Source organism: Chinchilla lanigera, unplaced genomic scaffold, assembly GCF_000276665.1.
Source record: "Chinchilla lanigera isolate Chin_1 unplaced genomic scaffold, ChiLan1.0 scaffold00002, whole genome shotgun sequence".
Taxonomy (NCBI): Eukaryota; Metazoa; Chordata; class Mammalia; order Rodentia; family Chinchillidae; genus Chinchilla; species Chinchilla lanigera.
This window is the reverse complement of record NW_004955403.1, coordinates 50,117,310-50,181,919: the sequence shown is the minus strand read 5'-3', so window position 1 is coordinate 50,181,919 and position 64,610 is coordinate 50,117,310. Positions and strand designations below refer to the sequence as shown.

General features: G+C 48.7%; 2 protein-coding genes across 6 annotated transcripts; one reads left to right on the top strand and one right to left on the bottom strand.

Moving 5' to 3' along the window:
• Window positions 1-6,043: 6,043 nt before the first annotated feature.
• Clu (clusterin) lies at window positions 6,044-21,322 on the top strand. Of its 2 annotated transcripts, XM_005373750.2 has the most exons (9): window positions 6,044-6,152; window positions 8,586-8,715; window positions 10,425-10,573; window positions 13,892-14,062; window positions 14,691-15,102; window positions 16,093-16,197; window positions 19,724-19,953; window positions 20,653-20,828; window positions 21,078-21,322. In XM_005373750.2, the coding sequence occupies exons 2-9, from the start codon at window positions 8,622-8,624 to the stop codon at window positions 21,085-21,087; spliced, it is 1,347 nt and encodes a 448-aa protein (XP_005373807.1). In that variant the 5' UTR covers window positions 6,044-6,152; window positions 8,586-8,621; the 3' UTR covers window positions 21,088-21,322. The 2 variants fall into 2 exon arrangements, with proteins under 2 accessions (XP_005373807.1, XP_013369738.1); XM_013514284.1 differs by lacking the exon at window positions 6,044-6,152 and having other exon boundaries at window positions 8,655-8,751.
• A 6,381-nt stretch (window positions 21,323-27,703) lies between these two features.
• Window positions 27,704-49,854, bottom strand: LOC102006528 (L-gulonolactone oxidase). Of its 4 annotated transcripts, none has more exons than XM_005373749.2 (13): window positions 49,602-49,854; window positions 48,675-48,776; window positions 47,979-48,104; window positions 47,116-47,210; window positions 44,472-44,562; window positions 41,599-41,784; window positions 38,094-38,201; window positions 37,581-37,657; window positions 32,125-32,274; window positions 31,848-32,012; window positions 29,771-29,861; window positions 29,078-29,211; window positions 27,704-28,766 (listed from the first exon to the last, which is right to left on the bottom strand). In XM_005373749.2, exons 1-12 carry the CDS (start codon window positions 49,806-49,808, stop codon window positions 29,083-29,085), a joined length of 1,527 nt encoding a protein of 508 aa, XP_005373806.1. In that variant the 5' UTR covers window positions 49,809-49,854; the 3' UTR covers window positions 27,704-28,766; window positions 29,078-29,082. The 4 variants fall into 4 exon arrangements, with proteins under 4 accessions (XP_005373806.1, XP_005373805.1, XP_013369699.1 ...); XM_005373748.2 differs by having other exon boundaries at window positions 27,704-28,780; window positions 49,602-49,853; XM_013514245.1 differs by having other exon boundaries at window positions 27,704-28,762; window positions 49,602-49,853.
• Window positions 49,855-64,610: the final 14,756 nt, after the last annotated feature.

The window sequence follows — 64,610 nt, the reverse complement described above, 5'->3', positions numbered from 1 at the left end:
CCTTTCCTTTCCTTTCCTTTCCTTTCCTTTCCTTTCCTTTCCTTTCCTTTCCTTTCCTTTCCTTTCCTTTCCTTTCCTTTCCCTTTTTCTTTCTCTCTCTTCCTTCCTTCTTCCTTCCTTCCTTTGTTTTTCTTTCTTTCTTTCTTTTTCTTTGTTTTAATTTTGAGTCAGGGTCTCACTAGGTAGCCCAGGCTGGTCTTGAACTTATGATTCTCATACCTCAACCTCCCAACTACTGTAGCTGGGATTACAGATGCCACCACTGTGTCCAGCATGGTCTTTAAACAAATTTTTTTCTTACATCCTTCAACTGCCCCCTGAGGCCAGCCACATTGTGAAAGGTAATTTGCTTTACTCAGTCTGTTGACACATGTTGATTTTGCACACTCTGGTTTTCTTTCTAGATGTCTTTGGCTTTTCTATCTTTTGGTTCCTGCTATTCAGTATATCTCCTGTATTCTAAGAAAAGGAGAGTATTTGTTTCAATATATGTGTGTGGAAGACATGGTACAATGAGAAGTATGGCAGGAGATAAGGCTGCACTGGTATTTTTATACTATTTGATATTTTTAATAAAATACCAAATATTTATATAAAAATTCATTTAAAAATAAAAATGATAGACTGATGTGCTCCTGAAGAGGGAAGAAGAAGATAAAATAGAATATAAAAATCAAACTAATATGTAAGCTTAATGAAACTATAATTACAATATTGCATTTCAACTGGGTAAAATTAATTTTAAATCCATACCAAAGAATTACTGTCCAAGGAAAACCAAGATTATTTGAAAAAGAAGAGTGAGGAAGATTACCTTCTCAGTATTAAATCATATTTTTTGGGGGGAGTACCAGGAATCAAACCCAGGACCTCATGCTTGCCAGGCAGGTGCTGTGCCACATTAAACTATATTTTAAAGTTACATAATTAAGCCAATACCTTTTATATGAATCAAGAAACAGAAGAACACACTAGAACATCCTGATACTGATCCCAGTTATTTAAGAAACTTCACATATAAAAAATGCCATTTCAACTTAGTGTGAACAGGGTGGCTTATCTGATAATCACATGGACACATTTGCTATGTACCTGGAAGAATATGAGGTCAGATCACTATCTCATCCCCCCTCAAATTTCATTTTGATTAAATATCTAACTATAGAAATTAACACAACTGAAAGCTAGAAAAAAATTAGAATAACTGTGTCTTGTAGGCCCAGGAAGGCATTCTTAAGCATGGCACAAAATCTGGAAAATATAAACAAAAAGATACAAATTTTACTTGCATAAAAATTTGCAAAAACATCCATAATGAAAGCCAAAAGACAAATAAGTGACAATTTGTTAGGAAAAAAATTTACAATACACAAAAGTTGCTTCCTCTGTTTACTTAAAGAGCTTGAAAAACTGAAAGCAAAAAAAATCACTAGATAAAATGAGTACAGAACACAAAGAAGCAAGTCACAGAAAAGGAAATTTAGTTAAAACAAGTAGTTGGAAACAGTGGACACAGGAAAGGGTCAGGATAGCAAAATGTCATTGTCCACCCTTCAAATTGGCACAGATTCAAGTCCAGCGTGATGATAGTGCGGGAGTGGACATTCTCAGAGACATGGGAGCCGCGGCAAGCTTTAGGAAAAACCAAGATCTGTGAATGTTCAGAATATGTTTTCTGTCTTATCCAGCCACTTGATTTACCTTGTATGCATCAATGAAGTCTCCAGAAAGATAGGAAGCAGGCAGAAGGCTATTTACTGCAGCAATGCTTAGGACAAAACTGGGTGAGGGGGCTGGTTGCACAAAGCATATTTAGCCTTACTGTGTGACGTCATGTAGCTACTGAAAAGCATGGTGTGAGGTCTTCCTGTGTATTGTTTTGACTTGCATAGAGGGCCATAATATCTTACTAAGTGGAAAAGAGTAAGTTGCAGCATGACATGGATCATATGATTTAATATTTATTTTTTAAAAGAAGATAAAAAAGCAAAATGTTTTTATGTATATATTTGTTCATAAATATAGGTACACACATATTCTAAATATAAATGTATGTATATAAATAGACACTCATTACTTTAGATGCATGAGATTTAGAGAGGAGTTGACAATATACAGATAAAGTAAAATAGTTGACAATTTACAGATAAAGTAAGGAAATCCATTATTCACTACCTTTTAGCCCTTTTCCCTGACTCTTTGGGCCAGTGCGCTCTGTGCTGTTGTGTGCTCCCAGCCCCTCAGCCTGCCCTAATCTGACCAGCACAGTGGCTTATTACATTATACAAAAGCAAGCACAGAATGCATTGGTGATGCAGGGGGTCCACGTCAAATCACAAGCCGGAATCACAAGTCTGCTGCCTTTGCACCTGGCCCGCCAGAGCTGGTGTCATGTGTTTGATCTGAAAGTCACATAAGAGAGACAGTGACAAAAAGGAGCATCTTTGGGGTAAAGATGAAGAGAGTGAGGTATGTGACAACTTCACTCTATGAAAATGAGTCAAAGAAGCTACATGAGGAAATGCATTTGAGAAGAAATACAATTTTGATTTTCGAACATTTAAAGGGCTGTCTTAGGAGACAGGACATCATATCCTATGTTGCCTGAGAAATAAGAGAAAATACAAAGAAGTTGTAAGGAGGCTGACTTCAGCTCAGGGTAAGGAAAAGACTGCTAGGATTCCTTTGACTCCCCTTGTCCCATTTCTTCTGTAAAATTGGAACTACACCATATCCTCTAAGGAAGACACAGAAGTTGGTGATGATCAGATGGGATAAAGCCTAAAAGAGGAGTATGTAAATCTGAAAGCTATGCTCCTTAACTTCCTCTGCTTTTACTTGGAGTCTTAAAAAAATCTTGATGCTGGCTTCAGGTTAATTTAGTTATTACCTCTGGAGATGAGACTCAGGCATGGGTAATTTCTAGTGCTCCCCAGGTAATTCCATTGCATAGCCATTGTGTAATTTCATGGAGAACCACTGATTCACGGGCAATCATAATCAGCTAGATTCTAGCTGTTGTGGAAAAGTGTGTTTGATTTGAGGCAGATCTGGGAGACAGTTTTTCTTTTAAGGTTCATCAATCTAACAGTTGGAGCTGAAGGATGGAGTTGTACATCTTTGAAGAAAACCAGAGGCTACACAGTTAGTCTTTAGTAGGAGTAATGGGGAAGTTAATTTAAGTAATATTTGTCTTCTTGTAGGCACACGATAAGCAATGCAAGATTCACTAGCCTCAAACTTTTCCCCGAAAGATCGTAAGTGGGAAGTGATGAAATTTAAGGAGGTCCAATAAGAGCTCTGGATATCTTTGCATCGTCTTGGGGCTGGCTATATGATTTTATTATCTGCAGTTTTACCATGGGCCTGTAGCTGACTGAATGCACACGTTAAGTAATTACATCCTAAATAGTGATTCTTAATGGAGGCCAGAGGAGGACGCTGCCCTTGTCCGTTTCTAGTTTGCTCCAGGTATATTTGTGCTGGGTGAGCTGCATGCTGGTGGTGCTGAGCTGGGTCATGGTATTGATATAGGGTGCATAACTAGCGCACTGCACCATAAATCAGGCCCAAAGGCGAGTGGGTAGCCTGAGACAGTGGGCAAGGCATTAGGAGATACACAGATAAGTGTAAGGCTCTTTACTTGCTCCTCTGACCCTCAAGACCCTCCCCCATGATACTCACAAAAAGAAACCCAGCTAAAAGCCCAAATCCAGCTGTAGAAGTCCACAATGGGAAAGAAGTGACTAACCAGCAGCACCTGCCAAAATGGTGATGAGTTCTGTATGACTCAGTCAGTGACTCAGCATGTAGATTATAGCTCATTTGGAGTGCTTAGGCCAGGATGGTGGTAGGATGGTGGTCTTTTTCTGTTTCATGTGGTCAGGTTGCCCCTGGCATTGGCAGGTCCAGTGCTGGGCTCCAGTGTTTCCAGAATGGCAAGGTCCAGAATGCCAAAGGGCTGGGAAGGGGTCTGCAGCTGTTGCCGAGGTGAGGAGCTACCCTTCTGAGATCCCTAAGGAAGCATGCTAAGCTGCCTTGAAATATCAGAAGGTATCAGGGAAGAGATCGGTTGGATTTTCTCCGTGTGGTCCAGAAGACAGAACTGGGCCTCCTGACTCTGTCAACAGCTTTCCTAGGGAATTGGCTGCAGGGGAGGTAGTGAGCTCTCAGTTATTGGTGGCATTCAAACAAAGCAGGATGACCACCTGGGGGGAGGGTTGGAGTGGGTGTAGGATGGCATGGTGTGTGAAGGCCGAACCAGTTGACTCTTGTGCTTTTTTCCCCTTCAATCTTCTGAACCTCGTTTGGAGTAATCAAGTAATCATTCCCAGTGGACCCGGTCATGGCTGTGAATCACGCTACTTTCTTCTACTCCCTCTCCCGCTCCCCCCCCCCACCAGCTGACTAAGGCAGATCTCCCTGCCTGACCTTCAAAATCTAACTTTTAAAAAATCTATCACAGATGTATACCTCCAGTGCCAGATACTAGGGGAGCTACGGAACAGAAAAGTTACAAGGAGCGATCTCAAAAACAATTCTTCTGACCCCAGGCATTGATATGCTAAAGAGGAGGCAGTTTCCAAAGAAAACGTAACTGTTACTGATAATTCCATTTTTTTTAAAAAAAAGAAAACAAAGCAAGGCCTCTTCCCGGGGAGAAATCTTGCTCCAAGTTCTTGGTGCATTTTTTTTTTTTTTTCCTGAGCCAATTATCTTCGTGTGCTTGGCACTGTGTCAGGTCAGACAGAAGGAAGCCTTAGAATGGATACATGCCAGATTCCTCCTTGTCCAAATGGGAGAAACTGAGGCCCAAGGTCAAGGAGATTAGTTCAAGGTTATTGGGGCTGTAGTCAGCTGTCCACACACCAGCCTAGGGGTTCCCCACATCTTTATGGGCCTGGAAGTTTTCTCCAGCTGTCTCTCCCAAAAAGAAAGAGGGTCCTAATGGCCCCTGCACCGCAGGCAATCAGAAACTAGGTCTGCAGGCTGTGCCTCAGTAGACAAGAGAAAAACTCAGGCCCTGACCACACACCTCTCTCTGAGCCCTTTGCTCTTACAAGTTTTTCAAAGTCTGCCCTGGCAAACCAGGCTGCCTGTATCTGCGCATCCACCTCCACCCATCTCCCCTGTCTGCCAGTGCCCAGCTGTCCTGGGGCCCAGAGTGGACAGCTCAGCTGCTTCCTAGAGAAGCAGGTGCACCTCAGGGGCTTACGAACTGTCACATCTCTACCAGGGCTGACTGCCTGTGACAGATGTTCCTGCTGGTAGTTGAGGACAACTGAATGGATGAGCTACTTAAGGACCCAGTGTGAAACGAACACTCTAGGCCCGTGACTGCAGACCACTGAGAAGTTCCCGTCTGAGACAGCTGTGCTTTAACCACGGGTGGGTGGCGTGGACCCCATGCCCCTGCAGCCACCCTGCTTGGTTAGGTCTCAAGCGGAGAGTGATAGTAATTGCTTAAGCTGCATGGATCATGGATCATGGATCGAGGAGAGGCTTTCTGGTCCCCTAAACATGCTTTTCTGTGTCTTCCCAGCCCAGTGAGGCCACCCCGGACCTTCACCTCAGCTTGACTGCTTAGGGAGGCTGCGCATTTTCATACTTCTCACCCCAGCTGGACGCCCCTTGCCAACTCACCCGCATTATGCCTGACACTTTACTATTTAAATGGGACGAGAGAAGTGGAGCATGTTTAATGTGAAAGATTCATGTTCAGTAGGGCTGGGGACTGTGAGATTGTTTTGGGTAATGGGAAACAGCCAGGATAGAGCGACACGCCCCCAACCCTATGAGGAGAGGCACCCCACAGGCTCTCCTTTCCTGGAGCTCGGTCCCCAGCTCTGATCCCCTGGCGAACCCTGAGCAGAACCAGCCGAACCAAAGGGTCCCCCCCACCCAAAGGGAAGGCCATTCGCGGTGCGGATGCGCCCCCCGGTGCCCCCCGCCGGGTGCTGCACTGCACCCTCCTCCCCGCTTCCAGAAAGCTCCCGGTGCTTTTCGTGGCATTCTTTGGGCGTGAGTCATGCAGGTTTGCAGCCAGCCCCAAAGGGGGTGTACGAGAGCCAAGCGCTATAAATACAGGGCCTCAGCGAGCTCAACACCCTGCGTCGCCAGGAGGAGCGCACGGGAGCAGGAGCCGCGGACCGGTGAGCTGTCCCCATCTTCCCAACCCCTGCGCAGGGCCTCAGCGGGCCCTAAGGGTCCCCCGCCAGGTGGGGAGAGGTGACAGCTCCATGGAGCCCTCGGGGAGCCCGGGATGGGAGGTGGCCAGAGCTGTGTCACCCGGCAGCAGAGCCGGGACCGAACTGCAGAGGACTGCACGCAGGCCAAGACGCAGGAGTCCCCGTGCGCATTACCTCCGACCACAATTTTACAGCAGTCAATCCGCAGGGCGTTCAGATCTTCCTTTTGCAAAAAACGGGCAAATCGAGACCCGGAGCCTCAGGCGCGTGGCCAGAGCAGGCTCAGGGGCGTGAGCTGGGGCGCGGCTGACAGAGGCGCCCCCTGCAGCTCTCCGTGCGAGGGTGCTGATCCCAGCAGGGGCTGGTGGCTGCGTTCATGGGTCAGGCGGTTTCTCCTATTTCTCTGGAGAGCGCGTTATAAATACGATGCTGTGGATTGAAGTATACACGGCAGCCACCCCAATCCAGCTTACTGCGCTCTCGAATGCACTCAGGTGCTCTAACGAGAAGTCACACACGCTCCCCCAGGCCTTAGCCATCTAACCTGAGGCCTGGAGAGGAATAGAGCTTACTCACTCCAGCATCAAACTAATACCAGAACTGGGGCGAGAACGGAAGCCTCTTGACCTTCCAAAATTTCTGGACCTACTAATTTTTTTAAAAGCATATGATGATTTTATTTTTTTTAAAAGAGAGAGGGTAGGAATTTCAGAATCAGTACAAATAGTATAAAAAGATGCTTCTGAGAGTGCCATGTGAATGCCCAGCCTTGTGAGAAAGGTGAAGATAAACTAGTCCTTCCGTGAGCAGAATGTAGTACATTCATAAAAGGATGCTTTTAAAGAGCATTGGAAGACAGGCTGTAACGGGTCTGACTGTGTAGAAATACACAGGAAGTAGATGGCTACGTAGCACAAGGAAAGAGCTTGGGGAAGGGAGGTGAGAGGCCTTGGTGGGGCTCTCGGCCCTCAGGGCAGTTGGCAGCTGAGATGCGGGGAAGGGAGTCTGCAGAGGGAGGGCACCGGCCACACAGAGATGCATGTGCTGCCGGGAGCATCCTCTCTGCCTGCAAGCTTGTCAGCACTGTCCAAGACCCCTGGGAATTCACAGGAGCTTTAAAATGTAGATCACTGTACTAACAATGAGAGGGGACTCTGCCCCCCTCCAGATGTGGCAATTAGATGTTCCCACTCCTCCGGCTCGGTCCTCAGATTTTGAAGTAGTCAGAATTTACTGTGAGCATGTAAGACCCTTATAACAAGGTATTCTGAGGTCTGTGTTAGATCCATGTTACAGCCAAAGAATCTGAGGCTCGGAGATTTCAAGGACTGCATGCCAAGGAAGGAGTACTAGGTTGAGAGTTGGGAGAGCTGGGTGCTTGTCCTTTCTTGGCTCTTCACTCCCTGGCTCCTGGTGGCAGATCCGATGCTGACTGTTCCTCTCCAGACCCTGTCTCCTTTGGCTTCAGAGCCTGACTCCCTGTCTGCTGGTCCCAACCTATTTCTGAGGACCTGCGACAGATTTCCCAGAAGCTCTCGGGTCCTCTTTGGAGAGGTGTTTTTGGCTGGCATTATACCTCTGGCGTAACAAAGGCTCTGTCTTTGCTGAAGGCACTGCAGGCCTCAGTGAGCAGCTGGCCAGGGCCCCAGCCATGGAGCCTTCTGGTAGACCTGAAATCCACCAGCCCAGCCACCTACCTACCACTGGGGCAGGTGCCAGCCCGCTCTTCTCCCACGCTGCCTTTGCTCTGTGCATCTAATTACCTCTCAGCAGAGCCTTCTTTATTAATGATCTACTGGTGTATCCAGATGGGCCTGCTGGGCTGATAGCAGTTCTCAGATGTGACCCATTTCAGGAATGGGGAGCCATCTCACTGCTCCTACCGCTATGGGAAGTGAGTGAGCTCAGATGAGCAGTTTTGAATACAGTAGGGGGTGTGGGAGGGGAGGGGCTTCTGTTTTATGCAACAATTTCAGCTTCTGGGAAAGGGTCCATTGTGTAAGGCCCGGGCTGTGGCCCATGTCCCCTGGCTCAGGGCAGCCAGCCTGGTGGTGGCAGGGGCACCTTGGCAGAGCACACAGGCTTAGAGAGAGCGGGCCGTGTGAAAGGGACCTGGCAGAGCCAAGGGGCTCGTCCTCCCAAGGGACTTCTTGGGAGCCTGCTCCTTGGGTTGGAGCCCAGCCCTGCTGACCCCAGGGTTCCCGTTTCCCCTGCGTGTCACTGCTGTCCTGTGGTCCCTCCCTTGGTTCTTTGAAGTTATCAGTGGCAGGTCTGGTTTTTCTCAAGTTTTTCCAGGATGAACTTGCAGCTGATGCCTTCAGGCCCCCAGAAACTGTGGCAGGATAGGGACAGGCAAACTTAACTGTCGCCCTGACAGTCTCCTTTCTCTCTATACAGAGCCCTTCAGATTCCAGAGTTGGACAGGGCGGTGCCATGAAGACCCTGCTGCTGTGTGTGGCCCTGCTGCTGGCCTGGGAGGATGGAGGGGTTCTGGGGGAGCCCTTAGTCTCCGACAGTGAGCTCCAAGGTCAGTAGCCCTTAGTCTCCGACAGTGAGCTCCAAGGTCAGTAGCCCTTAGTCTCCGACAGCTCCAAGGTCAGTAGACCTCAGGCAGCATGGTCAGCCCCAGGCCTGGCTGCTGCCCCTGCTCAGCTCCCTCTGAAGGGCCTGGGAGCTGTGCTTGCCCTTGGGCCCCTGCCCCAGCTCCCTGGCTCAGACTCTCTGCACCCAGGGGCCTTTTAGGCAGTGGCCTGCATGTTCCAGGCCCTTCTGACTGCTGCTGTCCTTTGGCTGTTCCCCCCCTGTTCCCCCCCTGTTCCCCGGCCCGGCTCCCGTGCCTCCTCCAGAGGTGTTGTGTCTTTGAGCCTTTGAGCTTCGTCTTTCTCCTCTTTGTGATGGCCCCAGCTCTTACCCAGGTGTTCTGGCCTGTCCACCCAAAAGCCAGGTTCCTCATTCTGTACCCCCAGGGAGGATAGGGGACGAATGGATCAGCATGGGCCCAGGGTTTGACATGTGTTCTCAGCGCTGCCGGAGGCCACATCTTCCCAAGGCTTTTCCTGAAACCTGGCCTTTTTCTGTCTCGTTTCCTGCTCCTAGTTGTCCAGTTTTGTGGGTTTTAGACACCCAGATTTGACACTCAGACTTGGTCCTGCCCCTCCCAGCTGTAGATCCCTATTATCTTGGTTGCATAACTGCATCTCCCACACCCCAGCTTTATTGAGCTATCACCCGCAAAGACAAATGATCTATTATGGTACGCAGCCTGATGCTCTGATACACATAGACACCGGAGGACGGTTGGCGCCCTCCAGCTAGGTAGCATACTCCTCCCCTCACCCGGTTACCTTTTATGTTTGTGATAAGCACACTACAGACATTCCTGGTATAATGACCTAGTGTTCCTTGTAGGCCACTAGGTTGTTAAGCGGATTGGTCATTAAATGAGCACAGGTAATATATCCATTCCAATATTCAGAACAAAGAAATGGTCAAAGGAAACTCCAACTGGATGCCTTTGCTTTTATTTGCACAACTCTTACGTGCAATACTGTAATGTATAACAACATAAAGCTGCAGCACTGTGCTGTACAGTAAATCAGCAAAAATTACAGTGCTGCTGAAACAAGGTTTATTGTACAAGACTTGGACGCTCTGTGAACAAGACCTTGCCCAACACCTCCCTCCTCCGCTCCCCTTCCCCAGAACACATGTGAAGTGTTCGGTGCTCACGGGACCAGCCCGGCTCAGTGACCAAGTACCTTTGTCACTTGGTGCTATGTCTCAGTTACAGTCTCCTGGGGTCATTCAGTCCTCTTCTCCCCTACCCCTGGCACTGTCCATTAGAACAAAGAAGTACAAAGATGGGTCAAACTGAGTTCCAGAAATATTTGGGTCTAAAATAATAATGTTTTATCTTTTGATGCTTGGAGGTTTACACTTCTTTTTTGGTCCTTGAAAATTGCCTGATGGGGGCGCAGCTGGTTTCCAGGGTGACCTGGCTGCACCGGGCACAGCGCTGCTGTCCGTCCTCTGCGGTGTGCCACTCCCACAGTGTGTGCCCCTGAGCAGGAGGTGGAGGTACCAGCAGGCCTGAGATGGGAACCTGAGTCCCGCAAGGCAGGGGTGATACAGCTGCCAGCCTGGGGGTGGGGCGGGGGTCCCCAGCTTTGACAGGCTTTCTGACCACTTACCTGGCTCCAGTTCTTCCCCCCAAAGTCATTTCTTCCTGTTTTGCAGAAATGTCCACCCAGGGGAGTAAGTACATCAATAAGGAGATCCAAAATGCTGTCAAGGGGGTCAAGGAGATAAAGAACCTAATAGAAAAAACAAATGAAGAGCGCAAGTCCCTGCTGAGCACCCTAGAGGAGGCGAAGAAGAAGAAAGAGGTAAGGGTGACCGCGAGCAGGGCCCTCGCCCTGACCTTGCCGGCTGGAAGCGAAGGGCCCTGAAGCGGTCCCCTGCTGGGTTGCCATGGTGAGCCGCAGTCCTCCCAGGGCGGTGTCAGCTGGTGCTGGGGCTGCGGGGGAAGAAAGAGGAAAGTTTATTTGCTTTTGAAAGCCTCAGGGGATGAGAACAGGGATCTGGTTTTGTTACAAGCCTGGCCAGGGGCCAGATGCCCAGATTCATTTCAATAGATTTTTCTAAAGCTGGACCAAGTATGGCTCCAAGTCAGCCCCTGGGGAGGGAGTTGCTAGGGTGGGGGATCGCTGTTTACATCTGATCTATTTCTTTCTTTTTTTGTGGAACACACCAGTCATTTATTTTTTTTGAAAGTCTCTAATTTATTGGTACATTTTTGATATACATAATGATCACATTCATCATAGGGAATTTGTACCTGTACATAATATGTCTTAATCATTTTTTCTCATTCCTCTCTCCTCCCTTCAGCCCCTCCTCTCCTTATTTACAAAGCTTTGTTTTCATTTTTTTCCTTCTTTCCTTGTTTTTTTTTCTCTTCCTTCCTTTCCCCTTTGCTCTCCCCTAGTTCTCCTTCTCATTTGAGCATATTTTCCCTATTTCGTAGTATCTGTTACACATTTTGGTCAAAACGGATCGAAGATCTAGATTTTAAAATAGAAACACTAAATCTGCTGGAAGAGAGAATAGGTAGAACTCTTGATGCTGGTGTAGGCAAAGACTTTATGAACAAAAGCCCGATCATGGGAAATATTACAAACAATCAATAATTGGGATCTCATTTTATTAAAAAGCTTTTGCAGAGCAAAAGAAAACACCAACAGAGTGAAGAGACAACCCACAGAGTGGGAAAAAAATCTTTGCCTGTTGTTACTCAGACAAAGGACTAATATCTAGAACACACAAAGAATTGAAAAAAAATCAGACCCCCCCCAGATTTAAAGACCCAATCTAAAAATGGCCATCTGAAATGAACAGACACTTCTCAGATAAAGAACTACAAACAGCAAGTAAATATGTGAAAAAGCATTCAACATCATTGGTTGTCAGAGAGATGCAAATTAAAACAACACTGAGATTCCATCTCAGTACAGAAAGAATGGCTATCATCAAGAAATCCACCAATAACAAATGCTGGAGAGGCTGTGGGGAAAAAGGAACCATTTTGCACTGTTGGTGGGAGTGGTGCAACCAGTGTGGAAATCAGTGTGGAGAGTCCTCAAAAACTAAAACTAGAGGTCCTATTTGACCCAGCTATTCCCCTTCTGGGTATCTTCCTAAAAGAATTAAAAACATCATTCCACAGTGATATATGTACACCCATGTTTATAGTGGCAGTTTGTAATAGCTAAATCTTGGAAATAGCCCAAATGCCCATCAGTGAATGAATGCATAAAGAAGATTTGGTTTTTTTATACAATGGAGTACTACTCAGCCATAAAGCAGGATAAGTTCAAGACATTTCTAGGTAAATGGATGCACCTTGAAGTAAATGGATGCATATTCTTAAGTTAAATAAATCAAACACATGTGTAAATTTCACATTGTTTCTCTGATGTGAGAAACTGAAAGTGCAAATAGGGACATCTGATCTATTTCTTGCTATTGTTTTCCTATACTTTTTTGACAGTGGCCATATTTAAAATTACAAATTTTGGAGTTTTTCTGAGATAGGGTCTTGCTATGTAGTTCAGGCTGGCCTTGAACTCACTAGGTAGCCCAAGTTCCCCTCAAACTTGCAGTGATTCTCCTGCCTCAGTCTCCCAAGTGCTGGGATTAAAAGTGTTTTCCATCATGCCTGGCAAAAGTATGGATTTTTAATATGAAAATGCTTACTGTAGTATTTTAAACTTACTATAAACATCTATTATCTTCCTGTTGTACATAAATAGCCCCTCTTATTCATGGGGGAGATGGTCCAAGATCCCAGGGTATGTCTGAAACCACAGGTAGTATCAAACCCTCTAGATATTGGTATTTCTTTATATATATATATATATATATATATATAGAGAAAGAGAGAGAGAGAGAGAGAGAGGAATATATATAATGTATATGATAAGGTTTGATTTATTAATTAGGCACAATAAGATATTAACAATAATTAATAATAAAATATAATATAATAATAAATAATAAAGTAATAATAGTAATACAATAGAAAAATTATAACTGTACTATGACAAGTTATGTGAATGTGGTTTCTCAGCATGTCTTAATTTCTCATTGTGCTATAGTAATATATTTGGTCTGTGGTCGACTGTGGATAGCTGAAATTTCTGATAAAGAGAGCTACCATTCCACAATTTAACTTTCTTCTACTTTTGAGTTGATTCTGACATATGTGAGGAGGTGTTTATATATATTTAAATTATTTATTAATTTGTTTTTTCTTTTTTGCACAAATAAATACTGTAGTACAGTGTGTTTAGGCATGAAGCTTTTTTTCTTTATTTTGGGATAACCCCTTGGGATAAGCTCTTACAGAATTACTGGGCCAAATGATATGGGTACGTTAGTAAGGTTTGATGGTTGATTCAAGTTTGGTTTTGATAGACTGCTGATTCCCCTTGCACGCAATTGAAATGTGAGATTCAAGGAGACTCTCTGCTTTGGAAAAGAAATTTTATTTCTCCACATTTACTTACATTTCTTAATTGTGGTTAAAAAAAAAGGAATACTTTATACCTACACTTTACCATCCTAACCACTTCTGAACAGTCAACTCAGCAGTGTTAAATATATATCTGTGCTGTTGTGAAGCAGATCTCTTTCATCTTGTAGATCTGAAAGTCTACCCATTAAACAACTCCCCCTTTCCTCCTCCCTGAAGCCTCTGGTAATTACCTTTCCACTTCCCTTGCCGTATTTTTTTCCACTCTTTTTAAATTGGATATGACCGGTTAATGGGCTGCATTTCGGCCGATTTATCCATGCACCTGAAACACTTTGATCATTTTCATATGTGCACCCCATCACCCCTCATTTTTAAACAGGAGTGGCGGAGAATAGAAAATGAGATCCAAGTGGAATCCAGTGAGCGATGTCTGTAGGAGTTCTAGAGGCTGAGAGAGGCTGGGGAGCAGCTGGACCTTGCTGGATGGGTGTGGCAGGGAGCATGGCAGAGGGCTTGGAGGACATGGGCTGGATCCGGCCTGGGGAGGAGCACATGGGGGCCAGACCGTAGGAAGGCCTGTGCGTGCACCAGGCCTGGACCCTGGGTGCACTGGGGATGGTGAGGCCCACAGGCTGTGTGGTTCACCTGGCCTTGTATCTCCCCACAGGATGCCCTAGAGGAGACCAAGGATTCTGAGATAAAGCTGAAGGCATTCCCGGAAGTGTGCAATGAGACTATGATGGCCCTCTGGGAAGAGTGCAAGCCCTGCCTGAAGCAGACCTGCATGAAGTTCTACGCACGTGTCTGCAGAAGTGGCTCAGGCCTGGTTGGCCGCCAGGTGAAAAAGGGTTTGCGTGTGGCCTAGGCTGAGTGCAGAGTGAGGGGAACCCAGTGAAATACTATACACTCCATTCCACATGCCAGAAGCAATTGATTAGTACTGGCTGGCTGCTTGCTTCACCCCCAGTGCTATGATTGACTGGTGATGTCTGCCATGAGAGCAGTTATCCCAAGTACTTGTGTTGTGTGTTTGCCATTTCTAAGAAGACTCTGTCCGGAAGCGATTATCTGGATAAATCATAACAAACAGCTGGCTGGCATGGCAGGGTCCTGCACCCACTTAGGGAGGACAATGAAGAAATGTCAGTTCCTTAATAATGATTCTGGTTTCACCCATGGGCCCCACTTGGTTGAGTGTCTGAACTTCGCTCTTAAGGCTGAGCAACTGAGCAAAAGTGGGTATCCTCAGTGAGGGGACTTTTGAGTCTTGTGACCTCGAAGGTGTCTCTAAACCCTATCCTTTGTGAGGGTAGATAGGAGACACTGGCATCACAGTTGGGAGCCTGGGCCCCGTTCCAGCAGAGCCTTTGGACACTTGCTGCACAACCACACTGCGCGGGAGGTGGGCTCCAGGGAGTGTGTTCCTCATGACTGCCTCCTCACTGACTTTCACACCTGCATCCCAGCTCGAGGAGTTCCTGAACCAGAGCTCTCCCTTCTACTTCTGGATGAATGGTGACCGCATTGACTCCCTCTTGGAAAGTGACCGGCAGCAGAGCCACGTCCTGGACGCCATGCAAGACAGCTTCAACCGGGTGTCTGGCATCATGGACACGCTCTTCCAGGACAGATTCTTCACCCACGAGCCCCAGGACACTCACTTCTTCTCCCCCTTCAGCTTTCCCCACAGGCGGTCACACTTCCTCTACCCCAAGTCCCGCCTGGTCCGCAGCATCCTGCCCCTCTCCCCATATGGGCCCCTGGGCTTCCACGACATGTTCCAGCCCTTCTTTGACATGATACACCAGGCCCAGCAGGCCATGGATCCCCAGTTCCACAGGCCGGCCTTCCAGCCCCTCGACATGGACTTCATGAGAGGTTAGAAAGGGGACTCTTTTTTCCCAAGGAGGGGTGAGAAGCAATCCCTTAGGCGCTAGACTAGGCTGAGACTTGGGGTGTCAGCTCTCGGCCTCTAGGTACTCCCATGAGGGTGGTCTTATTCCTGTTTAAATAAGACTAAGAGACTAAGACAGGCAGATAAAGGAATGCATCTGAGGTTTCATGGTTGACAAAGGGAAATCTAATCCACTCCAGCCAGTACTGCAGGGCTCGGGTGTGTTCCTTCCACCCAGCAATTAAGCAACTTCTGGGTGACACTGACTGCTTTCCTTGTAGGATCAGGGTCCCTTTCCTCTGGGAGCTTGGGGCCTTGGTGTGGGAGCCATGTGTGTGCTTCCTGGCAGTGCCTTATACCACGGCCCATGTCCTCATGGCTGGGACCTTAGGGCCTGGCTCAAGATGTACGCTCAGTGAATGTGCTCTGAAAGGATAAGGAGGTTGTGGCCACACAGAAACAGTACTTTAAAGAGTCTATTCCTTCAGCCACACTTTGCTGGGGTGTATGGTACGAGTTGATGGGCACCAGAGTTTGCTTGGAAGGCACTGGAAATCCAGGAGGGCCCAGCACAGGGCGTGCCTCTCCTGCAGCTCTGTGAGGGATGGAGCCCAGTGTTAGCAGAGGCTGCAAGGAGAATGCACTCCCGCCGCCCTGTCTGTGAGTCCCCAGGGGGAGAGCCTGAGCCTGGGAGCGTGCAGAGCGAGATGGGTTATGGTGGCACAGCGTACACTGCCAGGGAGCGAGGGCAGGAGAGGTCTCTCGAAATGGAGGGGAGCTGGACCTGGCTGAGGGGCTGCAGGATATCCCCAGGCTGCCCCCAGCCATGGCTCATACTTGCGAGGAAGAAGCAAGTGTCCACCTGCTCTGGCCACAGAACTGTTTGGCAGTGTGGAAGGGTCCGTGGAGGCCAGCAGGCCACCTCCCGGCTGCCACAGGCCTCAGCCTGTTTCTTTCTCCCCGTGTCTCTCCAGAAGGTGCTGATAACCGCACTGTGTGCAAGGAGATTCGCCACAACTCCACCGGCTGCCTGCGGATGAAGGACCAGTGCGAGAAGTGCAAGGAGATCTTGTCTGTGGGTGAGTTGGGACCCAGGTGCAAGTTGCCCTGTGATCGCCCCTGTCCCTGGCTCCCCCGTACCTCACTGGGGCTGCCTTTATTCAGAGTCTGGCCCTGAGCTTCTGCACTGCTCTGTATAACTGTTGTCCTTCTCTGGAGAACTGGCGAAGATGCAGGTTCCCCCGAGGCCAGGGAGACACAAGCCAAGCACCCACCATGGTGGCTGGCCCCTGGGGCTCAGGCAGTCCCCATGTGCAATGCGAGGCTTTTGAAAAACACCCCCCACTTTGACTTCTCCAGCTTTTCTGTCCCTGAATGCCAAAGATAGTGCAGTGCTCATCTTCCACCGCAGATTGTGAAATTTTAAACAGTGTGTATTTTGTTTAACAAACACTTGCCCTGTGCCAGGGACTATCCTAAGCTCTTTATAAGTGTGTACTCATTTCCTTGTGAGTTGAGTACAGTTCTGGCCTCCATCATGCAGAAGAGGAAGTCCAGCTGTAGAGGGCTAAGCAACTTATCTACGTAGGCTGGGTGTTGGGCTGAGCAGCACATTCAGTTCCTTTCGTCTGCACGAGTTACTGGCTGTGGTCCTTGGGATCCTAGCATGACTCTCTTTGCTGGGTTGGTCCCCTAAGCAAAGAAGCATTTCCTTTCAACTGTTCTCCTATGCTTGATCATATCTGGTTATTCATTCAATTCTGCCTACTTTGACACCATAGCTATAAGAGTCATTAGAGTAGTTCCTGCTGAGGAGAAGTCACTGTCTCCCCTTGTAGCTAATTTATTGATCGGTGGCTTTGCTCTTACTTAACACATGTGGGTTTGCCTGGCCAGGCCTTTGGAGTCTTTTTAAATATTCCTAGCCTCACTCCTGTGACTTTAGGAGCCAGTGCACAGTAAATACGAGTGCTATCAGAAGCTGGGGCGTGAAGACATTGTAGATGAGTATGTGAGCACATAACGAAACCTGTGGACTTTTCTTATAAAAATATCACAAAATGGCATAAATGGCATAGTACTTCCTCACAAGAAAGCTAGCTCAGGGCCAGAAGAGAAGTTGTATAGAAACCTAGGCTCAGGTCAGACTGATCACACCAAGGTGAGTGGTTACTAACTACAGCTCAGCTCAGCAGCGGCCTTCTGGTCTACCTTGAGGAAGCTAAGACACACTACGCACTACATCTTACACTTAAGTGCTTGCGACCCTATGAGCATGCTCCAGCTTTGGACTTCTCGACTTCAGTCTGTCCGCATTTTGCATAGGGTCCCTCCTTGCTGTGGGGAGCTATCCTCTGCATTCATTAGGGTGTCAGTAGTGCCCCTGGCCTCTGATCACTAGATGCCTGAAGCAGCCCCCTCCCCTGTGTGACAACCAAAACTGTCTTCAGGACTTGCCAGATGTCCCCGGTTCTAGACTGAGTCTCTCAGCCTTCAAGGAGTAGTCTGATTTTTAATTATTTCCTGGGGAGAGAGTCGAGGTTACTCATCACATATTTCTTCTTAACCTGGCTTCTTGTCACTAATTCTATTTCTTGCCCTACATAACATTTAATTATTTAATATGGAGGACTGCAATCACCCGCTGAAGTGGGCAAAGATCTTTCTCAATTTGTTGAGGTTTGGGGTACCTTAACCTCTTCTGGATACTTTTTTTTTAATTTTTTTTTTTTTTATTTTAAAGAATAAAAGAAGGATAACATAATAATAGGGGGGACTTAGCAAATTACAGACAAAATGGTAGGAAATTATCAATGGTTATCGTTTTACGTATTATTATCTACAAAATAGTTTCTCAGGAAAACAAATAGACAAATAATAGTGAGTTACAGACAAAAGAGGTAGGAGATTATCAAGAGTTGTTGTGCTATACTTTGGTATCTTCAAAGTGGCTTCTAAAGAAAATAAATAGAGCTATACATGAGTGACCTATTGAAAAATCATTAACTATTCTCAATGATTGTTGTAGGAAACACATAATAATAAACATACATTATGAAATAGGATAGGAACATTACAAACTTAACACAGTTATGGACAGATTAGTAGGAAAATATCAATGGCTGCTGTAATATGTGGTGGTATCTTCAAAGTGGTTTCTCAGGAAGACAGAGATATGCATGAAGGATCTAATAAGTAGTTACAGCCTAAGGGTTGTGAAAAATAGCATATTACCTCCTCACCAGTGACTCCTTTCACTGAGGTATGATGGCTGGAAGGAAGGCCAGGATTGAAAAGAAGGACCGAGAGACTTGCACCTGTGACTAGCAGCAGGCTGTTTTCTTGTTCCTCCATAGTCATGATTACCCAGGACTCCTTGATGGAGATGACGGTCTGGCCAGAGGGAGAAGGCAGACCATGCTCCAAGCCTTCTCATTCCTGTTGGACTAACTGGTAGCATGGGTCTGAGCTCTGGGGCCTCCACCTCAGAGGGCAGACCAATCTCCAGTGGTCTCCTTTGCATCCAGGGCATGGCCCATGGGGCCTCTTAGGGCAGTTCCTCTTGAGGTGGCCTGGCTTTTAACAGTGGTAGCAGATGAATGCAGTTGTTGAGTTCTTCTTGGAGCACCGGGAATCAGACCTGGGATCTGTTTCTCTTAGTGGTGCAGCAAAAGCAGCTGCTTTTTCTCAGTCTCTTTGTTTTCTCTCCTTGGCCTCCTCCTCACTGGATACTTTTTGAAATAACTCATGGTGAGGAAAACAGTAACTTTGAAAAAAAATAGGTGCTTTCTGTGTCTTATGAATCTGACAACCTGCAGTGGGGACCCAAGGATCAGAAGGAATGAATTCTGTCTTCCCTGCTGTCCTCTGAGCTTGGTGGCCCGCTGTGGAAAGGCAGGAGGCAGGCAAGGACTCCGGCCCCAGGCTGCGATACTCTGTGGCTCAAGTCCTGTCCAGCTCTTCTGCTGCTTGGGCTGTTGGGACCAGAGTCACCTAAATAATGCTCAGAAGACAATGCTGGAGAAGGTTCTAGAACCACAGACGACCCAGAGTAGGAAGAGCCCAGGTTTAGGAGTTAAAGACTGGAGTTCAATCATGGCCCTGATTTCTGTGTCTCAATTCTATTATTGGCAAAACAGGAACAGATCTGACTATTAGGGAGGAGAGACTTTCACGGCACTGTGCACCAGATAGCAGAGCAGTGGGCCCCAGCGCTGAGCACACCCCCCTCTCCAGAGGAATGAGGTGGCAGGACAGCTCAGGTCTGAGGATGTAGAACCCTTGAGACCCATGTGTTTCAAAGCGTGGCCAACTCTGTTGGTGACCAGTCCCCAAGGAGGCACAAGGTCTGGGACCTACTGGTGACTCAGTCATACGCTCAGCACGCTGTGTAGTTCAGCTGACATCCTCCTCCACAGCAAGACTCTTGGTGAAATCAGCAGCATCTTGATTCATGCTCTGGGGAGTCTTACGTTTTGTCAGGGATCATAAACAGACTCAGTGGCCCTACACTTAGCAGCGCCTGGCTGTGTGGGCTGGTTTCCATTTGTGTTTTTATCCCTGGACATTTATTTCTACCTTTTGTTCTTTTCCATCTCTGGGCAGACTGTTCCACCAACAACCCAGCCCAGGCACAGCTGCGGCAGGAGCTGAACGACTCCCTCCAGGTTGCCGAGTTGTTGACCCAGAAGTACAACGAGCTGCTCCAGTCCTACCAGCGCAAGATGCTCAGCACCTCATCCCTGCTGGAGCAGCTGAACGACCAGTTTAGCTGGGTGTCCCGCCTGGCTAACCTCACCCAGGGCGAAGACCAGGCCTACCTCCACGTCTCCACGGTGAGGGCTGTGTATCCCGGCCACACAGGGACAAAAGGGGTCCAAGATGCAGCCTGGAAGTGATGGGAGGCTCCCAGGGTGATAGGGGATGCAGGTATTACAGAGGGGCACTTGTGCTCTTGATTGGGCACTGACAGGCAGGAAATACAGAGACTGTATGCAAGACTGTATACAGAGACTTTCCCTGAGATGGACCAACCATCTATGGAGGTAAAAATGCCACGAGCCCATTTCTCAGATAAGGAAGTTAGAGGAATGCCACAGTTCACGAACGCTGAGAACTTCGAGGGGTGCCCTGGGTCACTGAAACTGCCTGGCTATCCAGCCTGGACTCCTTTTTCATCTACCTCACTGCCCTGGGCCACAAAGAATGGCTCATGGATTGGGGGTACATCATTCTCTGCCAGGAGAACAGTGTCTCCTAGTATTGCTAAGCGCCTTTCTTTCTTGATTCACTTTCATTTCCTGGGTGCCCCTGCGCTGGTCACTTGAGGATAGGATGTGTCCCTTCAAACAGGTGTCTGATTCAGGGCATTTCCATCCCCCGAGTCGCACAGGTGTCTCTATTAGTCATGAGCCGGGAGTCAGCTGTTCACATTCTCCCGAAGGCGCCGGGCGACTGCATGCTGTAGGACGTTGCCACTGACTGCGCCCTTGAGGCTGTGACACTGCATTGCTTCTCTTCCCCTTTCCGTCTAGGTGACAACCCACACTTCTGACTCAGGTTCCCCGTCTCGAGTCACCGAGGTGGTAGTGAAGCTCTTTGACTCCGACCCCATCACGGTGGTCATCCCAGAAGAGGTCTCCAGGGACAACCCTAAATTTATGGACACCGTGGCTGAAAAAGCGCTGCAGGAATACCGCAGGAAGAAGCGGTAAGTGGGCAGCTTGTTCTGCAGCAACCCCCCGCAAGTGCCCAGCAGCCCCTGAGGCTTAGACAAGGGACAGAGGACATAGCACGGGCAGAAGGCCTGCTTCTGTGCCCGGAACCCAAGGGGGAGCCAGGAAACCACGCGAATTTGCTTTTTCTTTGGGAAGCAGGCTTCCTTAGCAGATCAAAATCTGGGCGCTGGCTGCTTCTTGGTGAATATTGATCACCTTCTCCCCCACCCTTTGTTTTTCAGAGAGGAGTGAGATGTGAGCGTTGCTTTGTACATATGGGGGTGTCGGAGCGGCTCCCCCAAGATGAGCCACAGCCCCCCAGAGAGAGCTCTGCATGTCTCCATGTGACTAGGCCCCCGCCCCACCTGGCCTCTCCTCCCTCTGGATTCTCACACTAATGCCCGTGTTTGCTGCCTGTGGGAAGATCTGCTTCCGCATGCAACTAACCCAATAAAGCTGCCTTGAGCTGAGCGCTCCAGTTCCTGTAGTCCTGCTGTTTTTTTACTTCCTGCCCGCCTTCATTTTGGTATGGAAGGGAAACAACAGCACAGAAACAGAAACAAAAGCTTAGTGGCCAAGGTGTTACGGGGATCGTCACAGAGTGCAAAATAAAAGGGATCTCTCTGCTGACAGAGGAGACCCAGCTCGAGAATTTCTTGCATTTAGGAAGAGAGGTATGTTCCTACAAGCCAATACCGCAAATTCCTGAGTATCAATCTCTTCCATTCAATTCTAAAACTCTTGAAATGCCTGGACTGGGTGAGGACAGTCTCTTGGAGGAGTACAGTGACAATGAGGGCAAAAAAGGAGGTAATAATGCGACATCCTAGATATGCTGATATATAATGGATACTATCCTTAGGAAAATTGTAGTCTCCAAAAGACCAAATGCGGCAGTTTTCATTTGTAAGAGTTTGGGATCCCCGGGCACTTTCCTAGCTGTGATTCCTCTCTCCGCTGTCTCTCCATACCGTCTTCCTCTCTTTGCCTGGACCACAGGTATTTATTTTTTTATCCGGGTGGTTCTGGGTGATGATGGGTTTTTGGGTCAACACCAACATAGCAGAACTGCAGTACCTGATATTGCCAGCAGGTGGCCTCAGTTAACCATGATACAAACATCTGCCCACCCACATAAACTTGTCATTTATTAATGTTCTCTAAATAGAGACCGCTGACCATCAAATAAAATGTAGATGGAAAAAAACCTTGGATACATCCCAGGTTTGTAGCAAAGTCCATTTGTCCATTCCTGGTTTAGAACATCTGTATTTGTAGTTCATTGACTCTGGTTTCTTTCTAGATATGGTAACACCTCAACCACATGGGAATCAAACCTGGAAGACCCAGATCATGCCCGGATTTAGTATTTAGGATTGTTAACCAGGCGCAGAAGAGTAAAGTCATTGCAATTCACTTAATGGAGTGTAATAATTAGGGTTATGAGGTCAGAAGGGATTTAAGTGAATGTAATTGTAAATATTAATGTCACGCAACATGATTGACATTTAAATTTTATTTATATTAGTATAGGTCTTAGTTATTTTTCTCTCATTGCTGAGACAAAATACCTGATGCCCAAAATTAAGGAAGGGAAGGTTTATTTAGATTACAGTTTGTGGAAGTTTCAGTCTACAACCAGCTGGCTCCAAGGCAAGGTGGCAGGGCACAGGGGCAACACTTCAAGGTGGCGCAAGACAGCAAAAGCAGCAAGAGCAAAAAGGGAGGGAGGGGAGCGAGTCTCTTCCCCCCTTATATTGTAAGCAGGCTACCCCCACCCAGGGGGCATGCAGCACTCACATGATCTCCGTGCCCTCCTCTTGCACAGGCTCAGGATGAATACAAAGTAAGCACACTGGCTCTCTGCTGAGTCACACAGTTAACCTTCTAAACATCTCACACTGACACAATGAATAACATCCCAGAGCGGTAAGGGTATGTCCTCTACACCGCAGGGTATAGAACTGCTGAGTCACTTAGCCAAACCTCTAGACTCCTCAAGTTGACACAACATATCAACTGTAACAGTGTGTATTTGTAATGCGTAATGATCACATTCATCTTGAGGAATTGGTACGTGTTGAATCTTGGTCAGTTTTAACCCCCCCACCAATCCCATTATTTTATAAATTATTTATACTTGGTGTCTTTCATATTAGAGAAGCCATGCAAAATTTAACCTGATTCTGATTTATTTCATTCATCAGAATGATCTCAAGATCCTTTTTGATTATGAGATTGCTGTGCTTAGCAGCCACTGCCAGGGATATCTTATAGTGCACCCATTTTAAACTCTCATACTCTGGCTCCCCAAAAGGCAGAGTCCTAGCATAAAACTCTGAGTTTCCCTGGGACCCCGCCTTTTCACCTTTGCTCCCCCTTTGCACAGTGCCTGCGTTTCGAGGGCCTGTGTGTGACCATCCATCCCCGATAGAAGTTCCAGCCTGAGGCAGTAGAAGATGGCAGAACATGAGCTGGCCAGGGCATTGGGGTGAGACGTGGCTAATTCTAGGTGGGGGCGGTGGAATTAGTCCTAGGCTTCTGGCTGCTGGGATTCTCGGAACAAAGGATAAGCAGTGCTTGACAATCTGGGAGGAGAGGGATCTGGAAAAAGGGTGGACCAGCCCTGCGGTGAACCCCTATGTTGACACTTGACTGTCTGCCAGAATACTGTAATCAGGTGCAATCTCTGACAATGCTGAGGTGAAATGACCTGGAAAGTGTATGGTGCACAGCACTGCACATCCATCAACTGCGGCCATCCAAAGGGCCTGGCCCTGGGCCGGTGTGTAATCCTATTAGGTTCCAGCAATTACCCTCAAGGCATTTCCCACACTGCAGAGCAGTAGCCTGCATCCGAGGCCAGGATGTGGGGACATTCCACCCCAGTTCCTCTGGATCCATGGGGCTGGTATAGGGACCTCAGAATCGCCTGTCCCTCACTGCGAAGTAGTGGGCAGCAGGGGAAGGGTGAATGCTGGGAGCTTCCCTCGTGTGCAGAGCACCGCTCACGTGGCAGTATTGCGTGACAGAGGGGCCCGGCTCTCGGGGGCGGGGGAAGGGCTTTGCTTGGGAAATGAGGTTGAACTTCAGAAGAAAATGGACTGTCCTGTTGACTGGAAATACAGAGAGACCCAGGAAGCCACTGTGAGTGACAGGGACTGTTGATTTGCAGCGAGTGCGTGAACGCAAGCCTGATTTGGGAGCCGAGGGGGGCTTGCTGCTGCCATTTAGCTGCCTGGGACTTTCCATATCAGGGTCCTACACATTGCCAGGTATTTTCCAGTTGCAACAGAAGAGCTTGGCAAAGCCAGCATGTATAAAATAGCTCAAGAGGTGACACAGTCAGAAACAGAGTGGGTGATTCGCAAATCCCCCAGTGTGAGAGCAGGGAAAGCTGGACCTCGGATGTGGAGCACTTGTCCGCCGTTAATCATGAACACTGTTTGCTGCCTGGCTCTGCTCACAGGCCAGTCTGGTTAATCTCTGATCCAAGTCCTCTGCCTCACAGCGCCAGAGTATGTGTGTAGAGCTGCCTGTGTCCCTGTCCCCACTCCTGTGGTCACTCAGTGAAGGGCCAGCAGTGGCCTCTGGCCAGCTCTGTTTCACCGCAGAGCTGTGGGACTCAGTCAGGCTGCGAAGCATCCCAGAGCGCGAGCGATGACCTGCCTGCTCTCGCGCCTGTGACCACCAGCACCTGGGGAACAAAGACTGTGACCTTCAGCTGTGCCAGACATTCCCTCACAGCCTCTGCTCCCTGCCCCAGGCCCTCGGGGTGCCCAGTCAGGTGCGTGCCAGCACCCACCCTAAGGCACCTATGAGGACAGGGTGACAGGCAGGCCACTTACTCCAGCCTCACATTCAGAAGGAAATTGGCACCTTTGTCAATGATGTCACAGAGGTACAGCCATCGTGGTGATGCACAGCCACTAACAAAGGTACACCACTTTCCAAACCCACACCTGCGTCCTGTCACCAGCCACATCCCTGGAGGACACGAGGGACCGGTTTCAGAACGGGATGCTGCAACTGGCTCAAACCCAGCACAATGGCGCCTCACTCTGGGTGCAAAGGCAGCCTGTGTGTGTAAAGTGTCGGAAACTGAAAACCAGTGAAACTTTCTGCAACTCTGTTTTGAAATTTTTGGAAATGTCAGGGCCTCTCCTGACGTCCAAAAGGCCCTGTCCTGCGCAGAAGCAGACGCTGCTTGGTTTAGTTCATGGGTCCCACTCCTGCCCCTCGGAATTGGGGTGCTCAGCAATTCCTCAGGCTTCCACCTCCATTCTTCACCTAGCGCCTGCCTTTGGTTTTATTTTAGCACCCAGAGACCTCAGGGTGACACCTGCCTGCCAGGACTTGGGGACATTCCGCCTCAGTATGAAACCAACTGTGTCATGGAGAACTCTTCTCACAGACCCCTGGGGCCTCCCGCGGGTTTCTTCCTTCTGCCCATGCTCCAGCCCCTTTACTGCCTGGGACTGGCTGATTTAGGTCAGAGCCAGGGGCACCTTGAACCCTTGTCCAGGGGCTGACAGGGGCCACTATGGAGTGACCAGAGCAGGATTCCTTCTGCTGAGCTGTGTGCTTGCGCATGGTGGGAACTGAACCCTGGCCCAGGCAGCTCCCCTGCCCTTTGTGACCTCAGGGTCACAAAACCTTACCTAAAATCTGAAGGTCTCAAGTCATAGCCTCGGTGCTTACCTGGCCCCTCTGTCTCACTGTGCACCTGAGTAATACGGGGACACCATGGCTACCTGTAGGGGAGAAGCTGCTCACAGTCAGTGAGATTTGCTCATTTCCTTTTGGCTGGAGGTCTCTCAGCCCAAATCTAGCTCCAAGAGCCGCTTGTGGCCCCACACCCCCAATTCTGTGTTACAGTTTAGTCCTGTGCTGGTCAGGGTGGCACTGTGGTCAGCCGTTCACCCTTTCTCACGTTCTTGGAGGCTGCTGGCATTTCCTGCCCGCTAGAATAAGTCAGGCTTGGAGGATGGCGCCCAGCCTCAGCACCCAGACATTTCCTGAGATCAGCATGTTTGTCACCAGGGGGCAGAGCTGGCCCAAGACACCCTAGTCTCAGCCAAGGGCAGGAGGATCCTGGCCAGAGGTGACTTAACAAAAGCAGAGAAGGCAAAAGAAAGTGGGCAGACCAGCAGCGACCTCGGGAGCCCACCTTACAGGCTCAGGTGGCGCCACTTGGTGTCAAAGGGACTCTGTAAGGAGAATTCTGCAAAGATGACCTTCAGGCATCAGAAAAGACCCCAGGTCAAAGAAAGGATAAATTATGTTCATTAAAAGGCTAAACCCCAAAGGACATCCAGATTTGCAGTGTATTTCTAAGACATTCAGCTGCTTCTTGTTCCAGATTGGAGTTTCAGATGAATCCACCATGCTATGTCCCTTACTGGGACAGATGTGGGGTGTCAGGAGACTCCAGAGCAGGCACAGCACTGCGTCTGGCAGCAGAAATGTCGTTTAAAGGTTTGGAAAACAAAACATTACTTAAAAATGTAAAACACAATATGGAAGGCAATAGAAAGTAAGATTCACAGAATTTAAAAATAAAATATCATCTATCTAAACTATGGGGTGGAGGGCATGCCTTGCTTGGAAAGTCTGAAGACTCCACCTTTCCTAGCTTACTGTGTGACGCTGGGCAGACTCCCTCACCTCTGAGTCTCTGTTTCCCTGTCTGTAGCACAGCAGGGGATTTGGACTTGATAGAGCCTCAGGGTTTAGCCTGCTGTGCTTTTCTTTTACTAACTTCACCAACACATTCCCTTCCTTATGTGTCCGTCAAAGCCCTCCAGGAAAAATAACTGGTATATACATCTACATGCAGAAATTTAGCTATAGCCATAGGCGCAAGTGATTTCACCAGGCTTTAATCGGTACAGCAGCACCAAAGAAAGGAAATTTGAGTTAGTGTATGGTCTTGAGGCCAAATCGCTTTTTCTTCTTCTAGAACCTTCCATTTTTGTTAAGACCTTTCAGTTGCTTGCATGAGGCCCACTCATAATACTGGGAGTAATTTCTTTACTTAAAAGTCAACTGATTATAGAGGTTTGCCACATCTGCAAGACCCCTTCATGGCAACACATAGATGAGTATTTGATTAAATAACTCAGTACTCTACTCATACAAGTCAGTACATGAAAGTAAAGTACCTTTCTGCACAGGGTTAGCCTTTCGAGGTTCACCCTGTGCAGTGCTCAGAGGGCCCCATGCTTAGCATAGTATTCTGATGAAATCCTCTTGAAATTCTTAATAATTTGGGGTCATAGAGCCCTACATTTGCTTTTGGCATTGCCCCCTCAACTCCCACAGCTTCTCATGCTGTGGAGGGGGCTTTGCTCTTGTGGCTATGGAGTGGGGTCTATTCACGGAACCCCTCTGAGTATGTGCAGCACAGGCAGTGATAGTCACCCCACTTCGCTGACCTGCACTGCATTCTCCCTTATGCTATCTAACATCCTGCGCATATTTTGTTTCTCTGATTGAGAAGGAAATTTTCATTATTTTTATTGAGGTAAAAACACAGACTACACAATTTACCATTTTAATCATCAAGTGCACAGTTCAGTGATGTAAAGGACTTTCACACTGTTGTGCAGCCAGCACCACCACCCATTCCCAGAACTTTTTCATTTTCCCACCTGAAACTCTTCACCCATTAGACACTAACTCCCTATCGCTCCCACCCCTGCTCATGGGAACTCCCATTCCATTCTGTCTCCATGAATCTGACTGCTCTAGGCACCTCATTTAAATGCAATCTTAAGATATTTATTCTTTTATAAATGGCTTGTTTTACTTAGCCCAATGTTGTAAAAGTACATCCATATTGCAGGATGTGTTCGAACTTTATTCCTTTTTTTTTTTTTTTTAATACTGGGAATAGAGCTCAGGACATTGCACTTGCCAGGCAGGAGCTTACGCCCCTGAGCTATATGCCTGACCCGAATTTTAGTCCTTTGTAAGGCTGAATAATATGGCATTGCATGTACAGACCACAATTTGGCTACTTTGAAGAATGCTGCTATGAACATATGCAGAGATATATATCCATGTGCTGCCATCCCTTCTCTGGGGAACAGCCCCTTTCCCACAGCAGAGCATTTTGCATTCCCACCAGCAAAGCTCAAGTGTTCCAATCTCTCCACATTCTCACCAATACTTGCTATTTTCTACTTTTGAATTTTCTGTAGTTCATAGTGTCCTAATGGGTGTGAAGTTGAATCTCATCGTGGTTTTATTTGCATTTCCCTAATAAGTAGTGGTGCTGATCATCTTTTCAAATACTACTGGTGGTATACTCTAGAGATAGTTGTAATCATATGAGTGATGATTAGAATATAAATTCCTTGAGGGCAGAAAAATATCTCAAGGTTCATCTAATTCCCTGAAAGCATTTGATGCGTAGATCTTTGAGGAATGCTGTATGTGGCAAGTCAGAGGCAAACTGAAGCTAAATTTTATAAAGGACCGTGAACATTTTTCAGGAGGTAAACAGGGAGCCTTCTATCCCAAAGAATTGCCTTGGAGGTGAAGCCAAGAGGCACACCGGAAGTGAGGTGAGAATCGGTGGACGTGAGGTGAGGGTTGGCGGAAGTGAGGTCGGGGTTAACGGAAGTGAAGTCAGGGTCACCGGAAGTGAAGTGAGGATCTTAATGAGGGTCTTTATTGAGAAAGGTGGAGGAGAGACCACTCTCGAGCATGCCCTGAGGAGGTGGCAAAGGCCAGACTGTGGCACTCAGAGCACCATCCTGGACAGCCGGCACCCACTGAGCATGTGAAGACCCTTGCCCATGAAGGACAGCAGGCAGGGTCCACACCACTGCTGCGCTCAAACGTCTCCAAGGGCCGCGTCCTGAAGAGAACTGGAGCGGGAATCCCTGAAGTCACAGCCCGGGGACTTTCACTTCCATACCTTGCTAGTAGACAGAACCTGTGAGTAACAGGGTTCCTGGCCTACTAGACACACAGCACACATTAGGGCTCCCTTTCCTCTTGGAGAAATGGGGTGTGGGGACCAGAGGTACAGGAAAAGGAAGGGACAGCACGGGGACATCCATGGGGGTTTGGGTGCGAGGTCCCTGCCTGCTCTGGGTGCTGTGAGGACAGGGAGGGAGGCAGGGAGAGGAGGACAGCCCTGACCCGAGCCCAGCTCATGCCGTGGAGTCAGGAGGGGATGTCTGCCTCCTGGACCTCCATGTGTGCAGGTGGGCCTTGCTTGTGTGCCCACCTGCCTCAGTAGAACACTTTCTCCAGGTAGGAATTCAGGAACATTCCAGTGGGGTCCAGCTTTTCACGGATGGCGCAGAATTTGGGAAAGGCAGGATACATTTTCTCAAAGTCCTTCCGGGTGCAGTTGTGGGCCTGCAGAAGCAACCAGAGGCCATGGGCCTCCTCCCTGGAGCCAGCAGATCAGCAGTGCTGAGTCCCTGAACCTGCCTGGATGACGCCCCTCCTTGGAGACACACCCACATTTGCATGATGTAGAGACCCCAGGAGAGCAGAGCGTGGTGGTGCACATCTGTAACCCCAGCGCTCAGGAAGCTGAGGCAGGTGGATCACCAACCTGGCCTACATTTTGAGACTCTCATCCCCCCCAAAAAAGAAGGGGGCCTAGAAAGCAGCACTGGACCCCCCACTCTCATTACAGTGTGGCACGGTAGGAGGGGTCTGGTCCCATCACCGTGGAGAGTGCTGACTTTCCTGTCTGCTAAGTAGGCTCATAGATGCCAGCTTATGCTGCTCGTGGGCTTCCTAAGAGAATCACATGAAAGGAAAGATGACATATTTCTCTGAACACCCTGGGGCCCGGCAGTCACCTGGAACTATGGGTGTTTAGGTGAAGGATGAGGAAGCAGGTCTGGAAGTGGAGGGCTGAGCCCAGCCTTCCCTGGGGGTTCCCAGCAGCTGCCCACAGCCCTACCTTGGCCCAGTGCGGTCTGCCCTCAAACTTCTTCATGATGGTCTCATAGGCCAGCCAGTAGTCAAGCCGAGGCACATCCTTGCCGTAGGGCCTAGGCACGGGGAGGCAGGAGGAGGTGAGCCCTGCCCCAGCCACACCGGCCCACCATGGGGGGTGCTCCTTCTCTGTGTGTACCCAGCGCCCAGCCCGGGAGGGGGAAACCAAGGCCAGCTCTGCCACAGGACATGGACAGCAGCCAGCCAGCACCCCTGTGGCTCATTCCCAAGGGGTTCTGAGAAGCCCGCATCCTCTCAGGTATTATTCAGTGAAAATCTGAAAGTTGCTGTGAGTTGAAATAATCTTGTCAAAGCCTGCAAGTAGGAGCGTGGGTCTGTAAAAGAGCAGAGCTAAGAAGTTCCTGTGGCCAAGAGTCTCTCCCGTGCCTTACTGTGTCGTGATGTTTGGGTGCATAGACACCTGCCACTGTCCCCGCTGCCTACAATGGGGACCTTCTGTGCAGTGTGCAGCCTGGGTGTGCAGCAGGCTGGACCACCCAGTTTGTGCAGGGGAACCCCAAGCCTTCCTGCTGAGGATGTGACACCTCTGTTGTTAGGCACTGCACAATGTGTGTGTGTGTGTGTGTGTGTGTGTGTGTGTATGTACTTTAGGTACCCTTTTGACAGAGCCTTGGGATCTTAGATTGACCCACTCGTGTCTGGAACATATGACCACACAAATAATGGACAATTTGGGTTAGTCCTCCTGCCCAGCCAGTGAAGTCTGACTTCACATCTCTCTCTCTCTCTCTCTCCCTGCTTCCCTCTCTCTCTCTCTCTCTCCTTCCCTCCTCCCTCTTTCTCTCTCTCTCTCTTTTTATGTTGAAGATTGAACCCAGGGGCATTTGCCTTTGCATTGAGTTACATCCCCAGCCCTTTTTAGTTATTTATTTTTTATTTGGAGACAGGGTTTTGCAGAGTTGCCCAGGCTGGCCTTGAACTTGCAGTCCTCCTGCCTCTGCCTCCCAGAGTGCTGGGACACAGGCCTGCGCCACCACACCCAGTGGTGCTGACTTCATTTTTAAAAGCCCACGTGAGCATGTTGAGATGTATCCCCTGGCGACATTCTCATTTCTGACTTTGAATTCCCAGGGAGAAGGTAGACCCACAGACAGACAGGTGAGTCTAGGGAACTCACTGCTGTCCCTCTAGCGAGTCTCCAGGAAGCCCTCTTTCAGGTTCTTTGGCCTCCCCTCAGCAGCAGTGCATTCCCAGCAGTGGGCTGCCCCACAGGCTGTGGGAAGGCACCCTGGTGAGATTCAGGGCAGGCGGGCAGGCAGGATGCTGTTCTTTAGCAAAGTCAGAGAGGAGCTGCGATGGATGACGGAGGGAGGGCAGGCAGAAGCAGCATAGAATTGCAGGAAACACGAACTTCACATACCCAGGCACACGAGCGCCGTCCTGCAGCCTGCTGACTCTGAGAAGATACCACAGCCATAGTGGTGCCTGGCAGAGCTGTCAGCGCAGGCAGAGGTGCCTAGCAGACCCTGGCATGGGGCGGGAGCCTCTCTCCTGCTGAATGCACACCAGCCTCAGAGCCCTTCCTAACCCCAGCCGCCGACTGGCATGAACACATGAGATAGGACATACAATGTCATTCCACAACATCTGCTTCCTAAATAGTAGCTATTCCTAATGAGTGGTCATAAATAATATTAAAATTATACTAGCATAACATAGACTAGACCTGGGGTATGTTGTAAGTCCTTAGAACAGAAATGATGCTGGGTGTGGTGGTACACACCTATGATCCCAGCACGCTGGGAGGCTGAGGCAGGAGGATCGCAAGTTTGAACCCACCCTGGGTGACTTAATGAGACCCTGTCTCGGGAAAGCTCAGTATGAGGCCTTGGGTTTGATCCCCAGTACTGCTGAAAAAAAGAAGGAGGGAAGGGCAGAGGACGGGAGAGAGACTGGTTTCCAGCTGCCAGGACCCACAAGTCTCCTGGAGAAAGTGGCATCAGAGATGGGAAGGAGAGGGCCCCTTCTAAATCCCAGGGAGGGCAGCCTGTGCCACCCCGCCCTCCAAGGGAGCCTGTCACCTGTACATGATGATGTTCATGTAGCAGCTGTCCCTCTGGAAGCAGGGGCTCAGCGGGATGTTGTCCCCCCGGGTGAAGCGCACCTCCACGGGGTAGTGAGCCACCAGCTTGGGGTGGGCTTCCAGCATGCTTTTCAGCTCCAGCAGGGCCTCCTTGGTCTTCTCCCTGCACCCGGTGCAGGGGATACAATCTGGACCTCAGGGCGGGCAGGGATGCCGGGACCCTCCCCACAGTGCTCATGGAGACCACCCCTGCGGCTGCCCTGGAAGGGCCCTACCTGGGGATGGCCCAGTCCTGGACGTGCTGCTTGAAGCGGCACTCGTAGGTGAAGATCTTGTGGCTGACGTCACTGTTCTCCTTCTTGCGGTTGAACAGCAGCCAGAAGAAGAAGCGGTTGATCCAACCCACAAGGCACGGCAGGAAGGTGCTGCAGGGATGGGGAGAGGAGGGACAGAGGTGTGATCATCATGACACCCGGCATCAGTCATGTGTCAGCTGTGTCTCAGGGATGGCGATGAGTTCTTTCCCAACCTGAGCCTTGCTTTCCACATGTAGGTGGCCTTTGTTACTTATCCAGATCTTGGAAATCCCTCTGGGTTGTGACAGTATAGCTCCACATCCTTCTCGCTATAGCTGCGTGATAGTCCATGTCAGGGGCATTGCAGACTTTATTCTGACACATACTCACCCACTAGTGGTTTTCTGCATTGTTCTCAGAGTCTTATCACCTCACGCCACACTACAACAAAGGTCTTTGTCCCAGAATCTTAGCAGCTTGCTGGGGCCAAGGGTGAGTTCTAATGTCAGCTGGTTGTTGCCAGATGAATTTCCCTGGAGATGGTGGTGTTCACTCTAACTAAGCCCTGGGATGCCTGGACTGCTCTAAGGAGTAGGTGGCCAATGGGAGCCAGTATCTTGGCATGGGGTCTCTGGTCCTGGTTTCTTGCTCCCCAAAATGATGCCGGAGTTGCCCACATAACTACGGAGGGAGAGCTCTGTGGTTCTGGGGTCAGGCGGGAACTGTTACCTGGCTTTTTGCTTTAGAAAATACATTTACATCATAGTCTTCAGAAGCTTTATAAACACACACACACACACACACACACACACACACACACACACACACACAGAGGCATGTTCCTTTTTCCTCTTTATGCAGGAACTAAATGCACACTCAGGACACACTGGAAAGTGGGGCACAGTGCCAGTGTGCTCCCTGCCAGGTGGTGCATCGGCCTTAGGCAGGTATCACTTGGGCTGAGCCCAGAGACTCTGAGGTCTCCTGGCACTTCTGGCTGTGGGCCTGGATGTGGTGGCGGAGATGTAGAGCCTAATTTATTTGGGTGTGGCCTGGGCTCGGGCTCCGACACACACACTTGGAGCTGTCCTGCTATGGAGATGGAAGCTGAGGCTGGAGAGAAAGCCGCACTCTCCTCTAAATCCATCACCTGGGTGGGGCTGTGGCCTTCAGCCTGGGCACACTTGCTGCTCCTTTCCCACCCAGATCTGAGAAGTCACTTGCTGTGTTTCAGCTCCTGACACCTCCCAGGCAGGTATTCACCCGCATGGTTTGACGACTGGCCATGCATGTGGACTCCTCTGATGCACCTTAGTGCCCCTACCCTGAGGACAGGCCAATCCACAGAAGGAGATGGGCCAAACTGCCCCAATTCCTGGATCCAGACCAGCCTGGATTCAGAACTGCTACAAACGCAACGTCCCTGACAGGCTGCTGACCTGGGAGAAAGTATCATAGCCCAGCCCGGGCCTGGGAACCCGTCCCGGTGGCTCATCACTGAGTTCAACTGCAATTTAAGGATGAAGCGTCACTCCTAGGGACGTCGCAAAAACTACAAGGAGTCGCACATGTGGAGCACCCAGCAGTGTGCCTGGAATGTAATAAGTGCTCAGAAAACTGCAGCCTTTGGAGGCCGAAGGTGGCTGCTGCCCTTTCAGAGAGGTGGGGGCGTGAGTGGGTGCCTGCAGTGTGCGCTGATGCAGGTGGGTGACAGGGAGGGGATGGAAAGTTCTTATCCGCTGGTCTTGGACCCTTCGGCTGGACACAGGCTCATGGTTTTGTGCAGTGCTGAGCTGTCAGCGTCCGGTTTGCAGTGGGGGAAAAGGAGGGGAGCTCTAGAGTGGCTGGAGAGGACCAGAGCCCAAGCCTGGCCCTTTTACCTGTTCCCTCTGACCCCACTTTTCCTGCAGACTGACAACCTAAAGAAGCCCCAGATCATTCTGGCTGAGAATGTGGTAGCTGTACTTTGTCATAAAGTGTAAAGTGAATTATCATCTGTAGAAGTCTGTTAGTCTATTAAAAGGTGCTGGTGGGTACTTGAGCTCAATTCATGTGGGCCAAGAAGCTGCAGCACCAAATCCAAGGCAGCGGGACTGTGGTGTCTCTGGTTTGGGACTTGAGTTTAAAGTTTCTCTTGTCTTGTAAGACCCTGGCTTTCCACCACATCCCGAGGACAGCACTTTGACAGTGCCCCGAAGAAACGGTCCCTTCTATATTTTCCAGAAATAATTCTCAATTCCAGTGTTAACTCCATGTGTTAATCCCACTCTGTCTAGTTAGAGAAGTTTGGAAATTCCTCCCAGCCTGAATCTTCTCCAAGTCAGGTGTTCACCTCTATCTACAGAGGATGTGGACATCTGCCCATGTACTCTTCTAGTTCACGGAGGGCCAAGCCTCATGCTGGGTGCTGCTGATATGAACACTGAGGGCCTCTCTTGGCTGGCCTGGAGGAGCTGGGTCGAAGGGTGTAGAACAGTGGTGGCAAACCTGTGGCCTATTATCATTAAAAGCTTTAAAATGTTCGCCATCACTGACCTAGAACTGCTGTGCAGTGAGTGATTTTGTGCTCTGCTAAAAAGTTGAGGAAGAGAGGAAGAAACTCACTTGAAGGGCTCAATACAGCTGGAAGTTTGAGCTGTTTAAAGGGAGCTAAACAAGAGCTCACCAAATCAACAAGGGCGAGACTTGGAGGGAGAAGGAACCCCAGGAGGAAAGGCTGATTTTTGTCCCAAGGCTGGCAGAACAGGAGGGAGAGATGGTAAAGGATGTGAATTAAGATCCACTCATACTTCATGATATTAAAATTTACTATGAAGCTATAGGAATCAAGACAGTGTAGTACTGGGTTAAAGACTGACCTGGATCACTGGAATAGAATTGAGATCAAGAAATACACCCTTATTCATTTTTGGTCAATTGATTTTTGACAAGAAGATAATGACAATTTAATGGGGAAAGAATAGTCTCTTTGTGAAATAGTACTGGGACAATTGAATATTCACAAGCAGAAGAAGGAGGTTGGACTTCTCCCACAAACCATACACAAGGGAAAAAATAACAAAAGAGTTAAAACTGTAACCTATAAAACTCTTAGAAGAAAAATCGTTGTGATCTTTAATTAAGCACTGGGTTCTTAGAGGTGATACACAAAGCATAATCAACAAAAGAAAAAAAGAATACATTGGGCTTTATCAAAATTAGTAAAGAGACATATCACAGAATGGGAGAAAATATTTGCAAATTATTGATCTGATAAGGGGCTGCTATTTAGAATAAGAACACTTTCAATTCATCAATAAAAAGTGAAATAACCCAACTTGTAAATTTTAAAAACGGGTAAAAGCCCAGGTATGATGGCATACACCTGTAATTCCAGAACTCTGGGAAGTAGAGCCAGAAGGATTGAAGTTTAAACCAGTCTGGACAACTTAGCAAGATCTTATCTCATGCAAAAAAATGAAAAGGGCTGGGGAAATAGCTTAGTGTGGAGACCTTGTGTTCAACCCCAAGTCCCGTAAAAACAAAACAAATAAAAATGAGAAAAAATCTGAATAGACATTTGTTCAAAGAAGATACACAAATGGCTCTAAGAATTTGAAAAATGCTCAACATCTTTAGTCATCAGGGAAATTCTAGTGGAAACCACCGCATACTACTTCAGACTCGTTAGGATGGCTTAAATGGAAAAGACAGATTATGACAAGTTTTGTTAAGATGATGATAAGTTGGAAACAATAAAATGCTAGTGGAGTTGAAATTGGTATAGCCCTTCAGTAAAACTCTTTGTCAGTTTCCCAAAAAGTATAAAATTACCCTATGACTCAGCAATTCCACTCTTAGGCAAATATACAGAGAACTGAAAACGTATGTCTAAATACAAAGTCATACATGAATAGTCACAGCAACATTGTGCAGGATTGTCAAAAAGTAGAAACAACCCAAGTGCCCATTTGCTAAAGCGTTGATAAATACAGGCCAGCCATACAATGGAGTATTATTTGGCCATATAAAGGAATAAATGACTGACACAATCTACAACACAAAGAACATTATGAAAAGCAAAAGAAGCCAGTTGCAAAGGTCACACATTGTCTAATTCCATCTACATGCAACGTGTCGAAGAGGAAAATTTATAGAAAGTAGATTAGTGATTTCCAGGGCAGAGGGAGGGGTAATGAGTGACTGCTAAGGGTCCAGGGCTGCTTTTTGGAGCTGTGAAATATTCTACCACAGGCTGAAGGAATGGTTGCACAACTCTATGAATATACAAAGAGCCCCAGGATTCTACACTGCTAGGGGGAACTGTCTGGCAAGTGAATTAAATCCTAATGCAGCTCCCAATCGCCTTTAGTCAGGAGGTGATATGACCTGGACTGGGTCTCCTCTCTCAGATGCCAGACATGTGACTGCAATGACAAATCACTCAGGCAGCCCCCTTGAGATGCTGCCCAGAGAGAGATGTACTCCGAGGAGTGCGGGGACTGTGGGAGCCAGGGAGGAACTCTTCCGTTGGTCTGGGAACATGCAGGGAAGGCTCCCCAGAGGAAGGGAGAGGTCAACACCCAAAAGTTACCAAATGAAATTCTGGGAAGGAAAACTCCTGTTTTCTTGTCCCCTAGTATTAGAAAGTTGACACAGAATAAAGTGTCCAGATGGGCACGTGTTCCATGTGACACCCATTTTTATGACATGGTTATGCTACCTGCTCCCAGCCATGTGCTATGGGGAATAAATCTATAGTCCCGGTACCATGGGGCTACTCACTCTGAAAGTGGCCCACAGAGATTTGTGTCAGCAAGATCCTGCTGAAGCAGCTTGGAGAACTATTTCATTCATGTCTGGACTTACCTGCTATTTTTTTTTTTTGTTGTTGTTGTTATTCTTGGGCCTGGACACTTTACATCTTGAACCATCCATTCCTCCACCTACCCATCCATCCATCCGTCCATCCATCCATCCATCCGTCCGTCCGTCCGTCCGTCCATCCATCCATCCATCCATCCATCCATCCATCCACTCATTCATCCATCCCCCATCCGTCTACCCTCCCTTCCCTTCCTTCCCTCCTTCCTTCCTTCCTTCCTTCCTTCCTTCCTTTCTTCCTTCCTTCCTTCCTTCCTTCCTTCCTTCCTTCCTTCCTTCCTTCCTTCCTTCCTCCCTCCCACATGCCTGCCTCCCTCCCTCCCTCCCCCCTTGCCTCCACTGACACCATTGCCTCACACATCATACAGGTGGCTCCTGCCACACCCAGCTTTCCTCCAATCCTTTTGCTCTCAGCAGCTGGGTGGCTGTTTTAAAACATCCCCTCCTTAAAACCCTTCTAGTGATTTCCACTGGCCTTATGATGAACCCCACAGGCCACTCACACATGCAGACCCCACCACCTCCTCAGCAGTACATGGCAGATGCTGGGGAAGGGGCCACTGCACTCCTACCTGGCCCAGAGCAGGAACTCCAGTAAGTAGAATCCAAAGGCGTAGTCCCAAAACCAGTTGGCCGAAGAGGAGGGTGGCTGGGAAGGAAAATTTGTCATTAGTTCAGCACCTCAAGTGAGGGCTGCATTGCCTTCTGACGTCTGCATCCTAATGTCATCAGACAGGGAGACGTGTTCCAGGCATGGCTTCATGTGGAGGAGGAAGGAGACGCAAAGGGCGACCTACCTCCCCTTACATGTAGGCTGTCCTTTGGCCACACCCTTATGTGTCCCCACTCTAGGACACCCTGGATGCCCATTGGCCACCTGCCTTCTGCCCTCTGCCCCGAATGCATCTCTCTCATGCTCAGTGATGCTCCCACCTCACTGACCCCCGGAACAGCAAGTGTCAGCCACTCTGGGAGCTGCAGGGTGTGGAGACCGCGGTTGTGTGGGGCAGGGAGGATGCGTGCTGGTCACCAGGCAGCAGCTGTTCCTGGATGTGGAGTGGGGTTGGCCACGCCCCCGTGGCTACCTTGTTGGTGTGGTCCTGGTAGATGATGCTGACGTTCTCGCTGTGTGGGAACCACAGGAAGCGGAAGTACTCAGACTTCTTCAGGTGGCTGTCAAGGTTGTCGAGGACCTGGCCCAGCAAGAGGAAAAGGGAGGGATTGTGTTGGTCACAGGAAGATGGTGGAGAAGTGACCAAATGACATTTACTGGTAGTTGAGGCTCAGGTGTGCCCTTCGCCTAGCTAAGGTTCCTGGGAGACGTGTGTCCAGCCTCCCAGCTGGGATGGTTCCATGATTCAGGATCAACCTAATGCTGGATTTGGTACAGTACCTTTCACGGTACCCACCTGAGGGAGACCACAACAAAGTGGCTTTGAGCCGGATTTAATATTAACCAATTGGCTTTCCGTGTTTACTTGTGAGTTGTCCAAAGCCTAGGCACCTTGTCTGGAGATGGGCAGCGTACTCACAGTAAGTGCACCGCTGAGGCCTGTACTGACCTATGAAGCTGCAGTGCCTCAAAGGACAGGATAAGGCCACAGCTGAGGATGTTTGGCTCCAACCCCAATTAACTAAAAAGAGACTGTAGCTGCAGGCTCCATACTCCTACTATAAATGCCAACCTAAAGATAAGATAGTTCTCCTGATTGACATAATTTACTGCTTGGGAAAATATTTCCTGAAGTTCTACTAGATTCCTGCATTCTTTTCGGTAGCCCCCTTTATTTGAAAACCAAAGAAATACAGGTCACCCAGGGAAGTTCTTTGTCTTAACCTGGAGAATCTCGAATTCTGTGAGAGAGCTGGGTCCTCCTGGAGCCCTGAAATCATTTCATTTGTCTTATTTATTTAAGGCTTCACCACCTACTCATTTGGGAGATGGCGAGCCTGATCAGTCCACAATAACTAAAGGATAATATTAACCTGATGCTCACCTAGCACTAAGGGGTTGTTGTAGAACCACTGGGCGCCTTCCCATTGGGGCTCATAGACTGTCCTATCTGGAGAACAGCAGACCCTGGGTCACAGGTTTCCTTGATCTGACCTGTGTTCCCTGGGAGCACTGTGTTCCCTTGCACACACAGTAATTGCTCCTTGGTGTGTTACTGGCATGAAGGATCTTGGGGGGGCGGTTTGTGCCTTAAATTTAGAGTCATGGTGCTATTGAGATGGCTTTTGAGAATCAGTGACCAGGCTTGTGGTAACCAAGCAGGGGATTTCGTGTCTTTGGCTGGGACAGTCACCAGCAGATGACCATCCAAGAGAGTGGGGAGCTTCAGCACGATAAAGCTGGTGTGTCACAGGGGCCAATCCTGCTCCTTGGGGGATGGGGAGGTGACACAGGCAGCCAGCTGCACACATCAGATCTTGTTATAGCTTGGCTGGCATAAAGGGCAAAAGGGCGACAATGGTTTGTGATGTCCCCATGTTCTCTAACTGGCTTGACTGCACGCTAACCAGAACGCAGAGTTGGCAATGCTGTTGTCATAAAACGGCACAGAAGCGGGTGGGGGCTCAGCATGGTCTTCACAAGCAGGAGCTTGGGGTCTGACTTCACCTTCCCACCGTGCATCCTAAAGCACCGATTCCAACTCTTCAGGGCCTGAGAATGACTCCTTCCCTTAACTGGGCTTTCAGCAGCATTCAGATATCATGCTGAGATGTCTTTAAGAGAACCAGGACTGGGGAGCACAGGCCTGGATCCAAGATGGATCCCACTCGGCCTGGGTGGGAGGAGGCAGAGAACATCTCGGAAGAGAGCGGGGCTCTGAATGGACTCCTGTCCAGCTGAGCGTGGTGTTACCTGGACTACTCAGGGCTATGTGCCTTGAGGGGCTACAGCAAAGCAGCCTCAGAGAAGATCTCTGTGCTTCTGAGCTGACCCCCAGCAACAAGAGGAAGGGATGAAGGTGACAGTGTTCCTGAGCAAAACGGGTGAGCAGCCCAGGCAGGGGACCTGGAATCCACGCCCCTTTAGCACGGTTGGAAGGCTGGTGTACCCCAACATGTTGGGGAGGATCTGGAGGAGCCCCTCCCCACGTGTAAGGGGCAGAGAGGACAGAGGACCCACACACAGTGTTTCCTTACAGGGTGACAAGAGTCTCAGAGCAGCGGGAGGGGCTCAAGGCCAAGGAACTTTCGTGGCTGCCACAGAGAGGGAAATAGTGCCGCCATCATGGCTTCTGTCGGGGGGTGGGGATGAGGAGGCAGGCAGCAGTTCTGCACTGCGTCCCAGATGTCACAGCTCCAAGGGACCTCGGGGAACTTTCGAGACCAACCTCACCTCTAAAAGACCAGGAAACTGAAACCCAGAGTTTGGGGGACTCAGGATCAAACCCGGAAAGCAGCATGGCCAGGCTCAAGGGCTGCCTCTTCTGAGCCTTTCCCTCCACCTTGTTGAGAGTTTCTGATCGTGTGTGCACGTGTGCGTGCGTGCATGCATGTGTGTGTATGTGTGTGTGTGTGCGTGTGTGTGTGCAAGTGTGTACCCATCTGTTTTTTCTTTTCCGAGCGGAAATTGCAACTGCTATTTTTCCTGTGTCAGCACACAGTCCAAGCAATTGGAAACTTTGAAAAGAACGTGAGCCATTGTTTTAAAAGTCACTTCGAGTTTTCACGGATGCCGTGTCTAAGTTAGAAGTCTCCATGTTGATCTGAGTTGGTGACAGCAGTCTGCAAAGATGTTCAGCTGATGTGTGTGCATATAAGTGGGCACATGCATGTACATATATGTGCTTATGTGTGAACATGTATGAGCACATATGTGCTGTTGTGTGTGCTAGAGGGGGAGAGGCAGCCCAGGATCAGGCTCAAAGTGAAGCAGGACTTCGCTGCAGTCTCTGATGGGGCAGAGGAGGCTCAGAGGCTGGCCAGGTGGCAGAGGACGGTCCAGTGCCCAGCTCTGGTGGCCAAAGTCAATCCTCCACTGAAAAGACGCAACCCCTTGATCTCCAGGTCCAAATCTCCAGCCTGAAAATGAGTGAGTTCTCACTCCAGTGAGAGGTGGGAGAGGGGACTGAGCACTAGGCAGGGGCGGCTCTGGACGGTGGGCCTGTGGCCCACGCACACCTCCCTCTCCTTGGGGCCCACTGTTGTCTGACCGCCCCCACCACTGCACGTGCCTCTGTACCCTCTGTCCTCTGAGGCCCCTGCTATTCCCGCCCACCTCCTGGGAGGGTGGTGACCTCTCTTAGGGGCTGAGCTGTGTCTCCTTCAATAGCTGTGTTGACCTCCTAACCCCGGCTCCTCAGCCGTGACTATTTGGAGATAGGACCTCCAAGCAGGTCTGTCCTGGAGCCCCAGCTCCAAGATGTGGTGACATCGCTGCACCCTTGGGCTCAGAGTGGCTGAGAATGACACAGACCAGGGATAGTCGTCCATGCTCGTCTCCTGCACAGGTCTCCCCCACCCCCATCCCCAGTGCCCAGGAGGGTTCTGGCCTTCGCATCCCCCAGGCTGAGGAAGGGGAGCTGAGGCCACGTGCCCGTAACTCCTCCGAGGCCGAGCAGTGGCAGGCAGGGCCAGTACCTCTTTCAGAGTGGAGGGGAAGGACGTCTCCTGCAGGTGGAACTGTGGCACGCACTGCAGGGTGACCGTGAGGACGACGCCCAGGCAGCCCAGGTGCACCTGCGCCGCCTGGAACACCTCAGGGTGGCTGGACTCGGAGCACTCGAGAATAGCCCCATCAGCTGTCATCAGCGTTAGCGCCACCACCTGGTGGAAGGGAAGCCACAAGCAGAGCTGGGCTCAGCCAGAGGGGAGTGGGCAGCACCCATCCCCAGAGGACCCTGTCCCCTGGCCACTGGGATACCCCAGAGGGCCAGTCTCCTTCTGTCCCCTGTCGTCATGGCCAAAGAGGTCTCAGTCTTGGAGAGAGAAAGGGGAGAAAGGAAAGGGAGGTCACACCTGGGTGGGTGCCATGGAACCCTGCCAGCTGGGCTTATCTCCGAGACCCACTGCCACACTCATCTGCGGCCTCACAGTCAGGACGGGGATCTGCCCCTGCCCGAGGACCCCTGAGCCCAGATGGGCTGCAAAGAGCAAGGGCAGAGCCTGGGGTGGTGGCGCATGCCTGTCATCCTGGCATCTGGTGGGCCAAGGCAGGAAGATTGCAAATTTGAGTCCTGCTGGGGCCACTTAGCAATCTAGCCAGATCCTGTTGGGGTGGGCTGGGGATACAGCTGTGCAAGGGCCCTGGGCTCAATCCCCAGTGCAAAAAGAAAAACGAAGACAGAAAAAAAAAGAGCTGGGGGTGGCGCTTAGGACATGGATGGGGGGTGTGCTTTGAGGTCCAAGCAGCGCCACTGTCCCAGCTCAGCTTGGAACGGGGTCCCTGTTGCTGCCTATCTGCCCTTGCTGTACCTGAGAATCACCGCCCCCCGAGTCTGCTAAGGAACCAGCTCCTCCGGCCAGTTACTCCCATGCGGTCGCCGAGGTTTCTGCCCCACTGGAGGCTGGAGGTGACCATCAAACTCAGCACCGCTGCCCTTGGCCCCATCTAGCTCCCTCTGCCCCTGCCACCTGCTGTTTGGAAGGAAATTGTTCTGACATGTGTAGCTGGCAGCGGGGGCGCAGGGCGGGAGAGCAGAACTAATTCTGATTAACAGTGGCCGAGACTAGAGAGGAGAATCTGGCAGAAACCGGGCTTGGTGGGCCACCGTGGGAGTGAGGCTGTCACAGTCATTTCTACGAAAGCCAGGTTCTGTCTGGGATCCGGAGCCGTGGGTGAGAGCCGGCCTGTGAGGTGCTGCTCTAGGGTCTGGAGCACTGAAGGGAGGGCACTGTTCTCAGGGCCATGTGCTTCAACCTCTCTGTGTCCTCCTCTGTGAAGCAGGCAGAGTAGTGACAACTCTCTCAGGAGTGGTGAGGATCAGCTGAGGATATGTCAGGCGCACAGCTAGCTGTCTCAGGCACAGCAGACACCAGAGATGTGTGTTCCCTGTCACTGGCGGAAGGCGCAAAATCAAGGAATTTGATAAACTGCCACTCAGAATCATGAGATGTGATAGCAATATGCAGTGAATGTTTAAATTTTAAAGACGGATTACAATAAAAGATACATTGCTTTGCATCACCTTCAAAATACTCGCTGCCCCCCCCAACAAACTTCAAATACACTTAGCCCTTCATGCTTGGCACATCCTGAGGCAGTTCTGGAAGTCCTCTTTTCTGAGTGTCTTTATGAGATGTGGTCAAAAATACGGCAAAGGCTGTTGCTAGGTACCATCAAAGAGAAAGGCAGGCTTGGAAAAACATACTGTGTCCTCCTCCACCTTATTGACCAGATCTGGTACCGTGTGGCTTCTGGGTCTTCCTCAAAGTCAAAATGACCATGGAAGGCAAACATTTTGAGTCCATTCAGGACGTCAAGGCAGCTATAACAGCACAACTAAAGACACTCACAAAAGAGGACTTACAGAACTGCTTCAGAAAGGGACAGAAACAATGGGATAAGGATGTGCAAAGGAAGGGCTTTGAGGGGGATTGATGGTAAGTGATTGTTTTAACAAATTATTTTAATAGTTTTCTTTAAAAAGTTTAAACAGTCCCCATATTTTTAGATCACACCTCACACTTGCACACTGTGTAGAAGCTGAGGTGATCAGGCTGACAGCAGCCCTGGATAGTGGACGAGGACTGGGGCCAAGTCTCAGGGGGTGGCAAGGGGCAGGCAGGACAAGGGGTCCACTTCCACTGGCAGATGCCAGCTAGGAGCCAGGCAGGGGGTGGGACTATTGAGGTAGCAAGGAGCTGGGACAGTGGCTGAAGTGGCCCCTGATGAAAGGCACGCAGGTAGGCTTGAGATCCCTGCCTGACCTTTATTGGAAAGCATTTCTTTGTCTTCAGGACAGTCCCTTTGGGGAACTGGGAGGAGCACACGGAGGGACTCAGATCTGGGATGAAAGCCCAGCTCCCTGCTTTCTGGGTGTGGGAGTGTGGGTAGGTAGTTTAGTTGCCTTGGACATTAACTAATACGAAGAGTTAATCTGATGAGAGAGAGAGAGTGAGAGAGAGAGACAGAGACAGAGACAGAGACCGAGACAGAAAGACAGAGACAGAAAGACAGAGAGACAGAGCAGATCCGCATGACGTGGCACTTGCTAACGCTGGTTGCCAAGTGGCAGTCCAGGCCGCCTTGCATCAGAAGCTGCCCTCCCCCCACAGGCACCTTTCCTTCCTGCGGTGTGAGGGGAGGAGCCTGAAGGCCCAGTGCTACCTGGGAGTGAAGATGGTACAAAAGTCCCCCAAAACCTTGACTCCAGAGGTGCGGAGGAGAGAGGCCCCCGGTGACGACAGAGCACCCCCGGGAGGGAACGGGGACCTGGAGGGTGCTGTCTTGTCCCCATCCACAGCAGGGGAGACGATGCTGCCCCCACTGTGCCAGGGAGCTAGGGACTCACCTGGGTGGCCAGGATACCATGCTTGATGCCAGTGTTGTGCGTCCCGGACCCGATGACACCAGCTACTGTCACGTCTGACACGGCTCCCAGGCTGGGCTCCGCAGGAGGGAGGGAGAGGGACACCAGAGACCAGTTAGGCTTCTGGGGGACAAGAGGCACCCCTGCATTGTGTTGGGACCCCTGGGGCTCTGGGATATACCCCGCACCCCTCAATCTGGGGGTGCACAGGAGGCCCAACCCTGAAAGGAGTGTGTGTGTGTGTGTGTGTGTGTGTGTGTGTGCGTGTGTGTGTGTGTAGTCAGAAAGACATTTCTGGATCTCAGGCTCCAAGACAAAGAGCAGATGATGATCAGGTATTCCAGCCCGACTTCTCTGAGACATTCCTGCCTTAGTGTAAGGGAGAAGGGCATAGACTTTCACTGGGGCACCTCAGATGGCTCCCTGATAATCCACACACCCACATTCCCCCGCAGAAGCAGCTCTCAGGCTGACCTGCTCCTGGCCCTCAGGGTGGGGGAAGACACCAAAGACCACACTGCTTGGTGTCAAGATGGTTTGAAAACGAACAGAAAATCTGGCCTCACACCTTGCTGGGGACAGAAGATGAGACCAGGGCAGCTGCCACAGTTAGCAAGCAACGTCTACCTCCTCCTCCTCTTCCTGTCTGCCCCCATCTCTCTGTCCATGATAACTGGGATAGTTGGTGATTTCTGTCCCTTATGCAAATTCCAGAATGTTAAAAAAGGGATCATAAGCTGGCCATACTGGTGGTACACGCCTGTCATTTTAGACTCTAGGAGACAGAGGCAGAAGGATTATAAGTTTGAACCCAGTCTGGGCAACCTGGTGACTTAATGAGACCCTGCCTCAAAGTAAAAAATTTTTTTATGGGGCTGGGGATGTAGATCAGTGCAAAGGCCCTGGGATCAACCTCTAGTACTACTCCCCTAAAAAAAAATAAAAGAGCATCATAGAAATTCTGCCCTATGAGATATTCCAGTGCATGGGCAGGCACTTGCATGAAGATGTTCACTACTGTGTTATTTATAATGACCCAAATGCCCACCAACAGGGATGGTTAATCCAATCTCACGTTGCTTCTCTAGCCATGAAGTACACGGCGACTACAGAGGGAAAAGCAGTGTGCTCAGGACCGCCCTGGGAGAGGTGGTGAGAAGGAGCCCTCACCTCAGGGACAGGGACCAGACGGAGGAAGGGAGGGTGGCGATCATGGTGAAGGGAAAGGTCAGGTGCAAGTCCAAGAAGGATGGGGTGGATGCTCGCTGATGGCTTAACGAGGGGTGTCCTGGGCTCCTCTCGTCTGCTGAGCAAGCCAACCTACAGACCCATCTTTTGGACAGGACTCCGATGTCCAAGGGACCCAAGAATTCACCTGCAGTCACTATGAGGTTGAAGCAGGATTCACACCCAGGACAGCCCCCCAGGTGTCTGTCCCCCTCTTAGGGATGGCCCTGGTGCCCGCCTCATCCGGCACCCACACAGCACCAAGCAGCGTGACTTGGGGTTGCCCCTCTGCCTCTGCCCTCAGTGTCCTCATCTGCTGACGGGGTTGTGGTTCCCGCCCTGCAGGCAGCCACGTGGGAGGAAGACAGAGATGTCAGTCTCACACAGGCACGGAGCTCCAGGTCCCTGGAGCAGAGGACTGCAGTTACTAAGAAACACTCCCTCTTGTCACCACTGTTGGGCGCTGTCCCTCCACCTGCTCCAGGCTTCTTCAGAGCCACCTGTCCCCACCCGGGCTTTGGGTGTCGCTGCTCCATCTGCCTTTAGTCCCCTCCTCCTTTCCTGATCCTCACCCTCTCATGTGCTCCCATCTGCCATGGCTGAACCTGGGGAGCCCTGCACCTTCGGCTGGTGTGGAACCTACTACTTGCACCATACTGGTCAGCTTCTGCATCTGTCATCTCCTGTGGGGACTTCCTTCCCAATGGGATCCTGGTTTTATCTGCCTTTGTTTCTCCGGGGCCTGACCCCAGCCTGCACAGGTGGGACACTGTTAGTGTCTGAGCGCCACAACTCTTAGAAAGGTAGGAACAGGTGGTTTCCAGGCTGCAAAGCATTATGGGATATCTGAGGCCTGTGACACGACAGCTGAGGTGAGTAGACCCCCTGCACTCGGAGACCAATCACAGGCTTCCATTTCTAGCTATACTGTCACTGCTAAAGCAGTGTTCAAAACACCTGTCCCCTCTGTCTAACAGTTGGAATTCACCGTTAGAGATTCATTCCTTCAGCTGCATTTGACTTTCGTGTCAGTGGAAATTCCTTCATCCTAACCCTGAGGGAGGAGGAATAAGTGGAACCCTGGAGGGAGACGCCAGGGAGCCCTGGCGCTCGTCATGCTCTTCTGTTCCTCTCTGTACTTAATTTGTGTGCTTTTGTGCTTTGCTCCCTGTTTACTGCAATTTCTCAGAAAGACTTAATCCATGATCGCCTCATCCGCATTCAAGGTTTACTTACTGCTTTGCTCAACTCTGGCGTCTTTCTGTCTACTCCCTCCCAAGAGCCCCAAACCCGTGTGGAAGAGAAGACAGGCACCCGGGGAGGGCATCAGGGCCCAGAGCAAGGGGTCCGTCCTGAGAAGCGCTGCCCGGGAGTGGGGAAGGAGGGGCGGCTCCCTTACTTGGACAGGGCCAGGCCGTGCTTGTCCAGCTGTGGGTGAAGCTCAGTCAGCAGGATGCCGGCCTCCACCGTCACCTGCTTTTTCTCCTTGTCCACCTGTAGGAGACCAGCGCATGCTGGGAGGAGCCGGGCCACCAGTGGCCCTCATGCCCCCAACCCCGTCCCCCTAGACTGAGATGGTGGGGCTCCCTCGTGAGTCCTTCGTGTGGCTGTGCGGAGGGCCTGGCTGGAGAAGGCCTCCGCCTGAAGGGCTCCCATCTATTCCCATTTGTACTTCTCCCCTGCGAAGCCCTGGGCAAAGACTAAGTCTTTAGAGGGGAAGGACAGACTTGGGATGTCGGTTTGGTGGCTGCTGTGGGGACCAGGGTGCTGTGTCCCGAGGGGTAGGAGCAGCCCTGGGCGGTAGCAAATCTCCGCCCTTCACAGGGTCAGAGGGGGACGGGGACTGGAAGTCACTTGTTCAAGGTCACACAAGCAGCAGAGGCGGAACTGAGCTGAGAACGCTCAGCTGCTGACTCCGGAGCACAGCTCGGCCCTGAGCACAGAGCTCGGGAAAATCAATCACGGGAGCCCGGCCATGCTAATTAGCAATCAGAGGTGATTACGGCCGTGACTGATGTTCTCATGTCATTGTGAGTCTACCTCTGGGGAGCCTGATTCACCACTCCTGTTGTCACGAAGTGGAGAGGAGGCTCTGGCAGGAGCGGGTGCTGGACATTTTCTCATGGCCACAAGGGGCCGGGCTGGCCTGACCTGAGGCATGAGCAAACCTGCGCAGGGTTCAGCTGAGGGGGCGCTCCAGGACAGGCCAAGGAGCAGGATGCCAGTTTAGGGGCTCCAGGGCAGGCAGAGGTGGTGCAGTACCTGGAGGACCCGGTTCATCTTGCCCATGTGGATCATGAAGCCCTCGGTGCAGGCGATGTCCGAGGGGGAGTGGCCTCCACCCACCACCTTCACACGCTTCTTCTGCTGCCTGGCCAGGGCCAGCACCTGTACGATGATAACCTGAGTCAAGCCTTTTCCAGGGGAAGCCATAGCATGTGCTGGAGCCCGACCCGGCTGCAGGGATGCTGGCGGCTCACTGAGGCACCAGGCCACCCAAGAAAGAGCCAGAGAGAGGCGGGTTTGAAAACGGGCCAGTATAGAAGACTAAGGAAACTCCTATTGTACTGTGTGGCTCTGGCTCATCCTCCTCGATGCAGCTCCAGACTTTCAAAGGCAAATCCAATCACAGTCATCACAGTTTTCACCAATGCAAAACCTTCCAGGGACCTGAGGATAAACCCACTTGTGCGCATGTGTATGCGTGGTATTCATGTATGTGTGCACAGTAGCAAGTGCTGCCCGGCACTTAGTGCCCCCGGCCTACGCCTGTGCAGGCTGGAGTGGGCATGGGAAGTCGTAGCAGCTGCAGGTGGACCTGGGTTTAATCTGAATTCATGGAGCTGAACCCAGCCAGCAGTTCTGAGCTAGCAACGGGATCCAGCCCAGGAAGTCCCACTTCCAACCTCCTCCTGGAGCCAGGGCAGTCCCTGAGCGTGATGTGGAGCTGACACTCACCTCTCGGACCTCCTCCACAGATGCCGGCTGATAGTACATCTCTGGGCAGCAGCCATAAGTTCTTGCCCAGTTTTGGAACTGGAACCCTTTGTGCCCATGGACCTGTGCCAGGAGAGCAGCCAGGCCTCAGCACGTAGACAGCTATTCCGTCCCCCTGCCCTGCTATACCCCACTCCACCCGCTTTTCAGAGAGAAAGGCTGAGACCACCACACCGAGCCTTGGGCTTCTCTCCCCTAATCCACTCTGGGTCAGGGCACTGGGAAGATCAAACATCGCGGGAGAGTCCAGAGCCGAGTGTTCACATGCAGGGCCTGCTGTGGTCTCCTTGACACCTCGTGCTCAGTGGGTGGATGGCATGGAGAGTCCTGCCCATTCTTAGGTGGAGGGGGATGGATGAGGTCAAGGGTGGAGCCCGAGAAAGCAGGACTTGGGGTCCGTGCTCTGGGGTGCCCTGCTGTGGAGCCCAGCAGACGGGTGCTGTAACTGAGTAGGGTGACTGGGAAGGGGGCTGCGTGAGCAGGTCACAGTGGCCCAGGGGAACTGAGGACTAAGCCGCCCTCAGCTTTCCCGCCAGGCCTATCCAGCAGGTAAGGGGCCTGTCGGGGCCCCAGGCCAGTGCAGCTGGCTGGCCACCAGCCACAGCCTGGGGTGCTGGGGATGGGACACCCGGCTGTCAGCAAGTGACCCTCTGCATGCTACCTTATTTAGGCCTCACAGTAATGACATGAAATAAGTGATATTATCTCCATTCTCAGCAGCCAAAACTAAGGCTCAGAGAGCCACCTAAGGACACCACAGCACTTCCCCAGAGAGCCTCAAGCCCACTCAAGAGGGCCCACACCTTCCCTATGGCCCCGTACCTACTCACTATTGCCCCCGCCCCACCTAGCTCACAGGCCTGGCTTGGCCAGCCATGGGCCCCTTACCATGGCTGCAGCAGTTGGTGGCCTTGGCTGGCTCTGACTTTCCTGGGGAACCAAGCCCTGAGCAGCAGGCGCACAGAAGCGGAGACTATGGTGATAGGCGGCTTGGCAGAATCTGCAGCTGTGGCACACGCACGACTGTGGCTGTGGGGTAGCAGCAGGGCAGGGAGCAGAGCTGGGGCAGGCTCCACCCCACAGGAATGAGGCCATAAGGCTGGGACAGGACAAACAGCGCTGTTTGCCCTGTTCTAGCCCCTGAGTAGGAGCTCCTGACAGGCAGGGAGGGACAAAGCAGATGTAAGCATTGCCTGCTATTTCTGGAAGCTGCTTGAGCTCTGACCCCAGCCCTTGGGATTCCAGAGCCAAAGGACATCCCCAGCTGCAGAGCTGCATCCTCACCCCTTGGGCAAGGAAGCCCCTTGTACGGCTACAACCTGAGCCCCTGAGGGCGCAAGTTCACTATCAGACCTAGGGGATGGATAAACAAGTCGCCCCACTGTTAAGGAGAGAGAACAGGGCACTGGGGGCTGCAGGCTGGGAATTGTCTTCTGGCAGGCCGCTTCTCCGTGCTGAGGGGAGAGGAAGGCTTTAAGCAGGTTTTATGCACTGAAGCGTCTAATCCAGGCTCACCAAACAACCCCAGAATCTCAGGTTTCTTCACGTCAACATGCAGGGTACAGTGGCCATATGAGAAACACCCAGCCGGGACTCAGTACTTGAAAGGGTGGCCTGCTGGTAGCAGGATCCTTGGGACACCATTATCCCCACCCCTTAGGTCCCTCAGTGCCTGGCACGGACCCAGGGTCCCGTGCATGGTTGTTTGTGCAATAGACACATTAAAAAGTCGTGGAGCATTTTTTTTTTTTTTTTTTTGTGGAGCACTTTGAATTAGCAGATCTTTTGGTGCCAGGAGTCGATGTCAGATGGGGACCCCGAGCAATGGTTCCAGGCACTGGAGGAGGGAGGGCTGGGTAGAGGGACTGGGCATAGAGAGTGCTGCAAATGGGGGCACAGCAACCTGTACCTCCACACCAGTATTTCTGAGGTAAGATAAAATTTATCTACCCAAGGCTGCCCATGTCTGTACCCCACACTTGCACTCATGAAGCTTGCTTTTTTTTCCCCTTCCAGACCCACCGCACCCTAAGCCTTTAAAGATACTCTAAATCCAGAAATGAACCTAGTCGATAAGGTGAAGGGCAGCAACCTGACCTAAAGCTAAAGAAACAGGCTCAAAGGGTTTAAAGAATGTTTTAGGCAAAGCGTCTTAAAGAATCTTAAAGATCACCTGCCTTAAAGGATATCTCTGAGACCAAGCACAGGACTCCAACCCCAGACCACAGTGTGTCTCTATTGAGCACCCACAGTTTATTTTCTCTCTGAGTGTGCATTTATTTCACTCTACTTAATAAATCTTCTGGGGCCTCTCTCTGGTGTGTCCTGAAATTCTGTTCCTGTTATGAGAATGGACAAACCAACTCCATGGAGGGGGTGAGTTGAGGTCTCTATCTCCTCTTGAAGGATCTCCTTGGAGGCTGCTCCGTGAAATCCTACCAACGTGCCATGCACATGTGCACATGTGTGTGAATGCGTGTGAAGGAGCCTACAGGACCCCAGCCACTGAGTAAGCTGGCTGGAGAAGGTGCTGTTGATGAGTGATTGGAATAGTATAGTCAGAGAGGGGAGCCCCAGAGACAGATGAAGCGCCTGCAGAGCACAGAATAGGACTCTACAGAAAGAGCAAGAGCCAAATTTCACAGGCTGAAGCCTAACACCAAGGAACTTGGAAAGGAATGTATGCGGACAGAGGGCCTTTTAAGAGGTGATTGAGGTAAGATGCAGTCATTAGGAGAGGCCCTGATCTCAAAGGAGTGGTCTCATGCAGGGAGATTAGACCACAGACACACTTCAAGGGTTCCATAGGAGGACACAGCCCTCTGAAAGCCCAGGAGAGTGGCTTCAGCAGGAACCAGCCCTGACTGCACTTCATTCAGACTCCATGATCCCAGGACTGTAAGGAAATGAATCTGCATTCCAGTCCCTGGGTGTGTGGTATTTGGCTATGGGGGAGCTGAGGGAAGAACCCCCTGAAAGCCTCGAAGCCTTTGTGAGGAGAAGAGCAGGCCAGAACACTTCCCTTTGCATCTGTTCCCTTGGGGCTGTCCCTAGTGGAGGTGGCATGGTCCCAGAGGACCTGAGACTTCCTGCGGGGAATGGAGAAAGCACCTGTCAGAGTGGTTATTGTTGCTTTATATCCACCGTCGCCAAGCCCTGGAAGGGGCCCAGGGGCTGCAGCTAAGGCATGGATGGGGCCAGCACTGTGGGAATGAAGAGGCTCCGGCTGGGAGGGCACTGGAGTGGTGAGTGACAGCCCAGTGTCTCCCCAAATCAGTAATTTAGGGTCCATTTCCTCTCAAGCCCTGTCCCCACAGCTTCAGGCAAGCTTTGTGTGGCTCCTCACCCACAGAGTCCTCTCTCCGCTACTGTTAGGGCCACAGCCCTGCTTCGTGTGAGTTCTGGGCATTCTGTCCCACAGCCAGCTTACCCAGTGGCTGGGGTCCTGGGCGGCTTCCCGCTTCTGCCAGGTATTTCCTGGCTACCTCCCTAGAACCGAGCACTTCAGCTGCACCCCGTGCTCCCCACACCACTGGCATAAATTGCCTTTCCTGAGGAAAAAATCAAATCCCATCAGAAGAAATTTTAAAAATCAGCAATAATGGTGCACATCAGTTAATTTGATCTGTGTTGCTCCCAGTTGATGACTGAGGTCCAGGGTGCATTATTTCTTCTGCTCTGAAGGACTCAGCTTAATCATTGCTGAATCTTAATTTTTTTCAGCATTCATCAGCCTGGAAATCAATGTTCTGTTTCACCAGTCACTGGAGAGCTCAAGTGTATATCTTTATCCCTCCCAGATTTGCTCATCCAGGAGAATGAGTTTCCTTGTATTCCATTTGCACCCTGGAACTGAACACATTTTTTTAAAAAAGCAATATACATGTTCTTACTGTCAACACTTTGAAGGATATTTCGCAAGTAAATATGACACCCATTGGATAAGTCAGCTGAGACTCCCTACAGTGTCTCATGTTATTCAGAGTTGCTTTTCCATCTGAATCCTGGACAGCTGAAGGAGACCATGAAAAAATATTTACCATCAAGTGTTTTCTGATGAAAGCCATGCTGACTTGTTAATTAAAACATCTACCTATTTGTGAGATTCAATTACAATGGAGAATCAATGGCAGCTTCTGCACTGTGATGAATGTGTGGACTGTGTGTCAACCTCGGTCATGGCTCTGACTTATGGCACGCAGTCCTCCTGCCAGAAGCAGCTGCCGTTCAACTCAGCGATGCAGCTTAGTGTGTGGAAGGACCTACAGGGCGTGGACAGGGCTTTGTCCTCTAATCATCCTTACAAGAGCAAACAGATGCCAAAAGGGTCAGTGAAAAATCAAAGAGGGCAGAAAGATAAATTTGTCCACCCACATGAAAGTCCATCAGACCGACAACAGGAATGGGATAAAGGTGAAGGCCACAGAGGGAGGAGATCAGAGTGTCCCACTCTGGTTTCGTGCCCAGCTGATACTATCAAGTCCTAATTTACAGAAGACAAGGCTGTATTTTTCATCCCACAGAACAATGACAAATGTCTTGTCTTCCCAGCTGGACAGAACCTTTTCCTTTCATGTTCTTGAGCCCAGAGTTAAAGGATGGAATTTATTTTCAAAACCTTTTTTTTTTTCAATTTTTTTCAGTACTGGAGATTGAACGCCAAGCCTTTACAAAGCTACATCCCCAGTGCTTTTTAAATTTTCTTTTTCTTTTTTCTTCTTTTTCTACAGATGGTTTCACTAGGTTACTACACTGCCCAGGGCTCAAACTTGCTATATCCTCCTGCCTCAGCCTCCAAGGACGCTGGGATTACAGGTGTGTATCATCATGCCCAGCATGGATAGACTTTAGAATCTAGCATATGTGTATATGGTTTGTAGCCTCAGTATTGGCACTAATTGGCTGGGACACTTACTCATCCAGGGCCTTGGTTTCTTCATCTACAAAATGAGAGTTTTGTAAGGCTTTGTAAGGCCTCCTGACATGTAGGAGGCATGCCAATGTGTGGCAGTTATTATCACTATGATAATCTCTGTGCTTTAAGTCCTGGAAGTACACTAGAATTACTATTTCTTTTCTGTTCTGGCCACTAGCATCCTGTCCTTGTTCATATTTTTATTCCCTGTACCTTGTTCATATTTTTATTCCCATTGCCAAAGCAAAGCTATAGTAGGTATCCATCAAGGACCAGATGGGGTGGAGGGGGAGAGACAGGGCAGGAAAGAGGAGAGAAAGAAAGAAGAAATGTGAGGTGAAGACTCTCTGGACGATGTGCTTCCTGAACGACCCCATAGTTTGGGGCTCTTATTTTCCTGCTTTCCTGGGCAGTTCATGACCACAGATAACCATCAGCTCAAAGTCAATGGACAGATCTGCTCTACACTTACCCCAAAGCTATCACCTGGGACAGGTGAACGGAAGACAACTGCAGATGCTAAAATAAATTAGAATGAGGCCTTCGAGAGTCTCTGACTGCTGGAGCTTTGTCTCAGGCTGCTTTCTCAGATGTGTATGACGGAGTCCCTAAAAGCCATTTTAGGAACAAAGCGAATGCTTTGAAGGGAACCATCTTAGAATTTATCAGCATGCCGAGTGGCCTCTTGTACCAAGAACTGTGTCTTTTCTTGTCCCTTCTTTCAATTTGAAGTCACAGAAACTCATGACTAGAAGAAAACTTATAGTTCTCATCTCCTTCGGTCTGCATGGCTTCCGGGCTAGTCTCTCTGCTTTCATCCCCATTTGCAGATCCAAAACTGCCTGACAAATGTGTCCATGGAGATATCTGATTATGATCCTCAATGTGATAATTAAAATTAGCTTTCAAAGCTAAGAAGTGTGAATTACAATTTTTGGTGAAATATGATTTTTTAATTCATACCCTAGAATCATGGGACTCCATGATTCCGTGTAGTGAGCTAAATTGTGCTCCTCCAAAAGATGTATCCAAGTTTGAACTCCTGTCCCTGTGACCGCATTTGGAAATAGGTTTTAGCAGATGTAATTAAGGATCTGAAGATGAGATCATCATGAATTTAGAGCAGGTCCTCAGCACAATGGCTGGCGTCCTTTTCAGAGAAGAAAGGAGATTTTGTACAAGGAGAGATACTGAGGCGAAGGCCACCTGAAGACAGAGACAGAGATTGGGGTGATGTAGCTGGAAGCCAAAGATTGCCCAGAATTTTTGAGTGGGGCAGAGGCATAGGATGGATTCTCCTCCAGGGCCCCCTAAAGGAGCCAGCACTGTCCATCCCTTGATTTTGGACTTCTGCTCTCTAGAACTGTAGGAGACCAAATTTCTGCCACTTTAGCCTCCAAGTTTGTGGCGATTTGTTGTGGCAGCCACAGGACACTGACAGATCTCCTCAAGTTGTATCTTGATTTGAGAATGAGGAGAGTGAGGGAGGGAGAAAAGGGGCTTGGGGGTCCTGAGCTTTTCGCAGAAGCAGCAGGACAGCAGGGGTGCTGACCACAGTGAGGGGACCTGGGGATCCCTAGTGCCCATGAACCTGAATGTCTCCTCCTCCATCCATCCTTCCGCCTCTCCACTCTAGTTTACCCCTAGTGTATCTGTTCAGCTCTGCCAGAGAGCTTGGACACAATGCAGAAGAACAAGTTGTGTCTGGACTCAGTACCATACTCCAGGTGCCAGGAGCATATTCTCACTCACCTCATTTGCCACTGGTGGGAGGGCCACAGGGCAGGACTGCCTGCTCCCCACTGGGGCCTCCAGAGACAACTTCCCTCCACACCACCCCAGGAGAGTTTCTCCCTTTTCATCTTCTCTTCTTTGTCTTTCTGCCTGCAGGAGACACTTCACTGTGTCTATCGCCTCTAGCCAGACAAAGGGACAGCTGCTTAAATCCAACTGCAGCTTCCTGCAGCCCTTCAGTGTTCACTGCGGGGGACACAGGAAGGAGGCAGGAGATTCTCCTCATCAGAGCAACCAGCAACTGCTTCCTTTTTTGTGTCCACCTCATAGCGTTTATTCACCTTTCTCTGAATCCCTGGGGCACAGTCCTCCGAAATAGACCAGAAGATGCAGCCTGAGGTCGAAGATGCCAGTGGGTATGTAACCAGCCAGCCTGGCAAAGTTGAACTTTACAAGTTAGAGTTTTTTCCTTTTCTCTAAATTTCTTCCTGTGGAGCCACGTGACCCACACCCATCCTGTCCTCAGCCCAGATGAAGTGTCAGAATATGCAGAGGCTGGCTCCCAGACCCCCGTGTCCTTTTCCTAAGATGGGAAGTGGAGCTGCAGATGCTGAGAGCCATACAGCAAGCCTCTTGAGACGCTCTGTTCCTTGCTGTGAAAGACTCCTGCACGCCCGCACGTGGGAGGTGGTGATTTGGGGCACATGAGGCCCTTCCATCTCCTTGGAGCTCATTTTGAACACAGATTTTGTCTTATTTTGGAAATTATTTTTTTCAAAATAAGTGACCTCCTTTGATTCAGCAAGGAGCAGATGAACCTGACCTTCTTGAGTGGCTGCTCACAGAGAGAGCCACCAAAGTCAGGGAGAGAAGAGCAAACTTCATACCTGTGACCCTACTGCCTGCTGAGTCAGCCAGGAGTCAAGGCTCAGAGAGGCTGTGAAAGGAGAGAGGCACTCAAGTGCCGCCTGCCACTCTTTGAAGCTGCTGGCTTTTTCTCACCGGGCTGTGCCGAGTCAGGCCAGCATTTAACAGGTGAAGACTCTCAGGTTGCCGTGTGTTAGGCGCCTTAGTCAAGGTCAGAAGGACTTGATGTGGGAACGCTGGTTCCCAGTCCCTCAGCCTTTAACTCTTTTCACTATAATGCAGCACTAACGATTTGAAAACATGAGTGTGAAATATCAGGCACAAACACTAAATCATGATAGTTGAGGTGGCGTGACAGCATAGCATGTGGTGACACTGTCTTTTAAAATGCATTCCTCGGCTGTGACATCCAACCAAAATGTCTGGCAACAGAGGAGGGGCTACATAAATCTCAGTCCATCTATATTATGGAACACAGCCATTAAAATAATCTATGTACATGATGGAAAATCCAGGCAAAGCCCATTAAATGAAAAAGCGACACGATGGAGATATAGGGCTACATTCATGTGCACACACATGTACTTAAAAGCGTATTTGGAAAGAGGTTTAGAAAATGCTATTAATAGTAACTTCAGAGTTATTATAGTAGCTTCTAGACCAGTGCAGACAGACTCAGCTTTTTACTTTTCACTACTCATTTTTTCTGAAAGTAGCAATCATGAAAAAATTCTCTAAAAAAATAAACCATGTAACTAACCTCCTGCTGTCCCTGAAGCCTGAAGGAGCTATTGTATTCTAGAGATTAAGAAAAACTCCCAGCTGTGAGGGAGAAAGAATCATTTGTGAGAGCTGGTATGCCCTTCAGCCAAACCAAAAAAAAAAACCTTCTCCTCTGACCACCTATAATTTCTTTTTCCCACATTTTCTTTCTTTTCCCTTGTTTGGCACCTGGTTAAATACTGAAAGTCCATGCCTGAAATCTTGCTATGAGTGCAGATAGACAGACAAACAGACAGACAGACAGACAGACACACACACACACACACAGGCATGCCATTCACTCTTCCCCCAAGATATTGCTGAGAGGTAGCAAGGACCTAGTATTGGGAGACTGAGAGAGAGCAGGTTGATGGGAAATACAGATATGTTCTGAGTTGGGTGTACTAGCGGCTCTGGGCTGTCCTCCGGCTAAACAAGGCCGTTAGGATTCTAAGACTTAAATCTAGACCTGGTCATGCTGAAATTACTCAGCCATTTCTACTTGGCTTTGCCTTCTCCTCCTCTCTGAGTACACACTTGGAAAGCTGTTTTTCCTCGTCTGAGAAGGGAAGGAAACACCCTGTTTTAGTTTGTACCAGACTTGCAAATTCGCAGGTAAAATAGTAAGTACATCAGCTAAGGATTCACAGAGAGTGCAGAGAGTCCATGCCCAAGTTTATCTAAGCCAGGACCCTTAGCACGCAGCAAACATATGCTTGAGATGGAGTAGGGTCACCCTGACAGAGAGGGAGGCTTTGTTCTCAGATGAGTCTCAGCAGCCTTCAGGCCGGGAGAAGCAGGAGAGACACTCGCAAAGGACTCCTCCAGGCCAGAGGGGGCGCCCTGGGAAAAGGGAGGAAAGGAGGGGCTCTGAGCAGTGCTACAGGTGATCGATTTGATCTACTCACCTGAATTCAGTTTAGGATTGAGCTATCACCTCAGTCTTGGGAAAGTATCCAAGGAGGCCAACCTTTTGCAGACAGAGAGGCTGAAGGCCAGTGATAAGAAGGAAGGCATGTGAGTGAGGCCCTCTCAGTTCAGTTCTGCATGGGTCATGACCAGGCCTATCTTCTGAGTTTACCCTAAACAGGTTTCTGGGTGGCGGGAGCACTAATTTTTATATCTAACATTTCCCTGCCAATTGGCTTTGTGGTTAAAAACAAAACCATCCATAAATTCTTAATGCACATAAAATGCAGCTGCTACAACAGATCATGGAGACACTGATTTTTCCAGAAGCATTGTAATAACCTATGAAACAAACATTTTATCCTTACTAAGAGCGTAATTACTAGGCATCTCTCTTTTAAGGTCACTTTTTCAATTAGGACTTTGAACTTATCCTGCTGTTCTTCTCAGCTCTCTGCTTTGATCCCACAGCACACAGAATAAAGTCCACACACTCTGCCAGCATGGCTTGGTAGAAGGCAAATGGGCTTTGGAGTTAAACAAGTGTAGTTTGTTTTTTTTACCTTAATCACATGCCTGGACTTCATCCCATATCTCTCACAGCCTGCATGCTCAGATGAAAAAAAATTTCACAGAATTCTACTGGTCAGATCAGAACTGACCTTGGCCTATAATACTGACACTAAAAAAAGGCAATAATTGCAAACCAAGGGCCCATTAATAGATGGACGGATGAACAAAATATGATATGTCTATTGAATGGAATATTATACAACCTTAAAGTGGGACAATTCTAACATTTGCTCCATTGGTGAATCTTGAAGATGTGTAAAATGAAGTAGGCCAGTCACAAAAACATAAATGCTGTATGATCCAATTTATATGAATTGCTTATATGATCTGATTTATATGAGATGTCAAATCCATAAAGACAAAATGTAGAATGGTGATTGCCAAAAGCTGAGAAGAGGGAGGTGTTTTGGTTTAAATCAAGAATGACTCCCCAAACTCTGATATACTCAGAGGTGATGGTTTTGGAAGGTGATTGGATCATGCAGGCGCTCTACTCATTGGTGGATTGGCCCAGTGTTGGGTTTGTAACTGACATGCTGTAAGGAGGTAGGGCTTGGTCAGGAGAGGCGGGTCACTGGGGGTGCAACCTGGAAAGGTATATTTCTGTCCCCACCCCTCCCTTCTCTACTTTCTGTGAGCAGCTTTTCTCTTCCAGTTCCTTCCATCATGCTGACCATGCACTGAAACTTCTGAAACTACAAGGCAAAATATGAGTGTTGGGTATTGAGTCTCCGTGAGGAGAAAGTGACTAAGACAGGAGAATAGGAAGTTACTGCTTAATGGGAACAGAGTTTCAGCTTGGGAAAGTGAAAATAGTTCTGGAGATGGATGGGAGTGACAGTTGCACAACAGTACTGTTGCAGAATCTGTTCCGAACTGGATGGAAAACACTCTGCATGAAGGAGTTGGAAGGCAACTTTTATTACACAGGAGGCTGGTGGGAACCAGGTCCAAATCACCAGCAGTGGTTTAGAGTAAAATACAAGTTTATATACATTTTGTAAGCAGGAAGTACAGAGTCAATAACTGGTTAGGCTATAATTTGTTATATATATTTGGTCACATGTTGTCAGGCAGATATATTCAGGGCAGGTTTAGTTAGAGGGGGCCATACATCATGAGGCAGGTCTGGGGGAAGTTAGGGTCTGGGCAAGCGGGTAAGATTTAGTGTGACTTTGACAGGGATAACCTGGCCTTGGTAGATAGCCCTTGAAACAGGCTAGCGAAATAGGATACGTTTGCAAGCTATTGTGTAGCTGGTCAGATTGAACTGACTCAAATTACCTCCGAGTTACATCTGGGTAGTTTAGTCAAGGCTGGCTGAGTTTGACAGCCCAATTATGAAGTTATAGTTTTAAAATTTTTCTACTATAGTATGAACATATGTAATGCTACTGGGCTACACATTGGTTAAGAATAATTAAGATGGTCATGTGATTTGACCCCCAAAGATTCATGTTCTTGAATCTTGGTCCCCAATGTAATGGTATTGAAAGGTGGTGAGAACTTAAGGGGTCTCGTAGGGAGTGATTGCATCGTGACTACCCTTATGACTGGAGTAATGCTTATCTCATGAAGTGTATTACAGTGGTGCTTTGGTTTACAAATTTAATTTGTTTTCTGATTTTGGGGAAGATGGTTGTGTCTGTGTTTGTGTTGGGAAGATGGCTGTAGTTGTGTTTGTCACCCAATGTGGAGTTTGAGAACAGAAGCAAAATTTTGCTGGATGCTTTTGTTTGTGAACCAAATTGTTTGCAAACAGAAGCATTCATGAACCAACATATTACTGTGGTTCCCACAGGAGTGGGTGGTTATAAAAGAGGGAGCTTAGTCCTTCCCTGGTCTCTTGCTTCCTCCCTTTTCCTGGGTCCCTCCCCGTCCACTTCATGCCATTCATCAAGTTACAATGTACCGGATGTGATTACCTGATCTACCCTGCAGAAATTAAAAACCTCTTTTTATTATAAAGTACTCAATTTCAGGTATTTTGTTGTAGTGACACAAAACAAAGACAGATGGCAAATATTATGTATATTTTACCGTGTACTATATAGATCTTATCATTTACATTTTAAAATGAGCTAAATACTGTTGATAAATATTCTTAGCATAATTAGATCAAAACTTGGTACAGTGAAACTATTACTTCACCTTTTCTACCCCTATAATGACATTAGTACAAACTTAAAAAGGGAAGCAATATTTCTCTAAATGACATCTGGTTACATTTAGGGAGCCCTGAGAACCTTTCAAGGATCTGTGGAAAAAAAATTATTTATTTATTTAATTTTAAAGAGAATAGTTAAAAAAAAAAGAACGATAGCAAAATACAAACAAAGCAAAGCAAGAACATTAAAAATGATATGGGGTTTCAAACCAAATGATAGGAATTAGCAGTGGTTGTTATATTACATATTATCTTCAATGAAATGGCTCAGATTACCAGATATAAGAATGGAAGATTAATCAAACCATTAAAGAGAATAAGAAAATAATAATTTAAAAAGCATTAGAGACAATACAGAGTTTCACTAGATAAGATGGTAGGAATTCACCAGTGGTTGTTATATTGCATGTTGTTGTCTTCATGTCAGTTGCTCAGATGACCAGATGTAAGCAACCACAATTGGTCAAAATACAAAACGTGTAAGCATTATCTGTCACCTTCAATAAACCACCAGACATCAGCCGTACAGTTATCCCAGCTGTCCATATATATATATATATATATATATATATATATATATATAATATATATATATAGTCTTGTTCTTTCCTTTTGAAGCAGGTATTGATGGTCTTCAGAATTTCTACAGTATCTGTAGTGAGTTCATCCTTTTCATTCCTTATTGCATATATTTCAGTTTATTCTTTCCTTTTTTAAATAAGGTTGGCTAGAGGTTTATCTATTTTACTTCTTCTTTCAAAGAACTAACTCTTGGGGCTGGGGATTTAGCTCAGCGGCAAAGTGCTTGCCTGGCAAGCGCAAAGTCGTGAGTTCGGTTCCCGGTACCGGAGAAAAAAAAAAAAAGAGGAAAAAAAAAAAGAACTAACTCTTCAACTCATTAATTCTTTCTATTGGTTTGTTAGTCTCCATTGCATTAATTTCTGCCTTGAGCTTTATAATTTCCTGCCTTCTTTGGGCTTTGGCTTTGACTTGCTCTTCTTTTTCTAGAAGCTTAAGGTACAGCATAAGATTGTTTATTTGTGCTCATTCTGTTTCCCTGAGGTGGGAATTCACTGCTATAAACTTGCCTCTGAGGACTGCTTTCATTGCGCCCCACAGGTTCCTGTAAGTTGTATCTACATTTTCATTTGATTGTACATAGTGTTTAATTTCTTCTTTGATTTCATCTGTGACCCACTGATTGTTCAAGAGGGTGTTATTTAATTTCCATGTGTTTATGGAGTTCTTGTGATTTCTTTTGTCATTAATTTCCAATTTCATTGTAGTACGGTCCAATAGTTGAGATAATTTCAACTCCTTTGCATTTCCTTAAGCATGTTCTATGTGCTAGAATATGGTCTGTTTTAGTGAATGTCCCCTATGCAGCTGAGACGAATGTGCATTCTGATGCGGTTGGGTGGAACACTCTGTAAAGGTCTACTAAGTCTATTGTTCACAGGTTTGGTTTAGTTCTGTTATTTCTTTGCTGATTTTTTGTCTAGTTGATCTATCTCTTTGTGGCAATGGGGGTATTAAAGTCCCCTGTTATGATTGCGTTGCTGATTATTTCATTTTTCATGTCTGTTAAAATTTGTCTTATATAATTGGGTGCTACTATGTTTGATGCATAGATGTTTATGATTGTTATCTCTTCCTCTTGAAGTTTTCTCCTCACAAATATGTAGTGACCTTCTTTATCTCTTTTAATTGTTCTTGGTTTGAAGTTCCCATTGTCTGCAAATGGAATAGCTACACCAGTTTTATTCTGAGTTCCTGTCACATAGAGTATTGTTTTCCATCCTTTGATTTACAGTGTATGAATTTCCTTTTGATTTAAATGTGTTTCTTGTAAACAGCATATTGTTAGATTTTGTTTCTTGATCCACTCTGCCAGTCTACTTCTTTTGGTTGGTGAATTCAGACCCTTTACATTGATGGTTATAACTTATCTTTGTCATGTTATTTTTCTGCTGTTGGTTCCTCTTTTTTCCCTCTGTTTAATTGCTTGCTTTGCTTGGTGGTTCCTTTCTGTTGTTGTTCTTGAAGTTGTAGTCTTTTTTTATCTCTTTCTAGAATATCTTTTAGTACTCTTTGTAGGGTTGGTTTGGTGCTCATGAAGTTCTTCAGTTGTTCTTTATTGTGGAAATATTTTATTTCTCCATTAACTTTGAAGGATAGTTTTGCAGGGTACATCAATCTGGGTTGGAATTTTTTTTTCAGGACCTGAAGTACTTCACTCCAAGCTCTTCTTGACTTGATGGTGTTCTTTGAGAAATTTGCCATGATTCTGATAGGCTTTCCTTTATAGGTGATGTTTCTTTTCTCTAACAGCTTTTAATATTCTGTTCTTTTGTTGAATTTCTGGGATCTTGATTACTACATGTCTGGGTGTAGATTTATTTTGGTTATGGCTAATTGGAGTTGTATATGCTTCACTTACCTGTATGTCCGATTCTTTTTTCATGCTTGGGAAATTCTGTGCTATTACTTCTGCAAGTATTCTTTTTATGTTATTTGTGCTGACACCTGCTGTTTCATTGATACCTATTAATCTGACATTGGTTTTCTTTGCTTCATCTTGCAGTTGTTGAATTGTTATTTCCTGGTTCATTGTTGTTTTTAAGATTTACTTCCTTTCACATTTGTTAGTGAAAAGGCTGTCTTCAAGGTCTGAAAGTCTATCTTCAGCTTTGTTCAAGCAGTTTTGCCAGCTTTCAATGGAAGTTTTAATTTCCTGGATATCTGTTTGAATCTGTTTCATGCATTCTAGTTCTTTCCTATATTATTCATTCAAGGTTTCCATTAATTTTCTGTGCTCCTGTACTTTCTTTTCTATGTCTTCATAGATGTGCTAAGCAATTCTTCCATTATTGTTGTCATTTCTTTTTTTACCTCAGAGATTATTTCTGATCTGATGTCTTCCATGGCCTGATGGAGTTGTTTCTTTACCTTAGCTGCTATCATTTCAGAAATTTCAGGTGTATGACTTCTGAACTCTTCTGTGTTGATATCTCCTGGACTTGTTGTAGGTGGGATGAAGGTCTTTGATTGCATTTGGCTCCTTTGTTTTTCATTTTTAGAGATCCAGAGGTTCCCTGGAGCTCAGCCTCACTCCCAGGATGATGCTGAGTGGTGGGGCAAGGACTCAAAGGTCCCTGGTGCTCAGTGTGGCTCTCTCAATGGTGTGTGTGGGCGGGGTGAGATCCCCAATGCTCCCACAGCTGTCTGGAGCTCAGCTTGGCTCCCATTCGGGGGTTCCCAAAGCTGTCCGGGTTTCAGCCCTGTTTCCACAGTGTGTAGTAGTGGGTGGGCTGTGGTCACCAAGGCTCCAGACACTGACAGGGACCCAGCCCTTTTCCCATGCCAGTGGGGGAAGGGTGAGGGCGCAGTCACTGTCTGAGGTTCAGCTTGGCTCCCCTGAGGCTGTGGTGTGGGGGCGGGGAGTGGCTTCCAAGGCCCCTGAAGTTGTCTGGGCTCCGCCTGGCTCCCACACTGGTGGGGCAGGGGCTGGATAGGCTCACCCGTGTCAAAAACCCCATTTTTTATAGCAGCGTTAGCATTTATCTTTTCTACTCTCATGCTCTCCCAAGTGTGCGGCAGAGTTTTCTAGAAGCTGCATAAAATATGGTATCATATCAGCTTAAACACAGAAGCAGATACCAGACTTCAACTGTCTCTATTGAGGTGGACATGAGAAGGATTTGAAAAAGGTGAAACAATGCCAGTCTTCTCATGGAATTTTAAAAAGAAAATATAGTTTTAAAAAACAATGTGCTATTTATATTTACATAGGTGCATTATTATTTTTAATGAATTAATAAATATTTTAAAATTTTAATTTCTATATGATAAATATCCAGGAATAGAACCCATGTTAACTAAAGCTCTTTAAGCTCCTTAATAATCTTGTGAGGGTCAAGGCTGCAAAGGCCTAGAAAGTATATTTAAGAGAATGTTGCAAATAGAGAAA

What these genes read in the sequence shown, in the direction of transcription:
- Clu (XM_005373750.2), top strand. Translation starts at nt 8,622, where the DNA reads ATGAAGACCCTGCTGCTGTGTGTGGCCCTGCTGCTGGCCTGGGAGGAT. An exon ending in CGACATGGACTTCATGAGAG is followed by an intron (nt 15,103 to 16,092) that starts GTTAGAAAGGGG and finishes GTGTCTCTCCAG; the next exon opens with AAGGTGCTGATAACCGCACT. An exon ending in CAAGGAGATCTTGTCTGTGG is followed by an intron (nt 16,198 to 19,723) that starts GTGAGTTGGGAC and finishes ATCTCTGGGCAG; the next exon opens with ACTGTTCCACCAACAACCCA.
- LOC102006528 (XM_005373749.2), bottom strand. Translation starts at nt 49,808, where the DNA reads ATGGCCTCATTCCTGTGGGGTGGAGCCTGCCCCAGCTCTGCTCCCTGC. An exon ending in ATGGTATCCTGGCCACCCAG is followed by an intron (nt 41,785 to 44,471) that starts GTGAGTCCCTAG and finishes CCCTTCCACCAG; the next exon opens with GTGGTGGCGCTAACGCTGAT. An exon ending in TCCCCTCCACTCTGAAAGAG is followed by an intron (nt 38,202 to 41,598) that starts GTACTGGCCCTG and finishes TTGCTGGGCCAG; the next exon opens with GTCCTCGACAACCTTGACAG.